The sequence below is a fragment of the Anneissia japonica genome, unplaced genomic scaffold (assembly GCF_011630105.1).
Source record: "Anneissia japonica isolate Jap-2015-1 unplaced genomic scaffold, ASM1163010v1 scaffold287735_len53880_cov110, whole genome shotgun sequence".
Lineage (NCBI taxonomy): Eukaryota > Metazoa > Echinodermata > Crinoidea > Comatulida > Comatulidae > Anneissia > Anneissia japonica.
This window is the reverse complement of record NW_022718010.1, coordinates 1-53,069: the sequence shown is the minus strand read 5'-3', so window position 1 is coordinate 53,069 and position 53,069 is coordinate 1. Positions and strand designations below refer to the sequence as shown.

Here is a 53,069-nt window from a genome sequence, read left to right as displayed (position 1 = left end):
TCATATGGGTCCCACATGGAACTTGGGTGCAGAATCCGGAGGTTTCCTCAAGGATTGCACATATGGTACCCATATAGATCTGCATATGGGCACCATATGGGTCCCTTATGGGCTTGTTACCTGGGAAAGAAAGAAAGAAAGAAAGAAAGAAAGAAACTAAGAAAGGAAGGAAGGAAGGAAAGAAGAAACTGCTAAGAAACAGAACCCAATCAGCTGCTGCTGACTGGGTAAAGTAGAAACTGCTAAGAAACATAACCTAGTCAGCTGCTGCTGACACTGACTGGGTAAAGAAAGAAAGAAAGAGCTAGGAAACAGAACCCAGTCAGCATGCTGCTGACTGGGTAAAGAAAGAAAGAAAGAAACTGCTAGAAAACAGAACCCAGTCAGCATGCTGCTGACTGGGTAATAATAATAAGTGACATGATACTTATTCAGATATAAGTGGATCATGTGAAAGGTAAGTCATCTAGGCCTATTAAAAAATACTTCCAAAACTTCACTGTTACCAACTTTCAGGTGAAAATAATAATAAATACGAGGGCTTACTAACGAAGAATGTAAAAAAGCGTTTTTTAAAATGCGGCTAAACAAAAGCCCTGGAAATTTACAGTAGAATTTTGGATTGGCTCGGATTGGATTTATTCGGTGTTAACTCCAAGGATAGCTCACGAAAGTCTGGAAGAAGACTAGTTCCAGTGGGGCCCTTCTGGTGGTGATTGGGCAGTACACTGAGAGACAATCCCTACCGCACTTTTTGCGAGGAAACCGGTAACGTTGTATGTGACTCCCTTACATTGTTGTTGCTGATTTGATCTGCAATATCACTAGGTTGATTGGCTGCCGTAATCATGTCAACAACTTTCATCATAATTGGTTCAGTTTTCAGCTGTTGTAACTCTCGAATGATCATAGTGGCATCAATTAGCTGCTACAAAGATGGGCACAGACTAAATATTATGACAAATAATTAAAAAGTTAAGTGTGTCAACATGGAAAGCCAGCTTCTCCTTAGCAATTGATTTCTTTAATACGAAAACATCATCTAACAAGTAATAAACTCGTCTTAATAGTGAGATGTTGCATATAATAGACATTCTTGTTTAAAGTAAAAGTAAAGTGGGCATGGTCGAGCTTCGATTAAAAGACTTCGAAGTGGTCCTGAGAGCGAAGTCCATGAAAGGCTTATTTAATCGATTTTAGAGTCTACTAATTTGTAGAAAATACATATAACCTTTTCTTTTAACCCGACGAATTGTGCATTCCCCCCTCCCCCCGCCGCTGGCGCCACCGGTGTTTTATAGCAATGACGATATAGTCTTAGACATATTATTATTATTTAATCCAGTCGTGTATTGTCATTTCGACAATGTAGGCTTAGAAGTATAGACTTAGAAAAAAATAGACATAGGCTAGACTAGACGCATACTAGGCTTAGTTGAGGAGATGTGGTGCATTTGGACTATTTTAAAACACAGATTTGTAGTGTTTTACGATCTTTGTTAGATAGATAAGGGATATAGTGGCATATCGAGTTTGCAGGGAGTGTGGGGATGTGAGCGAGGTGTGGAAAGACACCTTCGCTTTACCCCCGCGACTAACTAAACCAATAGTACCCATTTTGTGATATAAATCATAAGAGATATACATTGCGGGAACTCTTACTACCCTGCAAACAAATCTGCATTGGTCTGTTAGGGGTAAGTGACGCTGCTACTCTAGTGACCAAGTGAACTTATTGGGGTGTTAATATGACAATTGCATAATATCGTACATAAGGCTTATACTGGGTATTTTGCATAACCTCACTAAAGCAAAATAAAATAAACGAGTAATGTTGGTGCGAAGTATTTTTTATGTCTTTGATTTGAGGTTTGTTTTGTAATTTTCATTGTTTGTATTAATAATGTTTGGTTTAACTGCAAGGAATACACCACACATTCTTGATAAATTTGTGAATAATTTATACATAATTACAAACCTTCAAGGACACCTTTCAATTCGGGGTCTCCCTCAATGACTTTCTCTCCTGGGGCTGGCATCAGGTAACATTTTAGGCTAGTAAACACTTCACCGATGTTTTTCCTTACTTCAATATTTTCTTCACTTTGGCTACCGACGTCGATTGCCTGTCGAGTGCAGAAAACAATGTAAATGTTACATGAGGTACATGTTACCCATTTAAAAAACCTTTATAACTATAATTAGCTATACTTCAAAATTGCAGTACATTACAGTGTGCATTACAATATTCTTATTCCTAATTTATGTCAAGTAAAGTGTTAACATATAATACATCAAATTAAAAAATTTTACTGTATGTACTTATTGATGTATTTATTGATTAAATTAATTCATTCATTCATTCATTCCATTCGACACAAAATCAAAATTGCCAGAGTGGTGCCGAGAATACACTCTGGGCTGAGAGCCAAATACACCCACTGAATAAAGATACATCAAATATATTAGAAACAGCATAGAGGTAAGACAATGTTAACATATTAGAATATTTACCTGTAAAAATATAAAATATTTAAAAAGTTACAAATAAAAAATTACAAAAGGGGCCACAGTATTTCATTTTGTAAAGTTATAGGTTGTTCTCTTGCCTTCACTTTTACTACTTAACTGTTAAAATACCAAAGCAAATTTTAAGAGATTAAAAGAAGTTAAACATTATAGGGGTGGTTATTGTTTCTCTATTTGCTACTACTGGAAATGGGAATCCGACGACACATTCCTGAACAAAGTAATAACCATTTAAGACTACAGGTTTTTACGTTAAGTTTTAAAAAATAATAAAAAATAACTGGTTTTTTTTTACCTAACATAGTACTGGTTATTATTATTATTATTGTTATATGTTACATTTAGATAGCAAACCATACTTAATCTTTAATCGTATCATTCTGAGTGTATACTTGAAGCTTTTAATACAGACACGGGTGTAAACAAATATAAAGTGAGACAAACCATGCACTTCTCTGATAGGTATTTCTTTCCTCCATCTTCACCAAAGGGGTACTCTCTGTGACCACGCCAATCCCGAATAAGAAACAACAGCGTCTGGAAGTAAATGTTATTTAGTGTTATAAAATAGCCTATACATAGTGCTTATTATTCTAAATAATTTTGAATTCATTATTAAGATATTGCAAATGTAGATTGTGAAAAGGATCACATTTAATATCAAATCTACATTTTCGAAAATTAATCAATACTGAAAATTACACAGCTAGAACATGTAATATTGTGCTGTTCCCAGGTATTTTTGGACAATCAAACTGGCAACAACTAGTTTTTAATCGGTCACAGTTCCAACTGGTCTTCAATCGGTCCCAGTTCGAAATTGTCTTCATTTGGTCCCAGTACCAACAGGTCTTCAGTTGGTCACATTTCCAGCAGGCCTTAATTGGGTTCAATTCCTTGTAAAATAACTATGACTTTAATCAACTCATGTATTCTTACAAAATACACAGAGTTAAAGATAGAAAAACAAAAATTCCTTTAATAAAAACATACATCATCTGATAAAAATTTTAAGCAATATTTTAATAGAAATTATCCCAATTCCTTATATTTTACTCATACCGATGAAAATGAAATTATCGGTATTGCTAACAAAATGAAATTATCAAATTCCGAAGGCATTGATAAAATAGGTAGTAAAATACTTTAAAATATTATTCTAATTTTGGCCTCCACTTTGTCATATTTTTAACCTATCTCTCCAAAGTGGTGTTGTTCCACAATTCACTAAAATAGCCAGGTTATTTCCTCTATTTAAAACTGGCGATAAGAGTGATTGAAATAATTATATCGTCCTATATCCATTCTACCAGCCATATTAAACATTCTAAAACGTATCGTCTATGATCGTCTTTTTCTCTTGAAAAAATGAAATTATTCATAAGGAACAATATGGATTTCAAACAAATCTCCAAATTTATGGCGGGTCTAAATTTAATTGACGGCGGGGACACTGCTATTGCAATATTTATTGACCTAAGAACGACTTTCAATACAGTCGATCATTCTATTCTGTTGTCTAAACTTGAACACTATGGTATCAGGGGTACAGCACTTGCCTGAATTATAAAAAATTATGTCTGTAGAAGAAGGCAATATACTGCTATTAATGACACATCGTCTGAACTTAATCTAATCGAGTATGGTGTACTTCAAGGTTCAATACTCGGACCACTTCTTCTTATTCTGTATATTAATGATAATTTTAATTCTTCTAGAATTTTAAGCATGATTTTATTCGCGGATGACACAAAATCGTTTTTTTAAATGTTGAAACTACTAACTTTATAGTTTTTAGAACTAAAAAAAAAAAAGAAGCCCTCTCAAGGTTGATAATATTTCTATTAAAATTGCTAATAAACCCATAATCCGAACAAGTGTTTCGAAGGTTTTAGGGGTTTATACTGATGAATTTATTTCATTTAAATCGCATAACAGCTACCAAATTATCTAAATGTGTTAGTCTATTTTATAAACTTCGCCACTATCTTCCTCTCTAGTCACTTCTCTCCATTTATAGATCGCTTGTTGAACCTCTCGTTAGCTACTGTAATACTATTTGGTTTAATACTTTTCCTGATTATATCGATAGATTAATCAAACTTCAGAAAAAAGCAATACGTGTCATTACGTGGTGTGAATATCGTGCACCAACCGGCTTTCTCTTCTTCACAGACATAATCTTCTTAGAATCAAAGATATTCAAAACGGTGTTTTCATGTACCGAATGATGAACAATCCTGACTTACGTCTATTAAATCTTAGAAACTTCTATGATGGTAATGTACAATACTAGAAGCATTTCGTAGACTTGCATGCACGAGTCACGGTGTTGCTGTTTCAAGGCCTCGTATTTGGAACAACATTAATAATGATTTAAAATATGCGTGTTCAATTCGCCTTTTTAAACAAATTATTGTATAAAATAAATTCACTCAGTGATTAATTATATAAAACACACTCCAGATTTTCGTTTTCTATGTTTTTATATTTCGCAATAACATACATCTCTTCTTTTTAATTTTTTATTTTGTTTACATCTTCGTATTTTATCCTAATGTGAAATATTTTAATTATTTTATTGAATGCTTTTTAATTTTAAACATATTTTATTGAACTTTAACTTTAAATAGTATTGGACACCACGTTCGTACAAGCTCTTTGAGAGTTCAGTGGCGCCCCCATAAGACTAGTGGTGCAATATAGAAATAGCCAAAGTTGGTACTTACTGTGACAGTTGTTTCTAGCGTATTGACTAAATACAATAGGTAGTACATGTGCGTATACAGGGAATACAGAGTCATAGCCATGTGACCTCTCGGGGTTATCACTACATTCCCGAAAATGGACGCCATGTGCACGAGGAAAGCCCCAACCCACCAGCTTTCAAGTTTTGAATGTTTTCAGTGGGCCCTGAGTCTCAGAATAGGGTTCAGAGCCTTAAACAACACAAACAGAAATTAAGGAAACAAAATGAAACCTAAACTATCTCTTAAATATACTGAAAGTCTTCTTTGGTGGGCACTGAGCTTAAATAATTTAATGTTAGTTTGATTCACAATTTTTAATGTCTAATTGTGCTTGATTGATATTTCAATATTTTTATATTATTTTTTTTAATATCATGTATATTAGCCTTAATCTTGGTGTGAATAAAAGAAACTATGCTAAACGAAACGAAATTTAAAAGGAATTGGAATGTATAATTTAGAGCCGATTAGAACAGCTAGCAGTTTGATTGCTTCTGGGTTAGAATAAACAAACTTCCATGATTAAAATTATGTCTTGTAGGCACGCTCGCCTATGGTTCTGGTGGTAGAACAAGTCTTCTCGGATAAGGACTATAAACCGTAGGCCCAGTGTATACAACGGCTCGTGTGCACTATAAAGAACGCAGTACATCCTTCGAGATGAGTAGGGGTTACCCCAGTTTACTGGAACAGACAGCCCCTGTGGTGGACGACGAGAGTTACTGGTACCGGGTTACCGGGTAACACAGACACGAAGGGACCCTTAGGGGCGAAGAAAGTCATTGGTCGAGTTCCTCGTCCACATTTCAAGCGCCCTGAGCATCTTACATTAGATGGATATGTGCGTTATATAAAACTACACTATTATTATTATTATTATTATTATTATTATTATTATTAAACATTGGTAGGACTGGTAAAAACATCAAACTCAAACTTCTATAGTCCTACGTAGATCTTTCAACATAACAATAAGTGATTTGGCATCCACTATAACTGTACAACGAACAATTATTTGATTTTTATTTTTGCTAACCTCGAAGGGCTTCTTTTCATCTCCTTTAATCGCAAGTCCATATCTAATAAATAATTCAAGAAACTGCAAGTCTGCCTCGTTAACATAGTCTTTCACATTATACACCTGAAACAAAATAATATACATAGTATAAAAGTACATCAACCTTTAAAAAAAATGTAAAAATTGTTTGACAACTAAATAATTAATGACAACAAATATTTTCATACCGTAAAACATTTATTTATTTAAGCTTTCTTTAACTAGTGGTATCCATTCAGTGTCTACCACTGCTTTTCAAGGAAGCCCTGGTACATAAAGTAAATATATTCAAGAAAAAGAAAATGTTTACAATCATGAAATTCAAATGTAACTAAAAATAAATAAAAAAAACAACAAGATAGCCTACAATTTAAAGACAGCAGACAAATGAAAACTACCTAACCAAAATAAAAAAGGTGCAGTCTTATAAATACAGATAAAAGCCTCTTTTAACAATATTAATAGAAAGAAAATCAAAATTGTTACAAATGTTGTGGAAAGACTGTTCTAAATGTGAGCTGCTCCGTTATGAAATTTACGCTCATCACAGTTTGAATTTGCATGTAAAACAACTAGAGTATTTGACATTTGATTCCTAGTATGGTAGTAATTGACAGAAGGGGTGAAGTTGAATTTTGAAGACAGATATTCAGGGGAATTACTATATTTACAATTAAACACTGTAAGTAAAATGTGGTTTGTCCATCGATCATTTACATTATTAAACTAAATGATCGATGGACAAACCAGATTTTAATAAGCCAATGAAGAGTAATCATCATATCATCCACTGGAGTTCTAATATCGGCTGATAATAAAATTCTTGCAAATCGATTTTGCTGCTTTGGAATCTTTGACTTAAGAGTGTTATTACAGTTTGTCTAAATTTGACTACAATAATCGAAATTATGCATTTTGAGAGCAGAATTTGGTAAATAAACTTTAACACGGCGAGTAATAACACAACGTTTTGCAATTTTTGAAGACAGATACTCAATATGACGATTCAAATTCTAACGACTGTCAAAAACAATACCAAGATATTTAAATTGATCAACGTTTTCACTAACATGGTTATCATACATTAATGTGACATTGCTAAATCTATCAAGCTTTTATATGTATTCCGAAAAGCATAAACTTAATATTTAATGTTTAACATATTGTTATAAAACCATTTTTAATATTTAAGTTAGTGTCTAAATCTTTTTGGAGAGAAACAAGATCAAGTGAACAAAAAAGCAAAGTAGTATCATCTGCATACAAAACAGTTTTACAGGTTACACATTGAGGAAGGCTATTTACATAAATAATTAATAACAAAGAGCCAAAAATGAGCCCTGTGGTACATCTATATCAATTGACTTAAAACGAGAAAGTCTACTTCTTATCTTAACTGCTTGTTTTCTATCTCTTAAGTAGGAAGTAAACCAAGACAGTTCATTGTTACTGATGCCTTGCTCCTCTAGTTTAATAAGAAGTTGATTATTATCAACGGTATCAAAAACTTTCTTAAGATCAAGGATCAAGGCAGCAGAGACATATCCTTCATCCATACTATTTAAAATCTTGAACATCTAAAAGTGTGGTAATCTTGTGTTGTACCATGTATTACAATATTGAGCAAATAGGTGTGGATATGAAGAATATGAAGAGTAATCTGATATAAGTTTACTGAAAAGATATCCAAAACTTAATAAATACGCACCTTCACATCCAAAGAAAACAAGAAAAGACACAAGATTTTCAGAAACAATAAAAAGAATAATATTCTTTTCTTAATTAATATATTATATTCAAAAGAAATTCCAAATAGTCAGTGTCAGAGGTTGAGAAAAACATGAGAATAGCTAGGAACGACAGTGAGTTATCTAAACCATCAGAATACCTAAGCAAAAGATATAAAGCTATTATAGAAGTGTCAAGACACAGTAGTACACTGAAGGCTACAAAACTGTTGACGAGTCAAATGAAGATATTCTGTAAGTTGACGAAGAGGAATCGCAATAGACAACCTCCAAATGCTTGTCCACGAAACAGTTGATCTTTAACATCCAATTGTATATGGCAAAATTAACTTTTCATGGTAAATTCAACAATTAAATTGAGTCTTCCTAAGTTGAAAATCATAATTCGTCGTTGAAAGCGAATTTATCATGGATTGCCTTTGTCAGAGTGGTGTTTGAATTTGTTTTTTTTTTTTCAGAAAGTTAAATTAAGTTGTTTGCTTTACATGCAATGCAGTTAGTCTAACATACTTGAAATACACCTGGCTACACATGTTGTTATAATAGTCATGTATATAGTAATTATTGTTACATGAATTAGGGCCTATATTTTATATTACAGCATTTTCCGTACAGTAAAAAATGTATATTTACAGTATGAAAAAATGCTGTTTTTTCTGGCAATACAGTAAAGCATATTAATAAATCTTACAACACATTCCTTAGCATGTTGTTTAACTAGTCAGGTAACTATATTTGTTATGGTTAATGAATTAGATTATATTTTATAGCGCTAACTATTCAGTAAAAAGATGTAAAATTAGGTTAACTTTCAATAAAAACAATGCTGTTTTCTGGCAATACAGTACAAAATTAAGTTTTAAACTACTTGAAATGAACCTGGCAACACAATTCTTAACATGTTTTTAGACTATTTATGTAACTATAGTAATATTATTTTGAAGTAAATTTACGTTGATTTATAGTGTTATCCATTCAGTAAAAAATTATATATTTTTATTCAAAAAATGGCATTTTTTCTGGCAATACCGCAACCACGTGTGTAAATTACCCACAACTTTTTTTCTTGATTATTATTTGGATATGTATTTGGATTATTATGTGGATATGTATGCACCACTTTGAAAGTTACAGATAGGTTTCTGAGGCATACAGTACTTTAAAAAAATATATTTTGAGAAAACCCCCCTTTTGTAAATAATGGTATCTTCCAAACATATTTTTTTACACAATTTTTTTTTGCGATAAATGGAAGTTAATACATGGTTATTTACATGGATCTTTGCCAAAATATATATAGTGCATGTTTTTTTTTAAAATAAGGTCTGAACGTCAGTGTTTTTTCACTTACTGAAAATGTCCAAAATTGACAAAAACTTTGAAAATGGGTCGTTGCCATGACAACAAAGTCTAAAAAATTAAACAAATGTCATAGATATGTTTTTTACCAAAGTATATATTCATGGTAAAAATTTGAGAGAATTCCAATTTTTGACATCTGCCACAAAATCTGATTTTTATGGACTACTACTCTACTAAACACCACTCAGTACAACATTAAACGGTTGACTTTACACACTGGCAGGAACCAGTTATCCAATCAGGTGCCAGTGTGATAAATATTAATTAAATTACATTAAGATAATGCCCAGTTTGTTCTCGCCTTAGTCTGAGGATTAACTCGAGAAAAAGCATTATCTACATTGTTTTTCTGATAACCTGTACGAATGATAATAATAAACTATGTAAATATTTATTGCAAAATTCCATGCATTTTGAATTTGATGTAAATATTCCTAATTGCTTTATTTAATGTGCATTACTACTTTATTTTTTAGCTAAGTTATTAAACACTTAATTTATTAACAATTCTTGAGCAATATAAATAATAATTTGATACCGTACATTATGATGTATTCTTGGTTTTCACGTATACATATGAACAATAATTATTTTGAATTGTTTTATAATATAAAAGTGGTGTTTTATATATGTTTTTAGTGCCTGCAAAGTTCATGAAAATTTAGGAATAACATTTCAGTAGGATTGTTATCCTATGGCCATAAAGACGATAAATAAGGATAATAATATTATGTGATTACAAAGATAACTGAAATAGGTTGGTGTGGCATCTGATTAGAAACATAGCGATTGAACATGTCCTAAAATATGGATAACTTTTCAATTTACCTCCAAACCTAACATATAAAACGCAAAGAAAGCCCGCACTCACCCCCACCCCCCAAACAGCAAGCTGACCCACCCAGGCACCACCGACACACTATGAATGAAACCTATTCCTTCTAGTTTGTTCTTGATTGGTTTACTTTTTTATACCTTACTTACAAAACACTTGTTAAATATTAAAATTAAGATTTCAACGCATGTACAATTTTATAATATTAATTTTATTTTTCCATAAATTAAGAATATATATTTATGATTTTTTTTTTATTTCAAAATTATAGTGACATACATTTGCAATATTCATGCACTAATTTAAAACTCCGTTGATATATTTAAACATTATTGCAGATAATGTCCAAGTGTTAAATTATTAATTCCTATCTATAAGCACAAATAATCCGGGAAAAGGCCTTTTTCCAAATCAGGGCCGTTTTGACATCTGTAAATTTGGTGCTTTCATTCCAGCGTTTTTCGTTAATAGTTTTTAAGAATTCAGCATTATTAAAGTGCTTAAAAGAGCAAAATCTGATAACTGTATGAGGGAGTTTAAACTGCTTACATTTCCGATCAAAATAAATAAGTAAATGATCACTCAATGCAAGGCTATGGACACCAGAATGAATAATGGTTTCAGGCTGTGAAACAAATGCAAGATCAATAATAGTTTTTGTTTTATTAGAAGTCCTAGTATAATCATTAATTAGTTGGTTAAAATTGCAATGTTTAGCAAAATCATTATTAATACCAATGTAGTAAAGCATCTAATAAAATAAATGAAATTTTTAAACGACATGTTTCGACGTGACCCACGTCTTCATCAGGCAATAACGCCTGATAAAGATAAAAATCATTAATCTTCTTATAATTATTAGCTTTTCAGATGCCAGGATTAAAATCACTAATAATTATTATTTCATTATAATATTTAGTAGACCAGCTCTGAAAATATATCATCAATATTGTTTAGGTAATCAACACTGACATCAGGAACCCTATATGCAGTAGAAAAGAACAGAGCTTTTGTGTTTGGTAGAACAATTTCAATTGGAAGAATCTCTGCATTATTATCAGTCAAGAGATCAGATTTATCATTGTAAATACCTACTTTAACATAGTTTACAATAGAGTCATTCCATATAATTCCAACACACTTTTTTGCCCGACACCCTTCAAATCGCCCAATATTTTGCATGCTGGGGGTTCTACCTAGGATAACTCAACAGTGAAATTGTTGGCTCCGTGCCAGCATTTTTTGATGAGTTAGAGCAATTTGAAATTTTCATGAGATTTGGCTAAAAAAAACTCACCTTCTGACAAACAACTACTGATATCTCTCTTGAAACTCAACGTATTGGAAACATTCTGGTACCGTTGGATGGATATGCAACTCGATGATGTCCGGACTAGTGAGAATTATATAGGTCAAGTCACGTGACCTTGAATTTGACCCAAAATATCACAAAATTATATATCTCGATTTTTGGAAAATTCACACCTCAGTTAGGACACTTATCCCACATGATGCCCTCAAGTTTCATTGTGGGCAAATGAAATACATTAGCTCTAGACTACATTTTGTGCCTAGGTATTGATAGTTTCACTGAGTTTCAAGGAAATCTTCTGATAGATTACTTGAAACTGGCATCATCTTATAGTGAAAATCAGGGGACCCGTGACCATTTTTCTGGGACCAAGGTATCACTGCTGATTTAGCATCACTAGGGTATAAATAAGAACTTGAGCGAGGGAGAATCTCCAGAAAAAGGGCGAAACATATTTTTTTGGCGGCATTTTTAAAATGGCCTCCAAAATTATGATTGACTCATAACTTCAATTATCTCCAATGAAAAAAGGGAAAATCTAGTGTCTAACTATATGTTATTATAGTCACTGAAGCAAAAGAGACAGGTGTCGAAAACGTAAAATGGCAGCCATATTGAAACTCCGGATGGCCGCCTTAAAAATGGTAAAACAAAATTTTTTTTCAGTATAATTCACCATTTCCTTTATGGAAAATGGTAAATTTGGATCAAATCATATGATTTTGGCCTCTCTGAACACAGTTAATATAGATTAAAAAAACTAGGATTGTAGTCATTTTGAAATTCAAGATGGCCGCCCTAAATATCCTGAAAAATCGAATATTTTAGTTTGTAATTCCACTTCTCTGATGAAAACTGCTAAATTTGGTGTTTAGGCTCCAGTCCAGTGGCGTAACAGGCGGGGGGCAAGGAGAACAGACTGCCCCCTGACGGATTTTACCGGGCTGACCAAGCCGTCTTACCGGGTTGGGTAAGAAGAGAAAAGAAAGAGGGAAGAGGGAAGGAAAAGAGAAAGAAGGGGAAAGAAAAGGAAAGAAAAAAAAAAGAGAAATAGAAGAGAGAAATAAAGACAAGAATAAAAAGGAAGATATAATGAACAGATATCACAATACCCGGCAACCCCTTCTCCACTTCCAAAAGTGTCCATATTGCATTTGATCTAAGCCGACAGATATTCTCCGCAGTGGCGTAACCACCGAGGAGGGGAACTATCCATCTGTGGAAAATCTTTCCCCATTGAAGATGCCCTTATCACCCCGGAAAGTGCATGAAACTCTCAAATTTGGCTGAGATAGGCCAATTTCCTGTAAAAATTGCACATTTTAGGGAGTTTTGATAAATTTCGACGAAATTAGAATTAAAAACACAATATTTTTCGCCCACATTCTTTAAGGTTAAAGCTTATGCTTGCCCTCCTTTGCCTTCTAAGTTATCTAAACACATAATAGGCCCAACTCCAATAGAAAGAACATTTAAGATAGATCGTTTTACCTAAAAGAAGGGCCTTAATGTGTATTGATGGTGAAGAAATATGTTTGTAATAAATAAAACCAAGATGAAAATAATAATAATATGTCGCTCTTATATAGCGCTTCATGCACAATGCCTCTAAGCGCTTCACATTACTACCCCGGTCATTTGGATCAAACACATATGGAACACATACTCAGCTCCCGGAGGAGAATTCCATAATATTGCAGCTAGTAATCAGCGCAGTTGTGTTCGAATCTACCAGGTACCCACTTGTACTCCTGGGTGGAGAGAGGCAACCGTTGTAGATAAAGTGCCTTGCCCAAGGACACAAGCGATTTGCACAACGAGAGTTTCGAGACTCGACCTCAAGGTTGGGAGTCCAAGCCACAACCGATGCGCCAACCGCTTCCACAAAATGCTTATATTTAGTTTCAAACACATGTGTGTCGCCTAAAATAAGATAAGCCATACGTCGTATAATTGTTTTCTACATGGGTGGGGGAATGGTGGGGTATCACACTGGGTCACAAATTACTAACCGGGAAAATGATTACCTTTGCCCCCTGATCCAAGACCCCTGTTACGCACTTTTTTTTTAGTCCAATATACATGGTTTCACATATCTAGGATGGCAGTTACAGTATTTTGAAATTCAAATGGCCGCCATAATAAACATCGAAAATTGAATATTTTGGCATATAACTCCACTTCTATTTGTTGAAAAACGGTAAATTCGGTGTCAAGTTATATGGTTTTGTGTCAACTGAGTTCAATAAACATGATTTCAAAAAGCTATTATGGCAGGTTTTATGACGGCAATCTTGAAATTCAAAATGGCTGTTATTCTAGATTTATGAAACCATGCATATGTTTAAACACCATATTTAGCAGTTTCTTCAGTGGAATTACAAACTAAAGAATTCGATTTTTCAGGATATTTATGGCGGCCATCTTAAATTTCAAAATGACTACCGTCCTAGCTTTTTGAGACTATGTTTATGGTATTAAGAGAGCCCAAAATAATATGATTAGATCCAAATTTACCATTTCCCTTATAATATGTGGAATTATACTGAAATATTTTTTTTACCGCTTTTAAGGCGGCCATTTTGAGTTTCAGTAAGGCTACCATGTTACGTTTTCGAAACCTGTCTCATTGGCGTCAGTGACCATAATAACATATAGTTAGACACCAGATTTGCCCTTTTTCATTGGATATAAGTGAAGTTATTAGACTATATCATAACTTTGGCGACCATTTTGAAATTGGCCGCCAAAAAATAATTTTGAAATTGGCCGCCAAAAAATAACATATTATGTTTCGCCTTTTTCTGGAGGTTCTCCCTCGCTCAATTTCTTCTTTATACCCTAGTGATGCCAAATCAGCAGTGAAACCTTGGTCCCAGAAAAATGGTCACGGGGCCCCTGATTTTCAATAATATACTATGGTGCCAGTTTCATAGAATCTATCAGCAGATTTCCTGGAAACTCAGTGAAACTATCAATACCTAGGCACAAAATGTAGTCTAGAGCTAATATATTTCATTTGCCCACAATGAAACTTTACTAAACTCCAATGCTTTTATTTTCGGCAGGTTTTTATTCATTTTTCACTAGCTTCTCCGAAAATGGCTAAATTTTACCTCTTACAGTTATAAATTCCAACTTAAACTTCAGGAATAGTAAGATTAAAAGTTATACCTTATTTATTACACAAAATCCCAATGCACAAAATTCACATTCTATGCCCTATTCTGGCTATGGAGGCTTCTTTCTCAATACAGAGCGGTGCAATTTTACAGCCCTTTTGTGAGCTTGGGTCACATTTATGCAATCAATGTGAAAATCACGTGAACAAATATTGCACCTTTTGAGATGTAGTTATTAGATTTTTTCTTTAAAATACTATTACTTTTATGATGATTATATGATTTTGCACCTACATAATGTTCAATCAACTATTACTGAACTGTTTATTTTGTTAGCAAGCGAATTTACGTCATTGGCATGTACGGGTTCAATGAGTACTTGCTGTGCGTAAATTTATAGCAAGTTTGCCAATACCCTTGTTGTTGAGGTGAACTTTATCCCAGTAAAGATATTGTAAGACTTCACCAGTTGGTGTTACAAATGAAGAAGCATCATCAACAAATGATACATCACGAATTCTTTCACAGTTTATAGCAAACATATCATTTAGTTCAATGGATACACGATTTGCTCTGTTATCCTATTAAGAGGACACGGTCCTTGGAGAATTCATGAGATGATGATATGGACTGTTGGAAATGTTATCAGAGCAAGGTTGATTAGTGAGGTAGCCTTTCTATGGCATTCTTCAGCAGATTGATGTGTAGCATTGTTTGTCCAAGCTTGAATAATGATAACTTCAGGGGATTCTAAAGAGTTCTCAATAACTTTGTGGTGTTATGCTGGCACCACTCCTTGCATACATCTTAGTGGTTTTTCCCCGACAAAATTGATGGCCATTTATCCTCTTGCAAATAGAGTTACTGAAGATAACAATATGGGCCCTGTCTATTGGTTGATGTGTGCTTTGTTTACGAGCGCATGGTGATGTGTCCTCAGGAATAGTAGTTGCTGCTGTAGGTCATGCTGTTACCATTCCCTTTACCACAATACTCGTTTCAGCAATAGCTCTGACGGGTTGAGGAACCTCACCTTAACTGATAATCAAACTCAATATCAAAAGAGAGAGCTGAAATGTTAATTAGTTTTCCAGCAAGTTGTCAATAAATCACATAGGCATACCTATGGTATAGTATAGTATAGCTGACCTTGTAATAGGCAATAAATTACAAAAGCTATGATTATAATCCAATTAAAGAGCAATTACCAGAAAAAGTCCTAATGTCACTCATGTCTTTAAAAGTAGAGCAGAGGTAGATAAAGTTAGAGTGGATGTCTTTGTTCCCGCTTAACTGTTGTTTTATTTTAGTTATTTTCTCTTCAAGATGTTTGAACTCTACCTTTAGTGTTTGGGTCTGGTCATTGCAGCTTCTGTTTTGTGTCTTGCTAGTCTAAGTAGACTACAACTGGTGGGAGTTGAAGTTACAAGAGCAAGCCTGTCAAGTGGAGTCATAATATATGCACTGATTTCATCTTTGGTGAATCCATAAAAGCTAGAAATTTCACTGGAATTATAAAAAAATACTTGAACCACAGCTATCCCTTGGACTTTCCATGTTGACTTTTTTCTTTTGTCTCAGCAGAGGTATGAAAGCTTGTGCACTCTCTTGAACAATAGAAAGCTTGTCAGTTCACCAATATTGAATTGGGCCTTGGTTTAGATTCTAGAAAAACTTAAGATTACTTAATAAGTAATAAAGTTTTGAAATGACAATTATATTTCTAGGATTAGCAGGCAAAACATTTTCAAACATTTATAGGCTGAAGGCACAAAAGTTGTTACTTGACTGTTAAAATTCAGAATTTTAACACACATATGGTGGTTGCTAGTTACTTGCTCGCTGTGCTGTCAAAGAAGTAGGCCCTATCTGCCAATCTGCACATGGTAAAATATCAGTAGTTGAAATCATTTATGAAACAGGCCTATCATGAAATGTTTGTTTGCGCAATATTCATATCACTGATAAAACTAAATTGAATTTTAGAAACATAACAGAACCTTCCGAACTGTCAATCCAATTTTCAAGTGACGCAATATAAACAAGGCATGTTTTTCACACAAAATACACAATGCAGTGCTACAAACGTCAACGACGTATGCCTAACTACGTAACTATTCGAGAAACAGAAACAAAAAGTGCGAACATCTATGTCAGTTCGGTGGAAACAGGCTTGTGGCTGATGGCATGTTTACCTCAACAGGAAAATAAGTACACAGCTGTCTACTCAACGGTAGGATTTCGAATATTTCATTGGAACCAGGAGAGGCCTACCTAAATAATCGGTCGGGTGGCAGATTTAGTTGCACACCGTGTATGCATTGCACCTGATCCCAGGCCTGGTATTAATTTTTCTAATGGGTTTTGAGGGCGAATCAAGTGGTAAAGCTTGTTTCAGCCGGTCATTGTCCATATTTCGGTTGGTTGAACCAATACTTTTCGGATAAAAAAAAAATGGAGGTCCAGATACATCTGGCTCGTGTGCATTTTAAAGAACCCATTTTTCAGAATAGTACAATTTACCTTGATGTTATGGTTCATTTCAGCCCCTGTCGTTGATGCTAGGTAATTCAGCACAATGACGCTGCAAGTTATAGGTTATTCTCCTACCTTTACCTTTACATTTACCTTCAATGTATGTAATAAGCCTACATTAAATATCATAAAATAAAATCAACAGTTATGTAAGCAGCTTGTTTTTTTAATAAGTATTTTTATTATTAGCGTATCTAGGTTTTTCTATGGAATGAAGATGTTGCGTTTCCTACAAATCGTTATTATTAATAAATACAACATGTGTACCATTTCATTACGAAATTGTATTATTGAAGATAATGGTCCAACTACTGGAATATACTGACCCAATAAATACAGATGGAACACCAACTGTGCGTAGACGATCCCCACCAGAAACAATTAACAAAAATTACCGAAGTGTAAGTTATGATTTTCATGAGTAGATTTTCTCATACGATAAAAAAAAAATAATGGTACTGGGTTTTGTCTACAGGAGTTCATGCTTAAGTTTATATCCCTAGTTTGTATCTCTGGTAACCTTTAATATATTAAGAAAGCTAAATGGTGGAGAAAATTGACAGCATGTAGATATGATGGCACTTGTAAAATAAATATTTGTTGACGATTTTAATAGATTGTACCTGACATTAAAAATACTCTATATTACAACTACAACTGTATAGTAAATGGACGTTTCAGGGTCTTGTAAGATTCTGCAGAGTGATTTATGTCACATGTTGACAAACATCATTACAATTAATTCCTTGCCCAAGCGATAAGCAGCTCCATTAAAAGTACCGATAAGCGCGGGTCTGATTCTTATACGTAACCTGGTAATTAAAGAGTTCAAAAAGACCTTATCTTTATTCTTGATTTCCACGAAGTTAAAACACGTTTTAAACATACGCACACAATTATTTTTTTGCTTTTATGGAGTCGCACACATTACAGAAACAATTTCTTATGTACATCTTGTTTTCAAAATTTTGCTTTAATTTGTGGACATAAAACAAGATGCAATAGTAAGTTCTTCATCATTATATTCATTATTATCTATTTGATCGTGCGGATATGGACCCATCATGTCGCCAGATAACCTAGTTGGACTACAGTTTATTCGTCGTCCGAATTATTTTACGAAAAGTCGTGCCTAAGGTTAAAAATGAATTCGTTTGTCCGCATACGCCTTAAAACTAAAAGAAAATACATACTTTTGGAGTCCGTACTGAGCCCAAAAAATCCGCAATGAAAATATAACTTGTTTTCAACAAATGGAAGAAAACGACGTTTGAACATCTACTTTTGAAAATATCATCTCTAAAGCTTTGTCTACACTATCAAATATAACTAAAAACCGTCACATAAAATGTGATGGAACGTACAAGTTAAAAACGTTTAACGTTTTTTTTTTTTTTTATACAATTAGATATAAAAATATATGTTTTGCCACATATTACGATACCGATTATTGCGGGTATTTTTACTAACCGAACTTACCCTGGCAAATGGCAACCTGATATCGGTAATTATCTAGGTGAATTAACAAATTAAATTAATTAAAAATATGGCCAGTACATTACATGTTTTGCATCGGGAGGACCAAAACATTATGTGTATAAATTAGATTCAGGAAAGACAGTTTGCAAAGTAAACACGGTATCTTCACAGTGGACAAAAAGTCCGATATTGAGGCACGCAAAAACTATAGAGGGCGCGCTATATTTAAAACCCACTTGTATACACGTCACTCGCTTTGAATATTCAATGATTTTAATCAACCATTAATACTGTAAATTCAATGATAATTAATATTCATGATCTATTCCTAGTTTGGTCATGTGGGAGGAGCCTGGAACATATCGTTCAGAATAATTCATCATGGAAGTCGCTGTGGAGGCCGACGAGTTTTTTGGCTAAAAAAGTACATAGTGTTATCCATCATTTTTGCAAAAATGCATTTGATGTATGTAATGCTTCATTACTAAGGAACAGCTTCAGAAATTAAAAAGTTTTTGTAACGGCTAGATTTTTTTATGATGGTCAATGTAACCTATATTCTCAGCGAGTGCAAAGGTGTGTTGCGCATTGTATGGGGCCTAGCGCGATCTGCACGCGCATGAATTTATGGTTAACGACGTTTCGTTAGCATAATTTGGATCAGCATAGGCCTAGCATGATAAGCGTGCATACAGTACAACAAATAGGCATTTATTAATTATGCGCCTGTTTAGGCATCGGCGAACCCAATATTTAGCCTAGCTAGGCCTACTAACTAGAGATATTTAATGTAGGCTAACAAACACAAATGTAGTTAATTCGATTTTTAATTTAATATTTATTATTTTTCAGGTTTTGGCCCTAGTACCAACCAGAAGTTCCAACCAATTCCAATTCTCAGGCAGGTACACATCAAGCAAATTTTAATTACATAATAAGGCAAGTACAGTAATTAGTAGGCTTAGGCCTGAGGTAGCCTATTTTATTAGTATTATGGTTTACATTATTTTGAGTGATTTTGAGGGGGTATTATTCAATTAGCACCTGCATATAGACTAAACTGAGCTTTAAAATATTTAATAGAAAATCAATGCAATTATTCATAGCATATTAATATAGTGTCATCAGTCAACTTTTTATTTACATAGAGCTTTAGTATTTCTTTTAATTGAAAACAATCACTATTTTGCTTATTCATGCAGGTATAGTTTATCTAGGTCTACCAATTGAAATTTATTCAAAATTCATATTGTTAAATAATTTTAATTCAATTCATACAATTCAGGCCTTATGTTAGCACAGTATTATTTCAATACAGTTGTATTATTTTATTAACATATTATACTGTACAGTATTTATGTACAATATTATTTAATGATGCTGAATATTCTACAACAATTATTTTCTGATAATAAAAATTAAATGCATTTCTAGCATTCCATTTTTATATATAAAAAGTTTATAATGCAATATCAAAATAGATATTCATACATTGTATTTTTATTAAATTTTAAAAGTTGAATATATTTAAAATGTACTAACAATTTTCTTGCAGGTGGAAATCCCTTGATATGTTCTTTGGGAGAATACTGATTTCTAGAAAAAGATTATATTTGGATATTTCTGATAGGATTCAATAGAACTTTCGAACTTGTGGAAGGCAATGTGGACCTGTTCGTCACACCCTATTCACTCAACAGACTCAAAACCATATGTCATCATATAGACACAGCAACAGCATACTATATAATTAATGTGGACGTAATTTATTCTTGCTCTTTGGTGTTGCAAATTTAAATTGTGTGGAAATGTTATTATTTGCTACAGGATTGCCAGAAATACAACTAAAAATACAAGTAAACTTTTTTTTTTAAACGTAATAATTGAAATGTGTGGTTTAATACACATATAAGTAACTTGTAATTAGTTTGAATTCATGAAATATAGCTTATATTTTCCGTAATATCTGATATACTACGCGAATTCCTGTACCGATAAACTCGCTAGCGCAGCGATCAATACATCGTTCCACTTCATTGATTTCGCTGACTCAGAAGAATTACGCAATGTAGCGCCCTCTATAGTTCAACTCTTTTAGTCCAAAACCCCTATTCGTGAAGACACCGTGTAAAATGTTTTACTTTAAATTTTAAAAATTCACAAAAAATAAATTTCGAAACTGTTAGTTCTGTGGTTAGGGGTATTGGCCCAGAGAAAATAACAACTAAGTCTAATCGCATAACGCGAAAACAAAAAACACGAAGAATCATAAACGAATCAATCACTAAGGATTATAGAATTCTATACGATAAAAGAATTATAAACAATAACTTCAATACTGTTCCGTATGGTTATGTTTGGTTAACATTTTCTTTTCAATTTTAATTATTAAACTAGTTTGTAAATTCCTGAATCTAATTTATATACATAAAATTTAAACTTTTTTAAAAGTGTGCATTATAATTTTTGTAAATAAGAGAATAGTTTATTTATTTAAGGTAAACATCAAGCATCTTTCTCTATATATTGTAAATAAGAGAATATTTTTTATATTGAAATTGTAAATATTTTCTCTTACGTTAAATTAATTTTTATCCTGGGCTATTTTACTACATGGCTAAAAAAAGCACAAATACTGCCATTACTACTGATAGGGCCTGTCTCTTATACACATCTAGATGTGTATAAGAGACAGTATATATATATATATATTATATTACGTTTGATGAAAAAAATAATTAAATAAATGTTTCTTTGCTTACTAATGAAACATGTACATGACGGTCTTTTTTTTTTCGGTCAGCGTATTGTGTAGTACGTAAGTTGTTTTATTTTTAAAAGAAAACCTTTTCAAATTATTGAGTCAAAGTAATCATGGGCAAGCCCTTTGGTAACACCCTTCATCCTCTGTTCTATTGCAAAAGAATACCTTTTCAAATTAATAAGACATAGCAATCATGGCAAGCCTTTTTGTAACACCCTTCACGGCAGTAATTAGTGGACCGACTTCTTTGGGTAAATCAGTATTCGTAAGGAAACTGATACAAAATGAATATTTTGATAAACCCTTTGACGGTAAAACATGGTGTTACAGAGAATACCAAACATTGTTTACGAAATTAAGTAAAGCTATTCCAAATATAAGTTTTATGGAGGGTATTCCCATAGAAACTATAGATGCATTTGATTCCAGTAGAAATCATCTAGTAATTATCGACGATCTAATGACAAAATGTAGTCAAGATAAACGTGCCATAAACCTATTTACTAAAGGATCTCATCACAGAAACATTTCGGTAATTTTCATCATGCAAAATGTTTTCTATAGGTCAAAAGAAATTTGTACCATAACTTTAAACGCTCACTATATTGTGCTATTCAAAAACGCTAGAGAAAAGACAAAAAAAATGAACCTATCCAAACAAATGTATCCGGGTAAGGGGCGTTTCTTACAAGTAGCGTTCAATGACGCAACACGTAAATCATACGGATATTTATTCATTGATCTTAAACCATATACACCGGAAGAAATGAGAGTTCGCACAAATATATTTTCAACAAGTAATCATTTTTGCATACGTACCAAAAATATAAGTAAACATTGTTTAACTAATTCGGTTCATTCATACGTTCATCAACATCATGTCAAAACGTGTAAAGAAAGACGCTGAGACCTTACGGTTTTTAGCTCATTGTACACCTAAACAGAGAAAACCTCTCCTAGAGAATACCGACAAGGAGCTAGTAACGACTATCTGTGAGTGTGCAATAAATGTTTTAAAAGGCAATGTACCCATTACCACAGCTCGTAAGAAGAAATGATGCGGTACAAACAACACTTGCGAAATATTGCCGACAAGAGAAAGTCTTCACTTGTACTTAAACCTATTTTAGAAAACTTAGGAAGTCTACTTTTAAAATAATTGAACACGCTAAGAAGATGGTTGTATTTCAATTGTAAGAATTGGCGAGCGCTTTGATGCATCATAGCAACCGTAATGAACGGACAGAAAATTAATACAGTCACTACTAGTTTAGATAAGTCAATAAATGATATACTCGACAGGCAAGATATTTAATGAGAAAGAAACGCATTACTAATGCTAAGCCTGTAAGTATGAACAAAGAACACAACCAAACTACAGCAGACGAGAAACGAGATGAGGAGGATAAGGACAAAACAGATCCTATAATAACCAATCCATTAAATTCAGTCTCCGCTACCTTAAAATCAAAAACTAAAAAATTGCTAGAGTGGATAGCACGTTACCGGGTACGGATGTAATAGACTGGAATAAAAAATAATTAACTACATAACAAATTAGGCCGCACATCCTTTCTATTGTTTTATACTTATTGTTCTTTAAAATCAGTAATAGTTGGCATTCTCACCCAAGAAAGTACGGCCTAGGCTCTAGGACGTGCCGTGTATGTGGCAATAGGCATGGTCTTATCCGAAAGTATGGCTTGAACATATGCACTCCTAAAATGGATTTATTCCTTAATTTGTGAACGTAAACAAAGAACCGTCTTCAGTGGTGAGGGTTCAGGTTGGTGAAATGTTGTGTCTGGCGTGCCTCAAGGGTCCGTCTTAGGACCCTTGTTATTTAACATCTACGATAATGACCTTCACTTGCATCTTACCTCGAAGCCTTACCAATATGCTGACGATACCTTTGTTTCCAAATGCATTAGATCCGATGAAGACCAATTGCTTTTACAAAGAGATATTGATGAGATTTTGAATTGGTCCAAAATTAATTTATTAGCTTTAAACCATAAAAAAAAAATGTTCCGTTATTAGTCTTACACGTATGTGGAATCGGAAACGTCCTTCGTATGTCCTTGAATGGCATGTTTTGTCGAATCCCGATCATCTTAAAATTATTGGGGTATTTATTTCCTATAATCTTTCCTGGGGACGTCAAGTTAATGAGGTTACTTCCAAATATTATCGTATTTTGGGGTTTATTCGTTATATTGCTTTTGGGTGTTCTTCATCCATTCTTTTAAAATTGTATAAGTGTCTAGTCTTCCCACATATCCATTACTGTAATCATGTTTGGTATCCTTATCGAGTAGGTCATAAAGCACAAATTGAAAATATTCAACGCAAGGCTACTCGATATATTCTTCAGCAAAAATCCCAGGAACAATCTTATGTGGGAAGACTAGACACTTTTAAATTAATGTCTTTTGACAATTAATTGACTATTTTACTATATTAAATATTTGTCGTTTACTTTATTCCTCCTGCACGAGTTTAGTTTCTTGTAAATTAATTATTAATAATCGTCATCCTGATCTTTTAACATTTAAACATTTAAAATCTAAAACTGATTCTTCGAAATTTTCAATTCCAACTAGATTTGTGAGATTGTGGAATAACCTCCTTCCCGATATCCGAAATTATTTCATTATATCTTTTAATATTGATTTGTTCAAATGCAAGTTTAAAAACATATGTTAATGATTTGTAATTGTTCTTTATTGTCCATCCATCCATCCATCCATCCATCCATCCATCCATCTCCATAGGTTAAATAAATTTCAAACTGTTGACAGATGATTTCTGGTTTATTGGTTAACCGAGATCAAATCCGTGTAGAGATTCTCATATCAAATTTCTTTTTATTTTTAGATGCCTAGGTGTTCCAATTAAAGACAATAAGACATAACTCCTAGGACTATGGTACTGAGATTGATACAATCGGTATGTAGTGTATGTTGCCATAGCAAAAATCCGCACAAAAACTGAATTGGTTTCTAGACTGCAGGAAATTCACCTTAAAGGAAATACAGTCGTTACTACTTATTTGCATGCTGTGTGGTCATCCCAGGACGCCCATTTTTGCGTCGGCTGATAAATTTGACAGCTGGTTTACAAGAAGTTCATAAAAAAAATCAACCCTTCCTAAGAAACGCCGGGCAATGTCCGAATTCAGGTCTTTGACCAGAGAGGCAAAAGACGACATTCATATTTGGTATGAATTTATCAACCAATTCAATGACAAAGCGTTAATTTTGTATATCGTATGGTCTTCCACAGAAACTATTTATATACAGACGCGGCCCAATCGGTCGGCGGAGCTGGAGTTTACGGCTCCGAATGGTTCGCAATACGCTGGCTAGCACACTTAAAAAGTTATGATATTGCAGTAAGAACTCCTTCCCATTGTCTTAGCACTAGAATTATTAGGCCTTCTCCTCAAGAAAAATGAGTTTTGTTCAGGTTGGAAAACATGGCCTTAGTAACTTGACGCCTTTCTACATTTGTGGCGTTTAGTACTGTGCTGTGTGCGCAACAACATAGGTCTATATTTTAAAGCCAAACATATCGCAGGTGTAGACAATACGGTAGCCGATGCCTTGTCTGGTTATGAGTTTACAAAAGTACGCGCAATATGCAATGTTTTGAATCCAATGACAGCTACGGTACCTAATTTATATATAATATCCGTTGATTGCAGGTTCTCAAAATGGCACGCTTTTTTTCCGGAATGATAATTTGTCGCAGAGCAACATGCATATTAGGCTACTAGATGCGGAGTCGACAAAAACCTCAATTAATGCATATTTACATAGCTGGAAATTACTCCAAACCTGGTCACAAGAGAAAAACTGTATTCCAATAACAAGTCCTAACTATGCAACTTTATTGGTTCACTGTTATAAAAAGGACTTGAACCACGCATGATCTAATCACATGATTTGGCCATGTCATACATACACAAAATCATCTCATTTCCCGACCCCGCTGACGCGTTTCTGGTTCGAAAAACGTTGCGCGGTGTTCACTCTATATCAACTTTTTCCGATGTACGCCTACCAGTCACCATAAAAATTCTGCGACGCATAGTCACTGCACTAGTTTTCATTTGAACAAGTGTGTTACGCGCCTTCTTTTATTAGCCTTTAAGGCGTTTATGAGAATTGGGGAACTGGCCCCACGTCCTGGGACAGATGGCAAATTACTACGAAAATACGTCATTGTTAATACTTCTGGATTGACCATCCCTATACGTCTCATTCAAAAACGTTAACGGGTCACCAACAGGTAATAATTAAGATCGTAAGATCATAGCACAGTCCGGTGAGACTTTCTGTTCAGTTCTTATGAAGTACTTGCCAGTTTTTGGTCAAAAAGGAAGGCCCACTAATTTATTTATAGACAGATACAGACAACCATAGAGGTTATAGGGTTTGATCCCCCCCCCCCTTACAAAGGTCAAAGCTTTAAATTTGGTGCAGCGACAAATGCGGCATCATTTGAGCAGCTTATACAAGAGATGGGTCGTTGGTCCTCCAATGCATTTTGCGGGTATATACTTTCAATTTAACAATTTAACATTTATTTACTTCCTTTTTGAATCAGACAAATATATTACAATTGATTTAAAATAAATTGAAAATGCAGGAGAGGAAGAAGGCAAGAACCCGAGAAGATAAGAAAAACCAATCTTGTGGAGGGACAGCCTGAAATAAGAGGGGGAAAAAAATGAGATTAACAAAAGAGACAAAAAGACAAAACAGGACAGAAAGCGACAAAAAACAATACATTCAAAACAAGTCGAAGACAGACCGACAGACCGCACGAATGGTAGCAACCAAGTGGAGATGGAGGAGATTGAATAAATGTTAACAATTAGTAGTCAGAAGTTAAGAGTTTTTTGAATTGGTTAGTAAAACTTTTAATGGAAGATGCATTTATCAAGTATGAGGGTAACGAGTTCCAAAGTTTGGGGCCCGAAAATCTGATGTTGTGCTGGAAGTAATTGGTTCTATGGTTGGGTATACGGATATTAGCGCAGTTACGTCTTGGCCGGTTATGACCCCGCCCACTTTGCCATCTGGGAAATCGGCCTTTCCATCGGGGACATCGCCCCTTTTCCCTGTCAGGAACATCGGCACCTGTCTCTTATACACATCTAGATTATCGCAATTGGACAGATTGACATTGATTGCATAAAGTTTGGTACATAAATAATGTTAATATATAATCTAATAGAGCAATTATGGATATTTCACTAAGAGTTTGGCAGCCATTTTGAAAATTCCAATATGGCCAAAAGACAATATCGGAAAATGGATCCTTGAATATCTGGAATGAGCATACTATTTACTAATTAGATCGCAAAACCAGCATAAAGTCGCTAATGTGGAGAATAAGACTATTTTAAAATTAAATGTAAACAATAAATAAATGTTCGTTCGTTGGTCACTGATATTTGCATCGCAAACCCTGCATAGTTCTTTTTAGACCCTGCTCTCATTACGTTAATAAATAAACCTCTTTAAGGATTCTGAAATTCCTGCCTCATTTTCAAATAAACAGTTAAAACCTACCTGTACAGAACTCATTAATGTGCTAAGTGCAAACACTGCAGCATTTTGCTTTTGTGGGGTTTTGGGGTCCTGTGTTCCTTGAGTGTCCAATAATATGATCCCGATCTAAAATTAACACCAAAATATTTAGAACTGTAATGCAATTTATTTAGTTGAGATTATTATCTGAAATATAAAGCAAACGTATAAATCTTTTGACTGAAAAAACTAACAGCATATCAGTGGCAGATTTAAAAGTATTGCCGACAACCGTGCCTTTCCTATCCACAATGCAGTATTTATCTATGAGTTATATATGTCAATCACATTTAGATGCCTCCTTTTGACTATTTACTATGCTGTACATTATGCAATAATTGGCATTTGTCCTAATATTTTGAATATCAATTTAGGTATGTAATGCAAATTAAAGGGTCGAATATTGTATATTAAGGTTACACTAGATCTTTTCTTTTTTCACGTACAGTGCTTTTAATTAGTACCAGCCGGGTACGGTGCGTTAGGAAACTCTTAACCAAGGCGGCGCGAATGTGTAACCAGTATTACAATATCTTTTTAGTTTAAGGAGGTCAAAATGCTTAAGAAGACTGTTATGTTTGACTAAATTTTTAGCTTTTGGGTGTGCAACGAGAGTACCATAATTCTGTGTTGTAAAGATATAATATCCGACGGGAAGCAACTCCTGATCTTATACCCCACAACTGATACCACTACAGTATTATGCAATTAGGCTGGTCGTTTTACTGATGTACCGGAAAAAAAATAGTTAAAAAAGCTGTTTTGGTATCAATCGATGCGTATTGGTGTCCTCCTTAACATCCGAAAACTCCTCTTTAATCCTTCTTGGGGAAAACAATTGTCATTTATGTGAAGCTCCAATTTTTAATGATTTCTCATAGATTTGGAAATACACTAAGCATACCTACATAATTTGCAGGCTGTCGTAACCAGGAATCTAATATCAGGTATCTATAGGAGACCAAGGAGGAACTTGTATGCCTATGGTGGGATTCCAGGAGGGGTACGATGTGAGAGGGGAGGGGAAAAGCCCTCAGTAGTTGAAAAAGTATAGCATGTAAATGTAAGGTTATCATCTTAATAGTATTTAATGTGTTCGGTTAAAGCTAGTTTGGTTAATCACAGACTTTGCTTTAAAGGGGAAAGAGGATTTGCATCAATGGTGGGGTGCCAAGGGTTCTCCCTCCCATGTCTGGGAGCACAATTTGTCTGGGGGAAAACCTCTATAACTGATTAATAAGCCTTTCAAATCTCTAATCGTTGGAGTTTTCAGTTGATTCGCTCTTTAGTCTCCCCTGAGCGGTTCTTGGCCGGTTATGACCCCGCCCACTTTGCCATCTGGGAAATCGGCCTTTCCATCGGGGACATCGCCCCTTTTCCCTGTCAGGAACATCGGCACCTGTCGGGGACATCAGATCCACAGTCGTGGTGCTGGTATTTGCTCGATGAGGGTTTAATGTTCCAAAATAGAGGAGAAAGGGCGTGGGGTGCGATGACACCGACGTTTGGCCAATGTCCCCGACAGGTGTCGATATTCCTGACGGGAGAAAGGGTGATATCCCTGAGGGAAAGGCCAATTTTCCCGTCAATGGTGGTGGGGAGCAGGGTGTTAATGATTCTCTCTCCAATGTCTGGAAGCACAATTTGTCGGGGGAAAAATTCTTTAAAATTGAATAAATAAGCATTTCAAATCACTAATTCTTTCTTTCCAGACACCATCCGTCTGTGGTATAGCCTACCTCAACATGTACCCCAAAATCCATGGACACATTCAAGGACGGGGTATCTGATATTAACATCCGTTAATTTTCTCAAGTGAGCATAACTGACCACCAACCTGTGCGAAAATACTCATTTGAGGTTTATGCACAATATGATGATGATGATGGTGATGAATTGTGGGAGTTTCTAGGTGTTATGCTCTCTTTAGATCAACCTCTGAGTAGTGCTTGGCCGTTCCTATCCCCACCAACTTTGCCATCGGGAAAATTGTCCTTTCCATCGGAGACATTACTCCATTTCCCGCCAGGGACATCGCACTTCTCGGCGACATCGGCCATATGTCGGTGACATCGCACCCAACCCCTTCCTTCCCTAGTTTGAAACATCAAACCCCCATCGAGCAATACCAGCACCACGGAATCTGCCGAAACATAAATCCGCTTTATCCCAGGTAAAGCTCGGTTTCCATAGAATCGCTCACCCAACCGGCAACAAACGCCGACAGTTGTCGGGAAGGTTGAGTCTGGTTCAAATTTGCCAATAGCCTTTTAGACAAATCGGGGTACGGTGCCTTCCTAATTACGTCAGAGCAGCTAGCGATGCTCCCATATTCGTCTGAAACGCAATCAGCAAAGGGTGACGCCAGCGGAAGCTAAGAGGCCAGGGCCCCCATTGTCGGGGAGAAAAAGTACAATTCGTCGGGGAGAAAACAAAATTATATGTATTTTCTACATCATCTAGTAGACTCTAAAATCGATGAAATAAGCCTTTGAAACACCTAGATCGTCTGGGCCCTCGGACCACATTTGAAACCTCTTAATCAAAGATCGACCACTTTGCTTTCGTCGGGGAAATCTGACCCTTGTCGGCAAAATCACCCCAACCCTCCCCGCACCCCCCACCCTCATGTGAAATCTTCCCGGCAGCTGCCGGCGACTGTCGCCGATAGGGTGAGTGATTGTATCGAAACTGAGCATCATGGTTAGCCCACCTTGGTAAACGGTTTTGTACCAATAGCTAAATAATAGCTAAATTGTTAGCAAAGTTTGATTTAGAGAATGAATGAAAAAGAATCTTAACTAAAATAAGCCGCTATTTTCTGCTATTGTTTTTGTTTCACTGCTTTTAATTGACTTTCGACAAACTGGGTTTCAGCAAACTGGGATTCATGGTTTTTGATTCGGCAATTGTGCACTCAGCAAACTGGTTTAGACAATCTGGCCTAGATTCTTTCCTACACACTAGAATCACATTCTTCTGGGTCCTTGCCAGGGTGTTGTTTATAGATTCCGCAGATCTCTTGTGAACAGCCTAGCACACCTATACCCCGACCCTCCTCAAAGATTTGTATCCTAGAGGCACCACTCTGCTTTATCAAAAGATCATTAATTTTAACCCCATTCATATATTTTATTAGGTTATGTGATGTGACTGGATCTCTTTCCAGTGGTTCTAGCAGCCCCTGGCATCGTCTACTAGCACTCTAGCCGTGGACAAGGTCAGTCACCTCTTTTTACTCCGGAAAATACTGGCACCACCTTTGTGCCAGACTATTAAATTATGTTACTAAGGAGTATGTGGCTCATTGGTTTGGCCGATCTCCCATTTTGGACAAGCTTCCTCTTAAAAACCAATTCCCTACTTGTATTAAATATGATCGAAATGACGATAAAAATTGGAATCAGCTCTAATAATTAGATCTAAAGGAAATACATAAATTAATAATCATCTACAATTATACACACGTGCCAGTGGTGGCTCTAAAAATTCAAGGGGCAGACCTAAGCATCGGTCATGGCCCTGGCATAAAACTACTTGTAGGGGTCTCAGGGAGAGTGTCAAGATTGAGGCATTTCCTGTTTAGAGTTAGTGGTTAAGCAGGAATGTTGCTATGGATAGTGGTTGTCTTAAGATAGGTCTGCATTTGAATTAAGACCAATCACAGGTCAATATTATGTGGGCAAGGTGGGTGAAGTAATAAAATTATTATTTTCTACTATATCTATAATTTTTAGGATTCCTGACTCTATCCATTTTCGATTATATAACGCCTTATCTTTTATACATATAAATTTGTTTCCCCAGATAATTTGTTTCATAATATTGTTGTAATTTACGGGAATAGTAATTTGGTTTTTATTAAATCATCCTGTTGTGTAAGGAACAGAATTGTAAAAAGGTGGGAATTTTTAGTATAACGGAACTTTTGAGAGGTTTGCAATTAAACTGACATTGGTCCAAAATTTTGGAAGTACAATAATGGCAAGATTTTCCATTTTTCATCGTCACCATTTCAGTTTAAAGGCTCCTACCTGTGATCTAAAATCAGTAACCCTAAGTCCACCTTGATCTTATCCAGCATACATTATTTTTCTTTAAACCTTGTCAGTTTTGTTTTTCCATATAAATTTAAAAATAATTTTGTCGCCTTCCTTAATTATATTTTCAGGAACATCCAGTATGCTAGCATTACACAAAAGTTTTGATATAGCAAGAGTTTTATTGATGGTAATTATACCAAACACAGTTAGATTTCTATTTTCCAATGCTGTTAATATATTTTCTAAAGAAACTAATTTATTTTCAATCAATCAATCAATCATATTTTATTGTCATTGTTCAGGAGAATTGGAATAGGTTTGAGGCAGGATGAGATTGGTCGCCCATAATAGCCTCTGCCTTTTTAAGAAGCCGATCATGGAAAATGGTTTCCAGAGGCATTTGTTCCAAACCAATGATATGCGTTACAGTCCTGACGACTCAGATAAGGGCATATAAGTCGTTTTCGGTAGCGCCCCCGAACCAGACGGTTATAGATAATGTTAAAATGCTTTCAATTACTGCTCTATAAAAAGACATCAAAATAGTCGGATGCATTCCAAAAGATTTAAGCTTACGCAAAAAATAAATTCTTTTCTGTGCCCTTTTAAAAATTGTTTGCACGTTACGTTGCCACTTCATATCATTGGATATATAAATACCAAAGAATTTAAATTCCTCAACAAAGTCGATTGGGACATCATTAATAAATATAGGGTATTTTGGATTTATAGCTTTCCGAAAGTCTACAACCATTTCCTTAGTTTTAGATACATTTAAGTAAAGATTGTTACTGCTGCACCAGTCTACAATATCTTTAATTTGCTGTCGATAAAATGTCTCATTATTATCTTGGATAAGTCAATGGTGGTGTCGTCAGCGAACTTGGCTATGTAGCAGTTATGGAGCGTTGTTACACAATCATATGTGAACAAAGTGAAAAGAAAGGGTGAGAGGACGCACCCCTGTGGTACACCAGTATTAATAATTTGTTTTTAGAGGTGAGGGTACCCACTCTGGTAAACTGAGGTCGATCAGTGAGGAAATTACGGACCCAGTTACAAATGGATACATCAAAACCTATTTTAGTCATTTTTGTATGCAGTTTGTGAGGTATTATCGTGTTAAAAGCAGAGCTAAAATCAATATATAAAATTCTTGCATATCGTTTATCACACTCCAGGTGCTCTAAGACCTTATGCAGAGTAATTGATACGGCATCATCTGTAGAACGATTTGGTCTATACGCAAATTGATAAGAGTCCAGATTTACCGGACACTCAGACTTTAAGTATGTTAGAACAATGCGTTCAAAACATTTCATTATTACAGAGGTTAAAGCAATGGGTCGATAATCGTTAAGAGTTATTATTGGGGAACATTTCGGTATTGAAATTATTACTGAATCTTTGAAGCAACGCGGAATAATCTGGGATAAGAGAGAACAATTGAATATGTATGTGAAGATGTACGAGATCTGACGGCAACAGTGTTTAACTAGAGATGGACTAATACCACCCGGACCTGCAGATTTTGTTGACTTGCATCTTCGAAATTCCCTACACGTTTCCTCTTCAGGAATAATTAAAGGACAATCAATGTTAAGACGACTGTCTTCAGCAGGAGAAATGCAATTGTCAACATCACTAGGGAGAAGAGTGTCAAAACGACAGAAAAAATCATTCAATTGCTGGGGAAGATTATTATCTTTTGAAAGAGTAACACTAGACTTACGTTTATAATTAGTTATTTTATTTAACCCCTTCCATAATTCCTTAGAATCACTAGAACATATATCTTCCTCTAATCTATTTTTATACTCAATTTTGGCTTTCTTTATCCCCTTCTTTAATTCGTATTTTGCTTTTTTGAACATTTCTTTATCTTTAGATCTAAAAGCTATGTTTCTATTTCGTATCAAGATCTTAATAGATTTATTAAACCAGGGGTTTTGATTAGGGTCTTAACAACAACCTTATTTATACACAAATCTTGACAGAATTTTAAATAAGAGGTAACAGATTCCGTACATGTGTTAATGTCCGAATCTTTGAAAATATCCCAGTTCGTACAATCCAGGCAGCCTTGCAGTTTCATTATATTTTCCCAATTTTTTTGATAGCAAAAATCTTCGTCGTGTCCTACATAAATTCCAAGAATTTGTATCGGTTCAGATGGCCAGGCAATATTACCTGGTGTAAGTTTCTTATATTTTTTTGTCTGCCCATCCATATAGCATTTGTTTTTTCTTTGTTTAATCTCAGACGTGAGGCATTGCCAAACTGCCCAATTACTTTTATGCTTCTGATACTTTCCTTGTTTTTCAGAAAGAGGACTGCTTCGTCAGCAATTTGGGCAATTTTCACCACATGAATATGATTATTTACAGAAATATTTATTCCATCAATTTCTAAAGAACTTCTTATCTTGGTTGCAAATACTTCTGCAACCAAAATAAATAACAGTGCCGAAAGCCCATTGTAAAAAAGAGATTTCAAAGTTAAATTTACGGAGAGTATTAAACATGACATTTCTATCAATAGTATCAAAAGCCTTTTTAAAGTCAAGACTTACTAGAGCTCCATCTAATTGGTTGATATCCATGTCCGTCACAATGTCTTCAATTAAACGTACATTATCACCACCAAACCGGCCACTAACATAGCCTTTTTGGTCACAACTATCAATAGATTTAATAAAATGTTGGAGTCCTTTTGTAAGGACGAAACTGCAATTTTGTAATTAGTGTTAAGCAGTGTGATTTGTCGCCAGTTATTGAGATTCTGGTGATCACATTTTTTTTTTAAATTAAGTTAATCACGCCTTTGCGTTGTGTTTTATAGAATTCTTGGTTCTGATAACCATAATTTAAGGAGTCACAAACAATTTTATCAATAATAGGCCAGAATTTGTTGTAGAGTAAGACCATCACAACCTGGTGATTTGTTCCTATTCATTAGCTGAATTGCTTGTTCACATTCGGTAGTACTGTAGTTATTTCACCTTCACATACATGTTTTTCCTCTTCGGTAAGAGCGGTTAGATTGATATTTGTTAAGTATTTGTTAATTGTTTCATTAGAAATGTTTTGTTCAGCGTTGATATTTGTAAACAATTGAACTTGTTCTTCTAAGACTTTATATTGCGAGTGTAAGATCCAATTTCCTTTTTTAATATCCTAATATTGTTAGTGTCACTATTGCTTTTTTTTCAATGCCATGAAAGTGATTAGTGTTAGTTTCCCTCTCTTCTCTCCTTTTAATTCTACTTCTTATTTGTGCTCCATTAGCTTCCGTAATATAAATATTATCAAGTTCCGTTTTCTTTTTTTCTAGGCTAGTTCCAAGCTCTTCAGATTTGTTATGGATTAATAAATTTTGTATTTTGTAAATATCTTTTTCTCAATTTTTATTTTGTTTTTATTTTTTTCCAAATTGAAATGAGTATTCTGCAATACTAATTTTTATCATTTCCCATTTGTCCAGTGTCAGACTCTATTTGCTTAACTATACGTATTATGTGATCAATGTAACTATTATCCTTTAAATGCTCATTTTTTAACTTCCAAAGTCAAGACCCACGTTTATCGTGGGAAAGTTGGAGTTTTAAAGAAACCGCTTGATGGTCACTAAGAATTGATGGTCTAATATCACATGAAATTGTTTTGTGCATACTATTATCTGTGACTAGAACATAATCTAACCTTCTAAAAATTATCTGTGAGAGAACATAATCTATTACCTCTTTCCTTTGTATTATTTGGTGCCTAAATGTTAATAACAAAATGACATGAGTCAAAAGTGACCTTTACAAAAACTAATCTACCGTTATTATCGAACATACTTTTGGTAATTTCAAAGTCGTGCCTTTCTTTTATCAGAGTTGAAACTCCTCGAGAGTGAGAAGAACTAAAGCTGTGGTAGGATTCTCCTTGCCAATTAAATTGCTGTATTTTTTCTCTGGTCAAATGTGTTTCTTGAACACAAAAGATATCAACTTTGTTATCGAGTGCCCATTTAAAAAGACAAATTTGCTTTTGTTTATCTCGTATTCCCCTTGCATTAAGGGATCATAAAAAATGGATATTAGACATCGTTTAAGTGAAAAAACAAAGGGTAGGCCATACAATTTACATTCAGAAAATAAAGAATAAACAAATATTGATCATAGCCAGATATCTTTGACATTAATAATAAGGATAATAATAATTGATATTGTAGGACCCTTATGTAGAACAGAACGTAGGAACAAATATATGCTAACCTTGATCGATTATGCTACACGGTACCCTGAGGCAATTCCATTACGTAATGTTAGAGCCGATGCAGTAGCACAGGCTTTGATAGAGGTTTTTACCAGTGCAGGGTGCCGGAAGAGATTGTACATGATCAGGGGACTAACTTTTTATCATGCATTATGCAAGAAATAATTAAAAATTTTAGGAATACAACAATTAAAAACAACAGTATACCACCCTCAAAGCAATGGGCTAGTATAAAGATTAAGGACATTGGAATCTAAGCAACGAAAGAACTATGATTACTGTGACTACATCCACCTTTCCTGTTTGCATACAGGCAAGTTCCCAGTACAGCTACGGGTCATTCACCTTTTGAATTGCTATATAGTAGAGAGTTCAGGGAACCCCTAAGTCTGATTAAAAGCAATTGGATATCAGGTAGAAATATCTAATAATATCATACAGTACACGTTAAGCATTAGAAAGTGACTAGATGATTTAAAGAAAGATGTTAATGCAAATAAACTAGAACATCAGGAAATAATGTCACAGAATTAAAATAAAACTTTAAAAAAAATCGTGAATTTGAGGAAGGCGATAAAGTTTTAATATTTCTCCCCGTAGATAACAGTAAACTACATAGTAAGTGGCAGGGACCTTTTACAGTTACCATAAGACTTAATGAAGTAAATTATGAAGTATATATGGGAGGTACAAGAAAAGAAAAAGAGAACATTACATGTTAATAATATGTTAAAAAGATGGTATGATAAAGTTGAGAGTCAGGCGGGAAGTTACTATGTGGTGGCAAATGTAGAATCATAGAGGAAGTAGATTTAAATTCATCAGTCCATGGCAATGAGTTAGATGGTGAGATAGACATAGCTTTATGTTATCACCAATCGCAAACAAGGAGAGACGTTAAAATCAATAATAGCTTGACTGATGAACAAAACAAAATCCTGACTGAATTGTTAAAATATCATAAGAAAGTTTTATTTTTCAGATGTACCAGGAGAACTCACTCAGTGACTCATAAAATTAAAACAAATGGTCAATTGCCTATAATGCATAGGGCATATAGAAGATTAATTGGACTTCATTCATTTGCACCCAACTCACCATTGTACCCTTTCTTTGAACCCCATCATTTGCTGTATATGTTCCTCTTGGCTATCCTTGATACCTTATATGGATTCCTGGCTACAAGCCTTCAAACATTTTTCTAAAAATATGTGCTCGAAGTATTATCTTATCTGAGAAATCATTGACGTTTACGGATTTAAGGAGTTTTACATGTTAAAGAGGACATCCTTGTGCATCGATTGATACCAAAAAAGCCCATAATTTTGACCTAAATCGACCAAACTAAATTACAATTTCATAAATAAAGTAGGCCAATTAATGTGTAACTAAAAAGCAAAACCAAAGTTTACTTACCTTTTTACCGTCAGGTAAAACGATGAAAAAAACTTCACTCCACATCCATATACCTGTTGTCACCCTGTCAGAACCAGCTTTCGAAACAAATCCACTTTGTCCTTTGTCCTATTGGATAAAATCAATAAATTATATAACAAATAAATAGAATATCATAGATAATGGCAATAGCTCTCTAGCAGCTTTTGTACCGTGCTATATGTCATGTCCACTGTACAGCATTTTTTTTCTTTTTTCCTGAGCAAAATGTAATTCAATCATAATTTATGAATTTTCATATTGTTACTTAGACCTTAAGTAACAATGTGTATAATAAAAAAAAGCAATAGTCGTCTATTTATGCAAGAACTACCATTTTGTTTGTTTATGCAAATATACAGTACTAGTTCTTCACATCAATATAGAATTAATTTATTTCATTCCACTATTAAACAAGTAAGATAGACAGCAACAACAACAACAACGACAGCGACAGCTACAACTGCAACTACAACTAATCATCATTATTGGTTTTGTTTTAGCTCCGGTAAGGAGCTTTTGAAACAATCGGCTGGTTGATTAATATATTTTTTGTATGGGCAGCCGTTATGAGCAATATGCTCTACAGCCTCTATAATACTGCCCACATCGGAGCTCTTGAGATTACGAAAACTTGTTTTTCTTCTTGCACAGTTTTTTCCCCAAATGTTTGCACAGGGTTTTTCTGTCCGGCACTTTAATCCCTTTCCATGCTTATATTTTGTCCAAACTTTGTCCAACCATACACCATTATACCAAATATGTGCCACGTAAAATGTAGTGACAATCTGAAATAAAGTGTAGATGTGCGAACCAGTAAAAGCAATTAAAGTAAACTGAAATGTCTTTTTGTTATATGTATATATTTGTACTTCAATTAATCTTTCGGAAAGAAATATAACATGCAGTGTATGTACATTCAGAAAACAGTTTTGAAGTTTTTATATTTAGAGAAATTGCCCAAAGTGATTTTACTAATATTTTATCAAATATGACTTGCAGCCCTAAATTGTACAAGTGTAAATCCAATTATTTATGACTGATATAAGTATATGTTCTCTCAATGTTCGTGGATTGTGAGACCACATTAAGAGACATACAGTCTTTAGCTGGTTTCATGATCAGCCTTACTCCATTTTTCTGCTTCTGATAAAAGCTGTAGAGAGATCTTGGAAAAATGAATGGGGCTATTCCATCTATCACAGCTTTGGTACGTCAAATTCAAAAGGTGTATGTATACTTCTAAAATCAAATTTAACATGTAAAATGGAAAATATTTATTCGGATGATCATGGTTGTGTACTCGTCCTTAATATTGTAATCAATGAGAAACCCTTGACATTGGTTAACATTTATGGCCTGAATATTGACAATGACATCTTTTTCTCTACACTGATAGATAAAATTATTGAAGTTGCAAAATATCCTCTTGTTATAGGTGGAGACTTTAACACAATTTTAAGATTGTAATTTAGATAAATTAAACGGAAATGGCCAAACCCACCCCAAATGCGCAACCAAAATTAAAAATATGATGGAAATTCTGGAATTAGTTGACATTTGGCGCACAATTAGTGGAAACAAGAAATAATTCACTTGGAACTCAAATCACTCTCCTCCTATACGGTGTAGACTTGATTATTTCCTTGAATCACATGACCTTCGCCCGTATATTAATGTAAAATCTATTGAAATATCAGCAGGCTTTAAAAGCTATCACTCTCTTGTCTCCCTGTCGATTAAGCTCCAACCTCCCTCGGGGACCGGGTCTCTGGAAAATGAACGTACAGTATTTTAAAAATGAAAGTTATATCCAATCGATTAAAAGGGTCATAGCGGAGACTGAAACGGAATGCAATTCTGCTAATTTTTACTCAAATTTAACATGGGAGATGATAAAATTTAAAGTACGGGCGGAGAAGTCAATTCAATTTGCAATTGAATTTAAAATACGTTGATCCTTCGCCAAGTGAAGGAAGATGCGCTCTCCAGATGATGAAATGGCGTTGCCATCTCTACCGTACACACATAGGTATCTTGGTGCCAGTATGCTGGGCTAGCTCCGGTAGCTGTCACCTAAGAAAAAAAATCCTGCAAAATAACTACCGTGCATTATGAATGTAATCATTTATGGAGCATTTAAAGAGGTATGTCTAAAGATTTTACTGATTCACGAACAATTGTCAAGGCTAACAAATTTATCAGGGCTCGCAGAATCGCCTGCCCGACGTCCCAGGGCAACCAAATATCTGCGTCGGGCAACCAAAAATAGGGTGCGTTCCGACGGGCAACCTCTTTTTTTAACATAATATTCTGTTAAAATATTAATAAAATATTCATAATTATCACAGGGTTTCTGACCTCGCCGGTCATCCCTGTCCGGCTCTCAAATTTCCGACCGGCATCTGAACTGTGCCATTTTTTACAAAGACTTTTTCAACCTTAGAAACATAATTAAACACAAAATACTTTGCTAAAAATCAAGGGCTTTTAACTGTAAACGCCCTATTTATTGAGAAAATAACAGTAGAAATACACGTCCCCATGGTTACGTTGATTTTTAATTAAGAGTCTTGAAACCCCGGAAATTACGAAAATTTCAAAGGCTTATTTAATCGATTTTAGTGTCTTCTAATATATCATAAACATTTTCTTTGCGGTCTAAGGAATTAAACAGACAGATATCAGTATTTATATTTTTAATATGAGATGTGTATAAGAGACAGCTTTCGACCATAAGTCATCATTAGGTATATATAATAGGCCGATATATTGCAAAGATAGGTCAAAGGTCAATAAAAGTTTCTGGTTGATATTGAGAAATTATTCTGTAAATATAAATATAAATATAAATGTGCATATTGTAAATATTTTGTTAAAAAAAACCAACTCTATACGACCAGTGGTTGCCAAGATATTACAATCACGCAAAGTTGAGGTCAAAGGTAAAAAACGCAATTTCCGGTAATTTCTAGAGAAAATTGTCCATTATAGTAAATATAAATATGCATGTTTTAAACATTTTGCTGCAAAAAGCAACTTTGTACGACCAGTGGTTTTCAAGATATAGCTCCCTATATTTCCACCCCTAATTTGCATATTTATGCTAATAAGGTCGACAAAATTTTTGAAGAAAATGTTCTATTAGGGTAGATAGAAACATGCATGTTCTGAACAACTTTAAGAAAGAAGCAACTTTCTACGACATGTGGTTACCAAGATATAAGTACCCTACTTTTTCAGACCTATTTTGCATATTTCAGCTAATTTGCATATGAAGATGAGCGCAAAAAAATTGGCGACTCATTTTAAATAAAAAAAAAAAAAAATGATCACGAGATGACATAAGCCACCGGACTAGATGATACAGTGTTTTTGTTTTTTTTAAGATGAACAAACGCTTAATACGGCAATACAGATTCTTGATAAGTTTAGTAAATATTCCGGTCTTCGTGTAAATTTTGACAAAAGTAACGTTCTCAAATTTGGCTCCTTTAATAATACCAACTTTAAAGTCGAATGTAACAAAAATATTAATTGGACGGATGGGCCTATAAAATACCTGGGAGTACACGTTTCTGTCAACAGTGACCAATTATTTGGACTTAATTTTGAAACCAAATTAGACAAAATAGACAATGTTCTTAGAACATGGAAAATAAGAAATCTATCCTTAATTGGAAAAGTTCTGATAATGAAGTCTTTGACTTTACCGATTTTATCGTATAACTTTTCAAATCAACCAATACCCTCTACAGAATTTATCAACAGAGTACAAAATATGTTTTTTGCCTCCTTTGAGATGGAAAACCGGATAAATTAAGAAGAAAAACTTTATACAATGAGTTTGATAAACGAGGATTAAAGATGCCACATATACTAAGCTATATATATTCTCTCAAAATTTGCTGGATTAAGCGTTACCTTGATGAAAGTGATGCAAAGTGGAAAACCTTCTTTACCTCTGAATTACAATCTATCGGTGGAAGAAATATCTTCACATGCAAATTTTTAAGTCCGGTATTCTTAACCATGGATTATATGGATTATATAAAGATGTATTATCAGCCTGGAGTGAATATCATTTTTTACCTAACCCGGATGTCAAGTGTTATGGAATAATTGTTGTTTTGTTAATAGAGCTTTTAAAATTCAAAGTCACTGGTGGAATGCTGGTATTCGCACAATAAAAGATATAACACATAGCGAGGGGTCTTTCCTTCTACAAAATGAGTTAGAATCCAAGTATCAAATTAAAATTGATTTTCTTCTGTATAATGCAATCCGGCATTCCGTCCCAACGACTTTGGTAATTAAACTCAAAGAAAATCCGAAAATAACTAATGAATACGTTGATATTTATAGGTGTGAATCTGTTTTTTAAATGCAAAAAAAAAAAAAAAAACTTGTAACAACGTGTATCATTCCATTGTGGAGCGTATTGGTACTGATGTAAGTGAAATAGAATAACCAATAAATATTGTGTGTACTTCACAAACTGCCAATCGACAATAAAATTAATGTTTTTCAGTTTACATTTATGCATAGAATCGTTTTCACCAATGTAAAATTGTTTAAGATTGGTCTGGTAAAGTATGAACAATGCTCTTTCTGTAATAAGGAAAAATATCATCTCTTACACATGTTTGTTGAGTGTAGAATCAGTCTTCCTTTGTGGGAAACTACTAAAGATTTTATCTTTAATGAAACTAATACAGTAATTAATTTTGACACAAAAAGTATCTGCTTTGGAGAGCCTGATTTACCAACAATTGTTAATTCATTCATATTGTTCACTAAATATTATATCTATAGCTGTAAATTACAAAATGTAATTCCTTATTTCAAGGATCTAAAACTCAGACTAGAAAAATATAAAGATGTACTCAGACTCTGGAATTGAATCTCCCTACTGTATTCTACATACTCAATCGCCTGCTTATTAGTATTTCTTCTGTTTTGTTATTGTTGCTGTTGGTATCATTGTTGTTATTATTATCAATGACAAGAATGATGATAACAATAATAATAATATTAATAATTTGTTTTTCTTGTACAATTGTATTGTATTATATTGGTATGTCTATTTTTTTTATTAAGGCTTATTTATTGTTATTTTTTCTTTTCAATGTTATAAATGTATTATGCATGAAAGAAATAGACAAAAAAAAAGCAATTAAGGGCAAACACTCCACAGCAGATATTTTAAAAACGGATCACCTGACCTGAAGTTAAGTTTACCCAAGGTTCAAGCAAGTAACTATTGTTTCCTTTTTAGACTACCATTCTTCGTGCTCCTAAAACGTTTATGAAGGGAGTGACATATCACGCAGCTAAAGTCTGTCTCATCATTGCTGGATGACAATAGTTAGTATTATATGCTATTAACTATTTGTCATTCAAATTCATTTATTCCTTCACATTATTCATCATTCAATAAACAAACAATAAAATAGACAGAAAGACATGATGATAACAGAAAGCGATGAAAGAGATAACCAATAAACCTTAAAGTCATGTAAGTCAAGTTGTCCACAATTTTCACATGCTTAATAATTCATAAAACATTTTTAATAAGCAATATTTTCCAAGTTTCGGTTCGATTTAAAAAAAAAAAAGATGTACAATTCAATCAGACTCGTCAGCACTGTCATCATCCGACAAATCTAATTTTTAGAGATGTAATAGCAGTTCTAAGCTCGGCCTTTGACTGCTCTTCCTCTACAACCTGCTCTACAGCATTACAAACTACTGCTTCTCCCTTCAATTTACGCCTTGGCTTTGCTTTCATCCATTCTGCCACTACCAATTCAATGATTTTGTCACACTCTGCTGTACATTGAGGAAATTGGAAGAGTAAGAATAACTTCAACCAGTGAAGAGAAAGAATAACTTCAACCAGCGAAACATTTTTTTGAAAAAAGAGAATGCTGCATAATTGTAGTATTCCTAGCATGCACCACTCCGTAATCTGCCCTGCACCAGACAAATGGGCTGGTACAAGTGTTTTCCATTCCAACAGACTGTACATTAATTTATGCCACTCTACAAAAAATTCCTGTACAATTTTCTGAGGTCGGTACTGTACAACCATGCCAAACATCCTGTAACCATTGAATGTTCAGAATCCAGCAGCCAAGACAGTTCCTAACGGATTTAGAGATTGTGGCATCATTATTTATTTGTTAAGACTTTCAAAAATAAATTTAAAACTTATAAAAAATACAAGATACAAGATTCTTTTATTGTCACTAGTACATACAATACAAGTAAAATTCGTCTTCCTGATGCACAAATAAAATTAGTATAAAAGTTACACATATAATAAGAAAAAATAAATTAAATAAAATTAAATAAAAAAAAATTTGTCGTTTTTTTCCAATCTCATACAAAGTCTTGAGGTAAAAAACCCAGACATACTGCAACCATTGAGTGTTCAGAATCCAGAAGCAAAGACAGTTCCTAACAGATTTAGAGATTGTGGCATCATTATTTATTTAATATGACTAAAAAATAAATTTAAAACTTCAAAAAATGAAGAAAATTTGTGGTTTTTTTTATCTCATAAAAACCCCACACATGCCTATTTAACAGCAAGTTAATCTGGTGAACTGCTACCAATTGAATTGTCTGATGTCGATTGTTTTGCAGATGGAAACTGAAGTGTGTAGAAATTGTGTCAGAAAGCACCAAAACGATAGCATATAATTCTGTGATAAGGGGAATGAAACAAGGTGTGGGTAGTCGTTTTGCATTCTATATTTCAATTAATCTAGTCTGAAAAACATAAAATAATATGGTTTGTATTATACAGCACATATATTTATGTTAATTGACAGATGAACTAGGTGTTGCACAATCAATTATTTTCTCCACTTCCAAGGACTCCGCAAGTCCTCTGCAGCCCCATTCTCATCTCATCTCATCAAGACACGAGCCATGTGGAGCAGTACATAATGTTACTCCCTACACATCTTGATGTAATCATGGATTCCTTTACATTGATTTGTTTTGTTAAAATTTAGTTGAGTTATGCAACATTCGCGAAAATTAATACATTTAGAATTATATTTGTATGTGAATAACTTGATAGTACTGGTAATAGTACCTGATTAGTTTAGTATTTATCTATTCATTTATTATATATAAATAAAACAAATAAGAAACCTCATCTGGAATTTTTAACTTTAATTCCATCATGTTTCTTGATCAGTCAAACAAACAACTGATGAAGCTTTGTCAAGCGCAGAACTATATGTATATTTGGTTTTACACTCCTCTAATTATTCATATCATTATGTCATATTTATTTGTCAAACTAATATTATTACTTTAATAGTATTTTGGGGGTGATACATGCTACTGTTGGGAGGCAGGTTTGTCATTTTATATTCTAAATATAATATATCAAAAACTAGGCTACTAGCCTAGTATCCAGGGTGGTGATGATGGAATTCTGATGATTATGTTTGATTATTTAAAAAAGCTTAAGAAAATAAACTGCTTCCCTTGAGACCCGTTCATTTAGTATTTGAAATATTAATCTTTGTCACCCTGTATTTCCCACGACTACTCCGTCTTAATATTATTAGAATAGCAGCATATTCCTGGTTCTGAAGTAAAAAACTACCCATTTTGGCATGGTTTAATAAAGAAACAAATAAACGTATACTTATTTTCGAATACTCACATTTTTGGAAAGGTAGTTGACTATTAAATTGAGTAAGTAAGATTTTCCAGAGCGAAATACACCAGCTATCGACACAACCATCACTGGCACATCCTTCACCCGAGGTTGCAACAAGATACCTTCCAGAGATTTCTTATGGAGTTCGAGTTTGCCATTTTTTATCTCAATAAGTTGTACCGGCTTCGGATTTGAACCTAAAGAGACAAATAGTTTAAAATTTATAAATACTGTAAATCTGTTAAATATTTAAAAGCTAAGGTCAGATGGCTGCATCAGGAAATTTCTTACTGGCTACTGATTTCGTAAGCAACATTATATTACGTGTTCAACTTAGAAATAATGATGATGATAATGATGAGGATGAAAGATCGGTAGTGAGCGAAAAATTATAGGAACTGAGAAAAAATCATTGCTCGCCAGTACAAACATGTCTTACACCTGGAACACGAGCATGTTAGCGTAAGGAGAACGGTTGAACGAAAAGCAGTGTGGAGATGAACAAGCAAGAAAAGATTGGAAGGCACAAGACCATTGATGGAATTAGAAGTGCGAAGAGGGATCTTGAACTTCAGTCTTTTGGCAGAAAGGAAGTCAATGTAGGTGTTTAAAATCGGGGTGATATAAGAAAATTGCATAGCCATAGTAGCAACATTTCTGAAGAATTTAAGATGCAAAAATTAATTGGTGGCGCCAGGATTTTTCTTTCGGGTGGTCCAAGGCCCGACGGTGGTGGGGCTGATGTCGACGACGAGAACAAAGTGGGCCTAGCCGGGCGTTTAATGTACTCAAAGTTGTAAAGCGCCCTCTATTATTGTATGGGCAGAGAAAGTTCGAGTGTGGATGTTGTTGAATATGGTGGATAATAAAGACAATCGGTTTGGATTACTTGTTGTTCATTTGTCTCAGTGAGTGAATGAGAGTTGGCGGCGAGGTTTAACCTAGGTATATATAGATAAACGTCGGTGTATAGAACAGAGAAAATATGGCTGTTTCTACGACGTTTAGTGAAGATTTGCCAAGGTTAGATTCAGATGCGGAGCTCACCACTCTGCCTACGCAGTGGCGTGAGTTTAAAACGGGGATAGGTTATTTGATACCAGCCAAGGGCATTGTCAATAACGCACAAAAAGAAGTGGTACTGTTGCATGCCGGTGGAGTAAAACTCCAACAGATATATTTATCTTTGCCTGACGAAGGGGAAGCTAAGAGCCAGCAACAATTAAACGCATATGATAAGGCTATTAGGAAGCTGGATAAATATTTCACCCCCAAAACTAACGAACCATATAAACGTCACATGTTTAGGCAAATGGTGCAAGAGACTGGCGAAAGCGTAGCCTTTTTGGTTCCCAAGCTAAATAGGCAGGCTACCTATTGTAATTTTGGTGCAGATACCACGACCCATGTGAGGGATCAGTTGAATCAGGGCTTTCCTGCTGCCCGGCTTAAAAAGTTATTACTGGAAAAAGGGAATGAACTTACTCTTCAGAAAGCCATGGGTATAGCAAATTCGTACGAACTGGTTATGCTTCAGTCAGCTGAGTTGACTCAGAGTTTACATGTGAATAGATTGATGGTAAAGCCTACTGTTTATCGTTAGGAAACTCCAAGAAGTACATGCTGGAAATGCGGAAGACAAGGACACTTTGCAAAAGATAAAGTTTGCCCATCAAGAGGAGCAAAATGTAGAACATGTAGTGAAGTTGGACATTTTTTATTTCAATATAAAGGCAATCAGCCAGGGAGAAAGAAATGTGATAAGGTATTTAATGTTGATGATATTGATATATCTGATGATCATTATATATTTACAATTGAAGTAAATTGTACGTATGATGATGAGCCTGTATATAAGGCAAATATTGGTGGCCATTTAGTGGATGTTTTAATAGATTCTGGGTCACCGTGTAACATAATTGATAGGCAATTATGGGAACAACTAAAGAGAAAGGGGTTCGACTGCAAAAGTGAAGTAGTCAAATAGAGTTTGAAATCATATGGTACACAAAATACTGTCGGTGTAAAAAAAAACAGTTTTGGACGTCAGTACAGGTCGGTAGTCGTAAGGTATATAATATGCCATTTCTAGTTGTAGAAGCACAGGGTAGACCATTATTGGGCAGGAAAACCCCAATAGAGTTGCAAATTATAAAAAATTTCGCTGGCAGTAAATTCCATTGAAGATGACTACGGAGAGGTATTTAGTTGTAAAGTGAGGAAATTGACAGACTACTAAGCTGAGTTACATGTAAAGGCAGATGCAAAGCTAATTGCTCAGCCTTGTAGAAAAATGCCATATAGTTTAAGGACAAAACTAGAAGCAAAACGTAAGGAGTTAGAAGAGATGGATATAATAGAACGTGTAGAGGGTCCCACCCCTTGTGTGAGTCCAGTGGTTATTGTCCCAAAGCCAAATGGGGATATCCGTCTGTGTGTGGATATGAGGTGTGCAAACAAAGAAATTGTTAGAGTAAGGCATCCTATTCCAACGGTAGGTGAAGTAATCAGTGAATTAGATGGGAACAAGGTATTTACCAAGTTGGATTTGAACAAAGGATTTCATCAGTTGGAATTGAAACCGGGTATCTTAAGGGAGGTTACCACGTTTATCACTAATGCTGGGTTGTACATATACAAAGGTTTAATTAAAGTTTGGAATTAATTCAGCCCCTATTTGACAAGTACTGGTGAACTGTGAGGGCTGTCAAAATATCGCTGATGATATTGTAGTTTATGGCCGTAGTACACTTAAGGCTGAGAAAGATTTTGGAAACCCTGATGTTTCCTTAACTTTAGTAGTTTATTAAGTGTTTTATAGAGGGCGTTGTCAATTGTAATACTAGACGCAAATCCACATTTGGATTCTGAAATAGTTTTATCGTTAAAGAAATTGATGTTGAAAATAGGGTTTTCTTGTAACATTGTTGCTGACAGCTAATGTATTGAATTAAGTAAGTATTTCTGAATTCTGTTTCAACATAATAAACCTCATATGTGCCTCAATTGAGATATAATGAGTGTTTTTGAGATCAGTAGATACGATAGGCTTAGCTCCATGCGTGGTATCCATTGTGGTTAGTTACGTTGAACTATCGAAGTGTTAGTTTGATCATCAAGTGCAGCATTTTGAACTTATTTGTTTGTTTAAAGGCATTTTCATTAAGTTCCCTGATGATATGAAAAGCTTGGCTAACATATAAGCCTACTTCATGTAGTTTAGAAATTGAGTCATTTTTTAATCCATCTGTACGGTATTGCATTCTAACTAAAGATATCATCGCACATGGTTGTCATTACATAGGCCGTCATTTTTCACACTGTAGACAAGATGCTGAGGTCGCATGATCTAGCAGAGTTTGCCATGAAATTACTTTGATTTGTCCCAATTGTAATGTAACGTTAAATAGTTGAGATTTGCCACTTTAATTTTGCATTAGGTATTTTTTAAATTGTGTATTATTTCTGCAACATTGAACTCTACTGATACAAACGTAAATACAATTCTGGTGATCTGGCGTCTCGTAACCAGACCTGTGTATGTTGGCAGAAGAATAGTAAGTTAAAATTTAGCATGTATTCAGTAATTGTAAACCAAATTTATTATTAGTTTGTATCCACTTATTAAAGCACTGTTTAAATTAGTGAACAATATAAAAGGGAATGAACATGGAATATTGTATTCTGGATAATTAACATTAATTACTGACCATTAGGAATAGTACATTTGCACATGTACTATTGCATTACTTTTTTCAATTTCAAAGTATAATAATAATAATAATAATAATAATAATAATAATAATCAAATATTTTTAGACATTTTAAAATTACAAGATAAATGTTTTTATAAAACTTGGGGTCTCAAAGTATAATAATAATAATAATAATAATAATAATAATAATAATAATAATGTTTTTATAAAACTTGGGGTCTGAATAATCCTAAAAATATGTCTATAGCGAATAGACTAGGCCTAGCGTAGGCCTACTTTCACCTGAGAGCATACAGCGTATACTTAAAATTAAAATACCCTCCGGGCCAAACATTGTTTACTTTCACCTAAGCCCAGGCGGCAGCTTACCCTCCCGTAGTGTAGGCTATTTTTAGGGAGCCTATACCTAGTTTTGCCTATGGAAGACTGCTAGAAACATTTGAATTATATTTTTAAAACATATTAGTTATCTTGTCTGTGTTATTTATTACGCCATAAACGTCTAAAGGGTAGACATGCTAGGCCTGCCTAGGGTAAACACGTGTATTTTAAAGGCCAGACACGGTCATTTTAAACTTAAATAATTTTTTTACCGAAACAGTTGTCAGAGAGATTTTTTAGAGGATAATGCAGAAGTCAAATAGTAATAACATGGAGCAAGTGGCAATGTTTCATAAATTTGCAAAAATTATTTATAGCCATGTAAACTTTACATACCAAATTTTCTTAAGTTTTGGGTGAAAAACATGGAAAAATTCAAATACTCACACGTAAAATCAGGAGCCATGACATCGTATCTATGTTATACTACGGAACTGTTTAGCATGTCTTCTTCGATAATATATGAATATTCATTATTTTTTTAATTTTAAAGCTGTTGATTGGTATTTTAAAATCTATATATGGAGAATAATGAAAATATCGCTACCGCGTTAGTGCCCCCAACTACGAGAATATCTAAAATGTATAATAGTGACCAACAGAGGGCTCACTACTTATTGTCTATATTGAAACCGCCGTGAAGATACGTGATCTGTATGCGTGTGTTGTGACTGGGAGATGGGAAGGAAACAAGTGTCCAGAATATCGGCACGTAGCACATGAGTAGTGTGTAGTAGGAAAACTAGTAATGAAGGGGTCAAGAATAATTGTACCAAAGAGTCTGGGGTGGACTATAATGGAGATTGGCCATGAGGGACACCCAGGAATCGTTAACATGAAACAGAGACTCAGAACAAAAAGTATGGTGCCCAAAAATGGACAAGGACGTTGAAGAGTTAATAAAAAATATGTCCGGGCTGCGATTTTTTTTCCGTACGAAACATTTACATGAAACTCCACTCGGGCCGTCTCGACTGAATCGACCCGAAAATCTCATCAGAATTGACGAGGTCAATATGCCATCCACAGATAAACGTCTACAAAACAACTAAACAAAAAACGTCTGAGAGAACGTCGCATGTCTAATTTTTGAAAATACATTGATGTTACCATGCTCATACTAATGGGTCGTTTGAAATGACTGAATGAATATATTTTTTATTTATTTTATTTCATTTCATTTCATCAGACCAACAGCGAATCATCGCCACTAACAGGCTGGTAAAATATATAAAATTTAAATATATCAAATATATAGACGAAAAAGTACAAAAATCTCACCTATTCAAATGATTAATAATAATAGAACGAAATATAGACAAACTATTGTGAAAAATGTCAATATTAGAGGTTAAAATAAGGGAATTATATTGAAGAGAAAGTCTAGAAATAAAACTACGTTTACAGACATCAACTCTACACAAGGGGACATTAAAGGTAGAACAGGAACGAAGACTTCTAGAATTAACATGCAAACCAAACAGATGAACAAGATCACAACTAAAGTACGAGTTAAAACATTTATAGAGAAAAACCATATCGTGAAATAAAAATCTATTCCTAGGACACATTAATTTACAAAGGCGATTAGAACATTTTTCAAAAAAAACTTAAGATGCATCCTATCAGTGCGAATTAACTGAAATTCAGATGCAGAACTAAAAATAACACAGCAATATTCAAAATGAGAAGTAACTAGATAACGATATAAGGCAATAATGGCACCAGGGCTATTTATTTCTCTGCAATATCTCCAAATGAACCCAAGCATTCTGTTTCCCTTACTAATAAGATGATCAATATGTTTACAAAATGTAAGCTTACAGTCGATGAAGACACCCAGATCGCGATGAACAGAAACTTTTTCTAAAACAATATCCCCAATTTTATAAGGAAAATATAAAGGTTTTAATTTAAGAGAAACAGACATTAAATTAAAATTGGAGACATTGAGAGAAAGACCCCAGTGTCGACTCCATGCAACAACAGCATCAACATCTTCCTGAAGACCCCTGGCATCACTCCCAGTCCCGACAATACGATACAGTTTCAGATCATCAGCGTACATAAGGCAATGTGAGTTATTGACAAAATAAGGAAGATCATTAATGAATAAAATTAAAAAATAAAGGACCAAGGATAGACCCTTGGGGACGCCAGATGGAACGGGTTTGGATTTAGAACAAAAACCGTCAATACCCACACGTTGACTGCGATTAGAGAAATAATCAGAAATTAAGCTAAGAAGGGGACCGGTGATACCAATTTTTTGAATTTTAAAAATAAGTTGAGAATGGGAAATGCAGTCAAAAGCTTTGGAAAAATCATCAAAATATAATGTCACATTGTAAATTAGAGTTAATTACCTTAAGTGCGGTGGGTAAAAAACTAGCAAGATTAGTTTGACTTGACCTACCTGGAATAAACCCGTGTTGAAATGAACTTAAAACAGGAGAAACATGGGGAAAAATTTGATCAAATGAATACGTTCAAATATTTTGGAAAGAGACGGGAGCAGTGAAATGGGATGGTAATTGGTAATCTCATTACGGGAACCCCCCCCCCCCTTGAAAATGGGACAAATATTAGCTTGTTTCCAGACATCAGGAAATTTGCCCGTGGAAAGAGATAAATCAAATATTTTTTTAAGGGAACAGAAAGCGGAACAGAACCAGCTTTAAGCAAATGGTTACTGATACCATCACAGCCAACGGCCTTATGTACACAAAACTTACTTAGATGACCTGAAACTGCATCAGCACTGACGGTTACCGAGGAAAGATAGTGTAGTGTCTGGACTTCAAGACTAGCATACCTCGTGTGTTGTTCGGACATGTTGTTAAATCAGGACTGGTGGATGAATAAACAACGAATGGCTATTGTAGAGCTGAAATATTGTTTATTGTGTCATTTAATTGTGTTTGTTTGAATACGATAGCAACACACAACATTGGCGACGAGGCTGTCGAACCAACTGTGAGTTTGAATAGTATAATTTTGCGATAGTTTTGTTTTAATACTGTACTGCTGTACGATGAGCGCTGTGAACATTGAGATCACTTGAGTCGCTGCGTACGATCCACATGACGTCCATGCTTCGGCTGAACAGTGGAAGAAATGGCTTCGCAGTTTCGAGTTATATGCTACCGGTAAAGGAGTGGTAACAAAAAGCAAAAGAAAGCTTTATTATTACATTGTGCTGGATTAGCTGTACAGGACATATATGATTGTGTAACAGAGGAGAATGGAACAGATGAGTATGATGTTGTTGTGAAAACATTAAATAAACAATGAGCGTTATTGTTTTAAAAAATTAACTCAAAACGACGATGAAACTATTAACCAGTTTATTAACAGATTGAGACAGCAGGCTACACGATGTGATTTTGATGCTGATCAGATTGATGAATTAATTAGAGACCATGTGATCGAGAAATGCAAATCGAATAAACTGAGAATAAAATTACTGGAAAAGGGGAACACTTTGAAATTAGCAAATTTAAAAACAATAGCTAGTGTAAGTCCTATTGGCCTTCCATAGCCCTATTGGCCTTCCATAGCCCTATTGGCCTCCCATAGGCCCATTGTGTAATGACCTTCACATAAAGATAAGAAGGCATTCTACAAGTAGCAGTTCAATCTTCAACATCTATTCAATCTTACTGTGTACAAGTTAATCATTATTTCAACCTTTTTCAATGTGTAGGATGATAAGACGTAAGTTTATATGTTAATTGTTTATTTTATGCTACTGGACCTAAGTTTAGTATAGTTTTTATGAATTTATACACATATTATAATTAATTAAATGGATCATATATGATGAACAGCATTAAGTTCAAATGTTAAGCTGAGATGATTAAAGTTATGATTTAACTAACTTTAAAAGTGAATTACTTAGCCTCCTTTGTGATTACAGTACTTATGATTTAGTGTAGATAATAGTTTTTAGAAAATTATGTTTGAAACTCAGTACTGTACATAGTTGTACGATAGAGTTGGATTAAGTACATTATAGCATATCATGTTACCTTTTATATGGCGAGCCGAGTTGTCATTTAATCGTAAATAGAGATATCTTAGTTTTAAATAGAGATATCTTAGTTTTTAATAGAGATATCTTAGTTTTAACTAAGATATCTCTATTAATAGAGATATCTTAGTTTTAAATAGAGATATCTCTATTAAAAACTAAGATATCTCTATTTAAAACTAAGATATCTCTATTTAAAACTAAGATATCTCTATTTAAAACTAAGATATCTCTATTAATAGAGATATTTTTTATTAATAGAGATATCTTAGTTTTAAATAGAGATATCTTTGTTTTAAATAGAGATATCTTAGTTTTAAATAGAGATATCTTAGTTTTTAATAGAGATATCTTTGTTTTTAATAGAGATATCTCTATTAATAGAGATATCTCTATTAACAGAGATATCTCTATTTAAAA

General features: G+C 34.2%; 1 protein-coding gene across 1 annotated transcript; it reads right to left on the bottom strand.

Annotated features, from left to right (window-relative positions):
* Positions 1-793: 793 nt before the first annotated feature.
* On the bottom strand, positions 794-36,522 carry LOC117110418 (atlastin-1-like; the record flags this gene model as incomplete). The annotated part of the gene is made up of 8 exons (XM_033253119.1): positions 36,497-36,522; positions 33,709-33,814; positions 27,076-27,180; positions 6,316-6,420; positions 2,974-3,066; positions 1,979-2,126; positions 1,492-1,598; positions 794-928 (listed from the first exon to the last, which is right to left on the bottom strand). Coding segments are annotated over exons 1-8 (825 nt in total), but the record flags the coding sequence as incomplete, so codon positions are not given.
* Between the last annotated feature and the right edge of the window lie 16,547 nt (positions 36,523-53,069).